This window comes from Vigna unguiculata, chromosome 8 (assembly GCF_004118075.2).
Source record: "Vigna unguiculata cultivar IT97K-499-35 chromosome 8, ASM411807v1, whole genome shotgun sequence".
Taxonomy (NCBI): Eukaryota; Viridiplantae; Streptophyta; class Magnoliopsida; order Fabales; family Fabaceae; genus Vigna; species Vigna unguiculata.
The window spans coordinates 33834865-33904603 of NC_040286.1; the positions used below are offsets into that span (position 1 = coordinate 33834865).

Here is a 69739-nt window from a genome sequence, read left to right on the forward strand (position 1 = left end):
ATTACACGTCATATATGTAATATCACAACTTCATTTTAATTACAAAAAAAATCTAAATTTATGGTTCTAAACACTTTTTTTGTATTTTAATTAAGAGAATAATATATGAAACAGAAAAAGAAGACAGTGCTTTGTTGATTTGACGGATACTTTTCGAGACTAATCAAAGTCATAGATAGTTAGAAACAGATAAAGAAAATAAAAAATAAAATAAAAAACAAAGAATGTTGATTGAGTTGTTTTTTAAATAAGGAGTTTTGTTTTTTTTTTGTCACTGATAAAAGGAGGTAATAGAAAAGGATAAAAATGGCGTGCTTGTGTCTCCACTCTTCTTCCGATACACAACATTCATGATTTCCGAATGAAGATTGAATCTCACTCCGACATCATTGAAGCAGTCCAGCCGCTCCTGTCGCCGGAGTGCGGGCACTCGGCGGAGCATCGGAGTGCGCCGAATGGGTCAATCAGCGGAGCGGTGTTCAACATATCGACAACCATGATCGGCGCCGGAATCATGTCGGTTCCGGCGACGATGAAGGTGCTGGGCATAGTTCCGGGGTTCGTGGTGATCCTGTTGGTGGCACTTGTAACAGATGTGACCGTGGAGTTTATGCTGAGGTACACGAGTTCCGGAAAATCCACTACTTACGCGGGCATGATGGGTGAATCGTTTGGGTCCGTTGGATCCCTCGCCGTTAAGATTTGCGTTCTCATAACCAATTTCGGAATCCTTATTATATATCTCATTATTCTAGGTAACTTCCTCTTCCTTATTTTTGGAGTTCTTAGCTATGCATGATTTTTTTTTTTCATTTTATTTTTACTTGAATATAAGAATGAAAATGCACAAGTATTGGAATCAAATTATTGCTAAACCAGTAGAAAAAAAAATTAAAGAAGAGGGAACTTGTGATTATTTTTAGCCTTTTCTTTTTACCTGGACTTCTCGTGTTCCTGAGAAATGAAGATTTCAGTGGTTCTGTGGCCACTTGCGGATGAAGCAGACTAATAATTGATTTCAATTATGGGAGTAGGATATACAATAAATAATTATTAAAATGTCCATTATTATGGTTACCATTTAAGGTTTTTTTTCCAACAATAATAGGTATACTATTTTGAAACGATTTTATTAAAATAATCTCATTTTTAATAAATATTTTACTTTAACTGAAACAGAGAATAGTTCATTATGTATCAAGTAAAAATAAAAATTAATGTATTATTGAAAATATCACTTAGTTTGATTGTTTTTTCCTAATAAAGCTAAAACTATTGTTAGTGTGGACGGATGAAATAATTTTTAGTAAGATTAATGTGCCTTTATATCATTTTTGAATCTGAGTGTTAACCTTAACAATACTCTATTTAATACAATATTTTCTCATATACATTTACTATTGATTAAACTTTATTTAAATCTATACAATTATTAGAAAATTATTAAACGAGATGTTAGATTTATTTAAAAAATATTTCTAATATATCTCTGCGTTATATGTATTTAAGTGTGCGATACATATAAAATTGAGTGTGTTCATTGGGTTGATTTATGAAGGAGACGTGCTGTGTGGAAATGAGTCGAACGGAACTACACACTTGGGTGTTCTACAAGAATGGTTTGGCATGAATTGGTGGACCTCTCGTGCTTTTACTCTTCTTATCGTTGTTCTCTTCATAATGCTTCCACTCGTAATGTTACGTCGTGTTGGTAAGTACTGTTTGTTACTACCCAAATGCAGAAGCAATTAATTGCCACCCTTTAACAATTGCCTAATCAAGTTGTTTTCGATGTTTTCTGTGAACAGATTCACTAAGGTATACTTCTGCAATATCAATCCTACTGGCATTGGTCTTTCTTGCAATATGCTCATCAATGGCGATCAGTGCATTGTTGTCCGGCAAAACTCAATCACTAAGAATGGTCCCTGATTTCTCTCAAGTCACAGTCCTTGATCTTTTCACCACTATCCCTGTTTTTGTCACTGGTTTCGGATTCCATGTCAATGGTTAGTTTCATACTGATGATTACTTATAACTTTTTGTTTTCATTTTGAAGAAAAAAATTGAATGAACACATGATTTGGTGCAGTTCATCCAATTAGAGCAGAGATTGGAAAAGTTAGACACATGGGTAAGGCTGTGAAGATTTCTCTGGTAATATGCATAGTTGTTTACTTTGCCATTGGCTTCTTTGCGTACCTATTATTTGGGGACTCAATCATGCCCGATGTGTTGGTAAACTTTGATGAAAACTCTGATACCCATGTTGGTCGATTGCTGAATGATATTGTTAGAATAAGCTATGCACTCCATCTTGCCCTTGTCTTCCCCATCATGAACTATTCCTTGAGGATCAACATTGATGAACTTATTTTCTCAAACAAAAATTTACCTCCCTTGGCTTCAGACACCCCAAGATTTGTGTCACTCACTCTGTCTTTGCTTGCCCTCACATACTTGGTGGCTGTGGCCATCCCAAACATTTGGTATTTCTTTCAGTTCTTGGGATCCACAACCGTCGTTTGCACCTCGTTCGTCTTTCCTGCTGCAATTGTTCTAAGGTATGCTATTATCAATTTTTGGGTGACGAATTCACTGATTTTTTTCGGTTAAATATATTTTTGATTTTTTAACTTTCAATGAAAATTAGAATCGGTATCTCTTCGAAATTTTAATCTATTTTAGTCTTCCAACGATAGAAATACGTGGAATTAGTTATTTTAACCAAATTTTGTTAAGTTTATTTGATGTTTCAAACACAATTTATGACAGTGTTTAAGTTGACACCGAAGTGAAAATATATCAAACATCGTACAAAACTCAAATACAATTCTGAAATAAGTTTGAAACGACAAACAAATTTATTAAAATTTTGTTAAAATAATTAAATTAATGCATCTCAAAAGTTAGAGAAGTAAATTGGATCAAAATTTCAAAGAAGAACTAATTCTAATTTTGAGTGAAAGTTAGGGGTCAAAAACATATTTCTCCCTTTAAAAAATGAAAATTGAACATAGTTATGGGAAAAATCACTGAATTCATCCCCTAGTTTTTACTACTTTTTATGTATTTATAACTTTGTTTAATTTATATATAGATTGATGTTTTCTGTTTTTACCAAGAGATGGAAAGAAAAACAGAGTCTAATGTTCTTCATTCTTGTCCTCATTTGAGTGCAGGGACATGCATGGCATATCAGAGACAAAAGATCGAGTGATTGCAATTTCGGTCATTGTTTTTGCTGTTGGGACAAGCGGAATTGCTATATGGACCAACTTGAATCCAGGGAATGGTTAATGGTTAAAATTTGCCGTGTTTATGTATTAAGGGGTTGATTCGTTTGATGAATCCATATTATTGAATCAATTAAAATTCAAAATCTTTAGTTTAGTTAGGTTATCTAAATTAAATTAGAGAAGTTGATGGATACGGAGTTTCTAATTTAAAAATCCATTAAATCCAGGTTGAACCAATGATGTTAAATATTGTTTTATTATTTGTTTAAAAGCTATTATTTATTTTTTATTGAATATCCTTTACATAACGTAACATTGAGTTATTTGTTATTTGTTTAAAATACAATATCCTTTTGATGGTGTTTTGATTTGCCATAACATTGAGATATCTGTGGGCCTTCTACTTCCACATGTTTTTATGTTGTGGGTCTTAAACAGGTGCAAGAAGGTTCAAAAAGACAGAAAACTGATTCAAAAATTTAATAATAAATCTTTTCTTTTTATATTTTATCTGATTTTTCCTCTCAACTAGATCACAGATTCAGTCAATCGAAATTGAACCAAATAGTCATTTAGAGTTAATTAAAAATGTAACTTTGAGTTAATTAACCATTAAAATTTTTGTCTTTGGAGAAACTCATTTAGAGTTTGATTTCATTTATCAAAATTACAACAAACTTATATTATAATTTTTACTAAAAAATTCACGTGACTAATGTTATAAATATGAGAATTCATGATATATAGCAATAATAGATATTTTTTCATAAATCTTTAACGACACGACATTTAACAATTTTATACGGAAAAACTCAAAATTCAATTCAAATCAAACGACTAAAGTTAATTTAATTTACATTTCTATATTAAACTAAAACTAAATTAAATCAAACCAACATTTTTTTATGTATACGAGATTTTTTAATAAAAAAACCGCAGCTAGTTAATGTTGGAGTCTAGGTAAATGTGGTTATAACTAGTAACCAAAAAAAATCCATTTATAAATAAAATTAAATAATTTTATGTTGGAATATTTGTGTGTGTGTGTAAGTAGAAATATATCTATAATAATTTTTAATATTTTAGTATTATTAACAATGTATTTGCTATAAATTTTTATTAGAATATATTATTTGTGGTTAAAACAATTCCAAGAACACACATCATAGCTCTATTTGACGTGTCTAGATGGCCATCAAAAAAAATTATTGAGATATTTGAACATTTGTAATTTATGGTCTGCTATGTTTCAAACAAATTTACATAGGACAACCTTATACTTAGATCTTTTTAATATTTTATTTGTCATTTCTTTCTTTTTGTGCATTGTTTCTTCTTTTGAAGGTTTTATTTCCTCTTTTCTTATATGTACATTTACATTTATTTTCATAATTAGTAAAAAAAATTGTTTAGTCATAAAAGACTAAATTGTTCAATATTTTTAATCACTCATATGGTCTAAGTTGTCTTCTTATATGTGAGAAGCCTCAGAAGTTCCTTTTCACAAAACCATTTTCTTCTCAATAAACTTAGTTCTCTTCAAAAAATTTTCTTTCTCTTTCAAAATTTTGAATCAGCTTTTACCTTTTTGAGGAATCAACACTACTTGGCGAATAATCTTATCAAAACCATCAGTCAAACCCTCTAAATGGTGAGTTCGAAAATTCTACCCATTCTATAAGAGCAATTTATTTTCCCTTGTATGTAAGTTCTTATTCAGTTTCATGTCGTCTCTTTCATTGTTAATGAATCCCTCTGTTTGTGATCCTGAAATTTTGCCTTGTTCATTGATCGAACCTTTAATCTTGTAAATCCAATGATTATTTTTTTTAGGTAAGAAAAACTATTTTCATTCTTTTAACATCTAATGTTTTGTTTTTGGAAATATAATTGATGGTATGATTGTTGTGATTGAAGGTTGCAGCATAATTGAAAATTTCTTAAGAGAAGTATAAGTTTAATGCATAATATCAGTAGTGGTGATATTTTCTTTGGATTAGAGAAAGTTAAGAATTTGTGAGAGGAAGAGATTTTTGGGTCTTTACTGTGAAGTTCCCAAATGGGATGAAACTACCAGTTTGAATGTGTTGAGTCATGGTTAATGCTATTACATTATGAATCTGGTATGAAAGTAGAGATGGAAGAGTTAGATGAGTAGAAACTTTATTAATTGAATGTGATTTTTTTATTGCATGACTAAGTGATTTATTTGGCTTAAGTTGTTTGAGTGTCTATGATACACTAAGGGGATTATACTTATGATTTTATTATCATATGAAAGATGAAGCATTAAGAGAGTAGAAGCATAGAAAAATATAAATATGAAGATATGAGAAATTTAATTACTAAGGAATATGAAGTTTATTGAGGTATCTATTGTTTAGAAATTTATGAATTTATTTTAGCATTGTTTGATTTGGGTTACATAGTTAGAATATGTGATTTTTAAATTTTGTTTGATTGATGAGTTAATTAGGAACATGATACACATTTTACCTTTTCTGGTAATCGATTACAGATGTGAGCTTTGCGAGAAATTTTTGGTATTTTAAATTCATACCTCAATTTGAGATGATAATTGGATTGAGTCATTGATGTATGGTTGTGATATAGTAGTTTGAATTAGTTATTTTTATGAGAAAATACTAATCTAGGATAAGTCAAAATGTATCGAAAGAGATTTGTTATATGAGATTATCCTAACTCTCCTAGTATCTAACTCTATCTAACTCGAAGATAATTAGGTGGTGAAAACCGATGAAGGCTTCACTTGATAAACAATATTATATGAAAGATGATTATACAAGTTAGTGAGATTAACAAGATCATGATTAGATGAGATACATGAGTTCCATTTAATACAAGTTGTGGAAAGGAATGAGATGTTGGTAGTTATGACAGGTGCAGAATTTCACGCGTCCATTCAATACATTAATTGGATCGGTACATTTCCGATTATTATTATTACAAGAGTATTATAATTATTGAATACTTAATGTATATTTTTAGAAGAAATTTGAGTTATTGCAATCTCAACCATTAAATTTATTTTAATTTTTAGGTCTTAAAATAATTTAGTATATTAAATAAATATACAAAATTTATCATTACAATACACTGAATGAAACATTCATTCATTTTACTCTTGTTACCCAATATTAAATATAATAATTATATATAAAAGTTAAGATAAATTATTAATTTGCGAACAAACAGACAGCTCTTTCAAGACAAATATTTTAAGACGTTACAAGTAATTGACCAATAAGAAAAGGGTCCACACTGCCATTCTGCGCATTCCCGTCCAAGTTCATTCCTTTGATGCTGTCCACATTCACCACGTTTCTCACCCATCCGGCGATAAACGACGTCGAATCCTCACACTTCTGCATTTACAACCTTACCCTTCTATCTTCTATCCTTTAACCTCCATGCCAATTCATCAATGGCATTATCGTAATCTCGCAACCTTAATAATTGGAAAGTAACTATAAATCCAACTATCATGTACATTAGTCACTACACTTATCATCGCTGATGTCGCCGGTGGCCGGAGCTCGTGTCCCTCTCCTCCCTGACTCTAAGGGTGGTGTTCCTCCGGCAACGGTTTCCGGTGCTGTTTTCAATGTCGCTAACAGCATAATCGGCGCTGGCATAATGTCTCTTCCGGCAACCTTGAAGGTTCTGGGAGTGATTCCGGCCTTGGTGCTGATTCTAGTGATTGCGTTTCTGGCAGAAATTTCTGTAGAGTTCCTGATGAGGTTCACGCGTGCTGGCGAAACGACAACGTATGCTGGTGTTATGAGAGAGTCATTTGGACCGGTGGGAGCTATAGCAGCTCAGATCGCTGTTGTACTTACTAATATGGGGTGTTTAATTATGTACCTTATTATTGCTGGTAAGCAAATATTTAACTTTCTTTTAAATTTGTTAATAATAGACAAAGTAAAGTTCATATAATTTTCTCCTAGTCTATGCATGAACAAGATTTACTTTACAGATTAACTTGTATATTATTTTTTAACTTTTCTACAAAAAGTGCTTCTGAAAAGTTACTTTTGTAGATATTTTATAAATTTTATTTCTTGCATGAACAAATTTTATTGTGCAAAGAAAGTCACTAAGAAGTCGTTAAGAAAATCCTGTAGAAAAACTTTGTTCAAAGATCAATTATGATAACTTGGGTTACTTGGATTAGTTATGAACTTGTAGTAATTATTTGAAGTGTTATTTGATGGAATGAACAGCGGATGTGTTTTCTGGTAATAATCGCCAAGGGGAAGTACACTTAGGTGTTTTGCAACAATGGTTTGGAGTTCAATGGTGGAATTCAAGGGAATTTGCTTTGTTAGTTATCTTGCTCTTGATTTTGCTTCCATTGGTCTTGTACCGTCGTGTAGGTAAGTTCTCATCACATATCTCTTTGATTCACGGTTCAAAATTGTATTATGATATTTTGATTAGAACAAAATTTAGATGCTATTTTATTATTAGATTTGAAGTTTCATCACTTTAATTTTGATTAGAAAATAAAGTAGAAGTTTTGTTTCTTTTGTTATTGATATAGGATAAGATGTGCATGGGTGTGCAGAGTCAGGCCTAACATTTTATTTTGTAAAAATGCAATTGTGTGTTGGTTGCAGAGTCGTTGAAGTTCAGTTCTGCGATATCGACTTTTCTTGCTGTGGCCTTTGTTGCAACTTGTACTGTGTTGGCCATTATTGCTATTATAGAAGGAAGAACACAGTCTCCTAAATTGATTCCTCGGTTGGACCAACAAACCACTTTCTTTGACCTGTTTACTGCAGTTCCAGTGATAGTCACAGCTTACACATTTCATTTTAATGGTACTTATCAAGTTATCATCAATGGTGGTTTTGTTAACCTTCCTTCTTAAGTAGATTTGATTGCTGATGATTAATTTTAATTGCATTGCAGTGCATCCAATTGGGTTTGAGCTTGCCAATGCATCAGATATGGCAACAGCAGTTCGATTAGCATTACTGCTCTGTGCAGCTATTTACTTTTCCATAGGACTGTTTGGGTATCTCTTGTTTGGGGATTCCACACAATCTGATATTCTAGTAAATTTTGACCAGAATACTGGATCTGCTGTTGGTTCCTTGCTCAATGTTTTAGTTCGATTAAGCTATGGATTTCATGTTATACTCACTTTTCCACTTCTGAACTTCTCCTTGAGAACCAACATAGACGAATTCTTCTTCCCCAAGAAGCCTCTATTAGCCACAGATTCTAAGAGATTTGTGAGTCTCACTATAGTGTTACTAGTCTTGAGCTACCTTGCTGCTGTAGCAGTTCCAGATATTTGGTACATCTTTCAGTTTGTAGGATCAACCTCTACTGTGTGTCTTTCCTTTGTCTTTCCTGGTGCTATTGTTCTAAGGTAATCTACCCTACTCCTTTCTCTTGTAATCTTATTCATTTATCTTCCATTTAAGACTTGCAGTTTCCGAATAAATAAGCAAAACCCCATTCTAATTTGTTTTTCTTTCAAAAAATAACAGGGATTCATACGGTATAGCAACTAAAAGGGACAAAATCATTGCACTGGTTATGGTCATACTAGCTGCAATAACAAGTGTGATTGCAATCTCCACCAACATATACAAACTTTTTCAGTAGAAGCTCATCATTGGTGTTTTCTTCTTTTTCTCTATCTATTCCAATTTATGAAAGTTTTGATCAGTGCAAAGATCCAGAGGGGGAGACAATAGTAGAAACATTTGACAGTCGAAGCACGGGTGTTTATAGTTTTTAGGATGGTGTTGGATCTCAGTATTATTTGTTTGTTGTAAAATTGATCTATCTAGCTATGTAAGATAAGAAGCATATGCATAAGAAATTACATCATTTAAGCTGTGGAACTGAGTTTTTCTTAATTACGTCTGCAGAAGTTTTTACTTTTTACTTCCTAAAACTGAACAATTTAGTCATTTCTAAGATCTTTATCCTCCAAATCCAAAAACCAGTCTCATTGCTTTAAATGAACATAATTTAATGTTGAAAGGTGACAAATTTGGGCCATAATCCCAGTTGCATATACACTTCCTGTTAAAATGTTGGTAGTTGGTGATGTTCATTATTGTGAACAGATCTTAGTCAACGTCACATCCATGGATTTAAAAAACTATTCACTCTCTGTTTTGTTTTTTGTTCATCAATTCTTTAACAATTCGTTTTCTGTCATATTGGTGGTGAAGGCACATCTGGTGGAATAGTCAGAAGACAAATTTATTAAAATAAGCAAGTTCATTGTATATGTGATTGGATCTCTCTCCCCATTGATCTATATGTTATGTTACTTATTTTTTAATATACACATATTTTAAAGATGTGACAAACATTTTAAAAAATGGATACAATGGAATTAATAATTTTGTTCTGCAATTATATGTAATCATTTACAGTGAGTATTACAAGCAAAGCAACAATGAAAGCATAGTCCACCCCTGCATTTATTTTGACTCTAAAGCTTTCTGTCCAATTACTGAAGTTGTTCCTCGGATATACATCAATTACCTGCAAACATGTTGAAGTTTATCTTTTTGGTTGTAGTAAATTTTCCATTTTTAGAGAAAAAAATCAGGAACTTTGCGCTTAATAATCTAAGTTCAGTCATTTATTTATAATTATTTCATAATTTACTGACTGGGAAAAAATATTTTTTTCTTCTAATGAAAAAGTTAAATGAGAGAGTTTTATGAAAATAGATGCATAAATTAATTTAATTTATAAAAGAAGTTCGAGTCACTTCATTTCTTTAATTTAGTTCTATGAATACTTTTGGAAAGTTTAATTAATTTGAACAATTTTTTTTAATTAAAAGAGTTAAAACAAAAGGGTACTCCTATTACTAACCAACATAAACTATATATGGTCATGATATAATTCAACTCAATACAGAGGTATCTTATTTTTTAGATTCAATATAGACTATACATTTAACTATCTAAAAAAAATTCAAATATCTTTAGTAATATTAAATAAATTTAGTTGAACGATTTTCGATAAAGAATTTTAGAAGATTATTCTGTAAAGAATTTGAAATATTTTATAGTAAAATGTCTTCGCTCATTCAAGGTTGAAATCAATGTTTTCTTTTGGTGGATCTTGTTTATAGTTAGTTTTAGTCGTTATACACAAAGTTAACTTCTTCTTTTTCTTTTTATATATATATAAGACAATATTATTTATTAGCTAACACTAGTAACAAGTTTTTGTAATATCAACCATGTTTTTGGTTGATATCAAAATACAATTTGGTTTAATTAGTCAGATGACATCCACTTTTATTTAGATGTCTCAGTTTGGTATTTGTTTTTAAAAGGTTGTCAATTGAGTCCCAATTTTTGAAAAGATGTATCAATTAGATCATTTTTAGCAAAAAATTATTAAGACGGTTAACGATGTTGATATTTAAAATGACTTACAGAATTAAGTATTGATATTTATATTAAGATTTAGTGGTAAAAGTCATGAATTAAGTTAACGAATTTAGTAATTTTTGTTTGAAAAGGACCTGATTAAGACACTTTTTCAAAAGTTGAGACTAAATTAACACATTTTAAAAAATAGATACCAAACTAACACATCTGAACAAAAGTGGATATCATCCGACCGATTAAACTTACAAATTTTTTTTTTTTCATTAACATTTTGAAAGCACGTACTTACCTCTGCAATGACGGTGTCTCCTTTGTAAACTTTGCAGGAATTTTCGATGTGGCTCCCAACAAGTTGAAAACTGCTGATAGCTTCGTTGATATTGGTGGCCATGAACACATCAAGCCGTGGCTTCATGTCAAGAGGGTGCGATCGTTGAACCCCAAATATCAGATCCTTCTCCTCCGAGCTTCTTCCTTTGTGAACCATCCACCGATGCCTCAGCGATTTCAGATTAATCTGCAATATCTCATCAGTATCAGACACTACGTTCTTCTACAATATTCATGCATGAAAAAGAGAAAGGTTTACCTTCTCACGCATTGTAAGTATGGGGGAACCAGCAGCATCACGCATGATTCTCTTCTTCCGAACGTCTAGGCTTGAGCCATCAACTTGGAACAAGAGATTACCGTTAACGTCTAATGCTTTGTATCTTTGCTTTAAGAACACTCCGCAGTATTTCTTTCTCACAGTTATTTCTGTTGGGGAAGTTACGCAGAAGCTATCGTCCACAACACTCATCTTCGACAACCCTTCTGCGACTTCCAATGCCGATTCAGAACCACTGGCCTCCATAAGAGCTTATAGAAACAAGCTTTTGCTTAGGTTTTGTTGGTTTATAGGGCAGAAACCAAACGCTCTTTATAAGTGGTTCTCTTCTCTCATGTTTGGTGTTCTTGAATTATCAGAATTAAACTCGGTAGAAAAGTGAGGTAAGGAATCACTTTTTATTAGTTACTTAATTAATTTTGTTAGCACGAGCTTGTTGTCTATTATTACCAATCAGAAATTCAAAGTGACTTTTCGTATATTTCATAGTCAGCTATGAGACTGAAGATAGATCACGACTCTGATAGCCTCATTTTTTGACGGTTCTCTCTTCTGTAATCTCTCACTCGTTCTAATTTGACAGATGATTTTTTCGTAAACTTAGAAATAATTCAGAGATAAATTAATATGTATACCAGTTCTTACATTTAACTTTTTTCAAACAGTTAAGTTTTGAATTTGTGATTATAGCTTTAGCTTATGTAGAAAAACTTATTTCATTATTATTTTTTTCTTGTTTTCTAAATGAATATTTTGAAATCTTGATTCAAAAAGGTTGGCTGAAAACTTTTGTAGAATTTCTGTCTCAAAGTTCAGACTGAAGAAATACTAAAACAGTTGACCCCCTGAACCTTTTAGAGACAATGTATGAAAACATTTAGAAGAACCAAGTCAACATAGCCGAAAACATGTAATTCAGATTTTACAAGTAATCGAATCAATGTCATAAACAGGGATTTGTTCTGAGTCTTCAACATGTATTTAACTAAGAATATACAATCACCTTTAATGTAAGTTATTTGCAATGATAAAAATATACTTTAAACCTAAATAATTATACAAAATGATGATCTTTTAATCTTTTCAAGATAGTGTCAAAGATGGATGCTCTCAGGGTAGACTAAATCAACTTTAAAGCAACACAAAATAAATAAAAATAAAAATAAAGCAGCATAAGAGAATCCTCTGTAGCCTTCTTAAATAGTCTTTGACCTTATTTCATGTGAATCAGCAGAAGTACTAATGTCACGTTCTTTGTTTACTCTGAAACTTCTATATATTGGTTTCATTGCCATTCATTTCTCCACCTTATATGTACAATGGAGGAGAGTTTAAACATTTTACACTACACTGAATAAATTCTTCAGTGACATAATGTTGTAAATAGTGACTTCGAATTAGCATAACACTCAAAACATTGCTTAAAATCGAGGCTAACCATGATACAAAACATTGCATTCATAATGTCCCACAAAACATACAAGGTTATGGAAGGAAAATTGTAAGTTGACTCTGTTTAAAAAAATACATCATCACAATGAAGAAAGTACGAACCTTGAAGTATGAAAATATGGTAGTAATTGTGTTTCTGAAGAAGGCAGTATGCAGTATTTGATCCACATTTCTCCAAAAAGAAATTATAAAGCCATAAGCCAAATCTGTATGATAAAGTAACATTTCTCCATATCGTATCTTAGTTTTTTGTGAACATCTATACCTAAGTATTTATTTGGGCTAACAGCTGTTATCAAATAACATTAAACTTCAACAAAGATAAAACGAAATATAAAATGCAAAATTTCTGAAGTGTACCTTTTACCACTTCTTGTTGTCCCCATCTGCATGATAGTATCAGAAAATGCTGCATTTAACAGCCCTTTTCCCAAACACAAATGTAAACCAATATTTTGGATCAAAAAACATAACGTCGGTAATGGTTTGGATTCAATCACGGCCAAATCATCCCGACAAAGATCGTTAGGGACAAGAGAAGTTAATAAAGAAAAATTTAGGTAATGGTTTGGATTATTAGGGAAGCAGAGGTTGCATGTCCAACAAGTGGTTCCTTACCATTCTTGATAATATCAAGAACATCCTGGAAACCAAACAATGTATTCATCTAAACATTCCATTTGTCTCAATTCTTGCTATCAAGAACAACAAATTTCTAGGAATGTGCTCGTTGAGAGCCGTCATGATGATGGCAAACTACACCATGAGAAAAAAAACTCTCTTCTTTTGTCTAAGTACCAAGATCTTCTTGTTCTGGATATCAATTTGTTAGGGAGACAGAGATTACGGGTTCTGGATAACCCTTACTACTAAGAAAAAAGCTATAGTTAACCATGACAACGTTTTCTACTTTAGCATAGCAACCCAAGTTCACGAGTTTAATTCTTAATTGACAATTATTTAGGAGAACCGTGTCGCAGGTTGCACATTATCTTATAGTATAGTATAAATCAGATGGACCGAATCACAATAAAAAATTACGATTTCTAGTAGAACAATTGTTAAAACAATTGTTGAAAGAGATAGTCACAAGGAATTGTGACAGTTGAACTAGACAGTCTTAAGTAGAAAGGTTATGAGCTACACCTTTTGGTCTAATATAGTAATGGATCCAGCATAGGATGAAAAGAGAAAAAGGGAAAAAGTAACTAACCTCAGTGGTCCAAACGAAATATGATTGCAGCTGAGGATACTATTCAAACATGTGCAACTCCTACTCCTACTGCATCATCCTTTCTGCAACAATGTACAACTCACTGACCTTATGACCACCCTGATTTGCCTCTTTCGTATTGGAGACGAGGCTAGAGTTTCTAGAGCCCTTGTTCGCATCGGAACACTTTTTCGCTGTGCTTTTCAATGCTTAACTTCACCTAGCCATGTCAAATTACATAATAGGTTCAATCACAGCACCATTGTAGGCAAGGGTATCAACAAGAAGAAAGAAGGTAAAGTTGTTGAAAAATTTAAGGTTATAGAGCATTTTTCTATACCAGAAAACCAAGCAGGAATACCAGAAATGACGTTCCTTTTGCTTTCTTCACCATTCTCCCACCTGCAATCACCATGGTTCAGTGTGCAACTGTCTCTCCAATTCAAACACAACGGTTTTCAGTAACAGCGGTAGTACTGTACGAGGTTACGTTGTGCAGCAGGAATACCATATTGTCGTGCTCCACTTACATGGGCCTCGGAACAAGCCCAGCATAAAATTATTATTGGGCCTTCCACAGAACATGTCGAGTTAATTAATTAAAACTAAAAGAACTAACTTTAATTTTACATTCATATTATCCTCAAAAGACCAAATCAATCATATACTAAAATCATATAGGTTAAAGTGTATTTTTTAAATATCCTTGCGTGACCCACCAGATATTATTGATACTACAATATACTGTATAGCATATAGTATAGCATATAGTGTATAGTGTATACTGTAGTATAGCATATAGTGTATAGTGTATACTGTATACTGTATAGTATGTAGCATACAGTATAGCACATAGTATAGGTAGTGAATCTGGTGAGGGTCACAGTGAGAGCTGACACTCTCCCTAGAGTGGTGGTTTTCAAATTTGGAGTGACGTCGTTTTCAATATATTTTTACCATGAAATGAAGCTTGTTCCTCCTGAGTGCATGAATCTGCTGGCAAATCACAGGTAGATAAATGTGAAACGGCATAGTTTTGAAACTAAGAAATTCACAGAAAGAGTTTGAAATTGTTCCGATTAGAACATTATTATTCGTCTGAGGGATTGTCTAATTTGAAGTGTCAATTCCATTAAGATTTTATTTTTAAAAGACGTCTCAAATGATAAAGAAAATCGTCTTAAATCTCGATCTCTGATCAATTTGAAACTATTGGACGAGGCAGAAGAAAAATAAAAGTAAAAATAATGAAGGTGGTGGTGAGATATGTCTCCCTTAGAAAAGACCTGATGATAACATAAGCATGCACAAGTAGTGTTTCTGGATCTCTGCCATTTTTGAGCCTTTTCATTGTTTCTTCTGATGGCTTTTGCAGCCTTCTCAACAACAACCTGTGAACACTCTATGCCTCGCTTCATCATTCATGTCTTTTCCTCTGTTTTATTCTTAACTCTCTTTTTTTTATTACACCATTTTTCTTTGCGATTCAGATCACATTCTTTCTACGTCCCCACATCTCAGACCTAACATATCTCTTGTTAAAACAAAATAATAGTAAAATATGTTTTTAGTTTACAATTGAAAAAAAAAATTGAAATTCGTGTTCATTCTAAACTTTTATATGTTTTAGTTTTCAAATTTTAAAAATAATAGATATGATTTTTTTAATTCAATAATGTTAATTTTTCTTTTCTATGTATTAAACTATATTTTAAATTGATATTTAAAGTGAAACTTGTCAAATGGTACAAACAATTTAAACACTATCTTAATATATAAAAAAAATCACACAATTAATATAGAAGATCTATACAAACAACGTCTGATCTTCTCAAAATTATTATTTACATACATATGTTATATTGTGAATTGAAGTTTTAAAATTTATACTTATACCAAATCTACATTCAAAAAAATCAACATGAATTCAATTTGACCGTATAGATCTTAATTTTAATTTTGAGTTTGATTAACTTCATGTTAATTTAATTTGAATAAAATAAATGTTAAAATTGAGATTATTAAATGGTGGTATGAATTAACACAACTAAACTTATTTCACTTAATAGTAGAATTAAATCATGAAAATTTAAAAAAATCACTTCTTTGCAAACACGTTTAATTTTCATTTCTAATATTATTTTAATTGGCAAAACCAAGTCTATTAGAAAATCATTTATGAATATGCATGCATAATTTTATAAGCAAAAAATGGTATAAAAACTTCCAAAGCATATGTTATAATCCATATGTGTGAGTGGTGAGTGGGGTTCAGTGGACAGAGTAGTTTTCCTATATAATTGAAATGAATAATGTTTTCCAACTCATTCCAATTCAAGTCCGTGAACTTATTCCAACCTATTTTCATGCCTTTATTGTTTTTTATGTCAAATTTATAATTAATACTTAACTTCAACTCATTTATCTAATTTAACCTCAATCGATCTATGATTAAACAAAGGATTTTAAAGGACAATCTTTTAAAAGGTGTTTTTTTCCCTATGTTATTGGAGAAGCGACCAATTTAATTATACATCCAAAAGTCAATGCTAAACAAGGAAAAAGGTTTTGCCACTAATGATTCACAAACAAAATTCTCATAAAAGATTATAACATATTTTTTATTCTCAAACTTTGAAAAAAAAGAAAAAAGAATTATACATGTTTTCTTAATCTAATGAGTGGGAAAAGATAAAATGGTATAATGTGGATAATGAAAAAGATTTGATCTAATTGCAGAAAACACAGTCACAACAGCAACATATAGGATATGTAGGGTTTGTCTTGCTACCTATATAAACCATATGCTTACAAACTCTACAATGATCCTTTTTATTCTTCTTCCAAATCAAAACCCTATTTTTCACATTATTTGGAATGGGGAGAAAATTAAAATACAAACACAATAATAGAGATGTGAAAACAGATCTCCCAACAATTCAATAGTTTTCGAACACATTATTATAAGACTAGTCAACTAAATTAAATTAGATAATGTTTTCTTCTGTCCCTTTGTTTATCAGTTTATATGAATTTAAGTTAAGTCGACTACTAGGTTTTTGATTCAATGAATAAATGAATTATAATTTTGAGTGTTTTAATTTTTTTTACTTTATTTTAGCCTCTCTAAAAAATTAAAATTATAACCTTTTAAGAAATAAATAACTTTTATTTCAAAAATGTATGTTTATATATATATATATATATATATATATATATATATATATATATATATATATATATATATATATATGATAAAAAAAATAATGCTTTATATTTAACTTTACTATGGGAATAAATTTCATTCAGTAAAGACAACTTTTTTTTATCATGTTACTTGAACGACAAAAAAATTCACATGTGGATATCGACGATCAACACCGTATGAATAATTCTAATGGATCATAGATAATAAGTATGAATATTTAAATATCCACTTATTGATAAAATGAATACCGAATCATAGTATTTCTTTTAAATTAAAGTAATCAAGATAAAAGTATGAATGTATGAATGAAAGAAATATTAATCGTTTCACTTTATATATTTTTATTTATTTTTATTTAGACTTATAAAATTGAAATTATTTTATGAAAGATTAAGTTTTGAAAATTTGTATTTTGAAATAACTTATTTAAATTTTCTTTTTAAAAAAATCAAGTTTATTTATATTAATATTTTATTGAATAATTCTATTTGAATTATGGTTAAAAATTAAAATTGTTTATCCAAGTTTATATTTTTAAGTAATTTTATTTAAAATTTTAGAAAAACATATAAAAATATTTGCGAATATTAATTAATGTATGTAGATATAAAAATATAATATAGGTATTTTTCAGAATGTCCAACAAGTAACAAAACAAATAACACGATTTTTTTTTAATAAACAAAACAACGGGCAGATACTACCTTATATACTTGATTTATTTTCTTCTCTAGTTTTTAATACTATTTGTAACTAACCATTGATAATTTTCGAAATTTAAATAATGAATTTCTATAGATTACAAAGACAAACATAAAATATTTAACTTTTCTTTTAATGTAGGTTTGTTCATCTTTTATGGTACATATTATTTACAAAGAGTAAAAAGGTATGGAAAGTACTTCAGACTGAACTCAAGGTCCAATCCATCTAATGGATAACCTATGCTAAATAAAAACAAACGTTAAATTCAGGACGATACTATTTAGTAGATAGATTCTTAAAATATACACTTTTGTCTGCAATAAGACTAATTATTATATACCGGAACATAATAATCACGGTCATATTTTGATTACAAAAATTTAATCTTCAGCTTCTAATGTTTAAAACTAAAAATATAATTTAAAAATATTAAAAAGTGAATTTTAAATCTTGATATCAAATTAAATGAATTTTAAATCTAACTCAATCTTACACCATATATACTTATATATTTGTAAAATGAGATTTTTCACTTTGTATCATCTTATCGATATGAAATTTCTAACCTCAATTGTAACTAATATATTCTATTGAATTATAGACTAAAAATATAGAAAGATTATAACATGCTCAAATGATAGATCACTGAATTTATAAAAAAGTTGACACCAAAACCAAAATCATTGTGATTACCCAAAACTGTAAACACTGTATATACATTTTACCCTAATGTTTGTAGATATATATATGCGTATATATACAATGAAATGTTTGGTCTTTTTGTTTATATTATCTTGATAGATTCTTGCATTGTGGCCAATGCTACATGATTCTCTTGCCTGTTCATGAACAACAAAAGCACTTGTCACTCAACTTTATACTTTTAATAAATTTTGTTTCCATTGTCACACATTGGCATGTGAATGTACTTTTCCAAAGTGCAACTCACGTGAGTTTTGCTATCTCGCAAGTAACAAGATTCAGACCACACTAATGTACGATATTACAAAACCATCACAATATATAGTTTTTCATATATATATATATATATATATATATATATATAACAAAATTAAACTCATAAACATTTACAAATAATGCGCTTTTTAGATATAAAAAAGCAGTAATAAAGATAAATAACAGTTTTTATTTTTTATTTTTTATCTTTCTGTATATATATGCAGCAGTTAGATAAAATGGAGGTTCTGTGAAATGTGTGAATCTGCTAAGGGTTTCACTTTCATATATAGAGACAAACATTAGAGATTGATTTAAAAATAATTTGGAATGTCACGAGAAACTTTTCTGAAACGAGCAAAAGAATTCTCTGCATAATTGGACCCTAAAAAATGTTTCTGTTTCTGGTTTCATTCTGCTCTCATTTGGTCACGTGATATTATTATACTAATGGACACAAAAACGCGTACAGGTCAGCAATACATATATATAATATTATTAATATTAATATTCACTCATCATCATATCATTTACTAAATTAAAATCATTTCTGAAAATAATGGCCTCTGAGATTAAGCAGCATGATATAGTAATAATCATCCACCATATTATATATATACCTACACATGCATCACTCCAATCATACAAAAAAAGTGTACCGTACATATCATATTCATGGATCATGAAACATGCGTAAGTAAAAACATTCAAATCCAAAACAGAATCTTCTCACTCTCCAACTTTATTGCAACTAACAACTCTTCAACCCTCCAAGGACATTCCAGCTATGAAGGACTTAGGTTTCACTGTTAACAACACTAATTTATCAACTAAGACCTATCATCACCTATAATCAACACACTTTTTTTTTTTCCTTTCATTCTTGAAAATACTCACTAAGATTCCATGACTCATTCATCATTCTAAGGTATCATTTTGTTTTAAGTGACATCAATTGTTCCGTGTCAAAAGTCAAATGGAATGTATCACAATCGAATCGTGACGTTTAGACTGTTATACTTTTAAATAAAAGAAGTTATACTTCGACTATTAACTATAGTTTTTGACCTGATAATAAACGCTCCTAACACATCTTTGATTCATGATATTTTTGGTTGAAATGATCCAATGCAGAACTTTGTGTATGAATATTGCTCTATTTTGATTTATATATTCTGCTTATTTAAACTATATGATGATAAAGATTCACTTTTTTCGTATGTCTGAATTGATATTCTGTTCAGTCTGCAACATAAAGAAAGAAAAAGTTTTGATTAAAAATGTTTTTATTCCAAACCGTCTTTCAATATTAGAACTTTAATGAAGAATCTGAAAACCTGCATAAAATAAAAGATATTTTTGAAACGATAATATTAAAATCAGCTAGATGAGAAATATTTTTTTTCTATATAAGATAAAAAGATTGGTGGGATAAAGTTAATTATATATCCGAGGCCACTGTTTATGAAGACAAAAGAGTTGGCTGTATAATTTTGTATTTTGTGGCACATATTTACAATACATTTAAATCAAATAGATGATAATGACCTAGCTAGTGTTGATCCCAGGCCCAACCAAGTCTTGTTCTTTTATTGTCAAATTTTCAATGATGTGCCAGTCAGTACATATTTACCTTTGTTTTTAACTTCAACTTTAATGCTTGGAATTGACTACCATAACCTTTTCTTGCCATATGTTTTTATGAGGCTCATATATTTTGCTCTATCAACTCCTTCGGTTAATCTATAAACATAATGCATTTTATTTTTTCATTATGCATACTAAATATTATTCATCATAAAGACTTTCATTGACTATAACTTTTGTTCTAAACAACTAGAATTCATTATACACAATATATATAATGTAAAAAATACAATATCATTAATGTATTAGTAATTATAAGAGATTTATACTTTTCGCTTTCATCAATTAGTTATTTTAATGAAACCATTAAATATAATAAATTATTTACTAAAATAATTATATTAAAAATAAATAAGTGATGAATTAAAATCATTACCTCTACTCATTATAAATTCCTTAAAATCATAAATTTTCCATTTTGAGATGAAATAATTGATTATCTGGGTCTCTTCCCTTCTGGGAAATTTAGACACTCGATGGGTAGGGAAAGTAATTAGACATCACAAATTCACACAGAGATTTTTTCTTTATTTGACTCTGGAAAAAAAAAAAAAAAACCTTTATGCTAATGACAATTACAGTACAAATGGAACTAAGTAGATTTTCATGACATCAAAAAGAACGAACTACCTTCATTTAAAATGTTAAAGTTAAGGTTTATCATAAACATATATTGTTAGCAGATGAAAATGTTATTAGATTAAGAGGTGAATCTGCATTAAAGAAAGAGTAATGTGATTAAAAAAAAGGATTAATAAAAGAGGAAGTGGAAGGAGTATGGTCCATAGAAGGGTGGAAGATGTGGTGGAGGAAGAGTATAGCTGAGCACTAATGGAATCTAAAAGAGTGTAGGAGAGTTCAGAGGAAGAAATGCTTTTATGGAAGGCAAGAGACAAGGTAGGAGCAGGATATGTGTATGGAGGATATTGTTTTGTTGTGATGATTAATGGGCACGCATGTGAATACAGGTGGGTACGTGATTTGTCCTTCTGGAATCGTGACAATACTGCAATGCACAACCTCCAAATAACACACACATATATATATATATATATATATTCTATATACAAAATAGATTAATTATATCAGATTCTAATTACAATTATGCAGTTAAATGTGTTTACATGATTCGTATATATGTCTACTGTTGCAGATATGTTTTGTTTTTATTATCAGAACAAAACCTTTGATCTTGGAATTGGGAAAACTGTAAACAGTTATCAACTTCTGGTGTAAAGAAAAATTACGACACTATTTTTCGTTTTTTTTTCTTGGATGTCTCTTGCCTTTCTTATGTGAGACTAATCCCATAAGAATCGATTCTGAATTTTCTTCTTCTAGCAATGTCTTTCTGTCTGCTTGAATTATTGTCAAATAACAGCTTGACTTAGCACAATCAGAGCAAAGTAGCATGTGACTGACAAAAAAATTATATAATTTTCATAAATACATTTCATATTGTTAATTAGATTATTACTAGATCTGAGGGTCATCAATTTATGTAAAAGTTAACTACAACATCTTTTGCAAACTTAAACTAGTGTGTTAATTATTTTTATTATTAGAAAAACAAAATAAAATATATACTTGCAAGGGGGAAACCTAAAATTATTCACATTCTAGTTGTTCTGATAATATGACAAAGGGCAAAGGGACCAATTTCACAACAAATGCACCTATTTTGGAAATAATTTAAGACAATTAATAAACACAAATATCCAATAAAGATTCTCAATCACATATATTAATGTCAACCGCTAAAAGTAATTTCATTATGTGTAATCAGTTCTTTAAATCAAATTGACCAGAGATCCTGCAAATTTTCTTCAATCTCTTGGTTATTAAATCCACTACTATAACTTAAACCATGCATGAAAACTATTCAATTCCAATCAACTTGTTATTCAAAGTATTCTTCATTCTCTTCAACTTGTGAAATAAAGCTTGAACTGGTATATATATAACGGCTATTTTACTTAATTAACTGGACTGTCATAATTACTTCTGCACAGACTTTGTAAGTTGGCTAGTTAAACGGTTGACGTGATATGTTAACAAAATAAAGAACTTAGACGAAGTAAAAAAAAAAAAAAAGAAGAAGAATAAATATAATAATATTATAATGTGGTGAGCGTTTCTGTGTTGGACAAGCTAATAATTGCAACTAGGAAAAAGTGGATGCAGTAATTTCAGTATCCGTGATATGGATATCAGAGTTTGAGTTACATTGAGAAATCCATATATCATCATGTGAACATCCATCCATGTCAAGTTTTATGTACAGATTTGGATACATATGGAAACGAGACAAGAGATAATTATGCATGAAAACTGATGCCATGACATGATTAATAATGAACACGCTAATTATCTGTTTATTGGAACTGCATGGTACCTGCAGAACAGTATATATATGTATATATACATGTTATAGTCGTAAGATGTAGGAAAGAAAAGCGTTTTAATTTGAGTTTGAAGCGGGAATGAGAAAATGAAAATGAAAATGAAATGAACTTAGGTGTTTGTGTGATATATGATAAGAAGAGTATGATGGCACGTGTGGAGAGAGAGGGGAGAAAGAAGACAAAAGTTTGATTGGAGGTGTGAGAAAGGATGGAGAGTGGAGGAGAGGCTAAAAAGCCCCCGTGAGGAGTGTTTGGAGCCATTCCAAAATCACAACTAAACATCCTTTTGTTGCTTCTCCTTCACTTCTTTCGATGGCCTATTTTCACTATCACGAGTTCATGATTCCCCTTCTCCCATTTTCTTCCAAACACATTTTCCATTTTCCCTCTGTACCCTTCTTCTCTCTTCATACCCTTTAAAATCATTTCACTAATCTTAATCTTTGATGAGGCAATTAATACACATTTGAAACTTCTTTCAGAACATGACAGAATTGAAAACTATTCTTTTTGACGTTTTATTACAAAACATAACTGATTGAATGATCAAGAACAACTGTTTTAGATGTGTATTAATTGTATTAATGAAAGCTTGTAATCTTCTGCCTGCCACATCGTTAATACTTTCAAAATTGAAGAACGGAAAGAGTCCAAAATATGAGAGAAGGGGTAGTTTTGTAAGTTCAAGAAAAGATAAAATGTATAGTATTTGTTTATGAATAAACTGAGTCAGTCATGTGGGGAGAAAACACATGAGATCATATGGATTTGAGAGCTCATCCCTTCTTTTAAATCACCACAGAACTCTGCAGAGGTGATACCAAAAGAAAAGAAGCAGAGTGAAAAAACCAGAAGGATCAAAAGAAAAGAGAGCGCCAAAAAATGGTTTCCAAAGAGCAAAAGAGAGCAGCACTGCATGAGCAGCTGCAACATCTTCGATCTCTTACTAACTCTCATGCTGTAATTCCCTGCATTATCTTCTCTCTTTTCTTCCTTTTCTTTCGATTTCTCTGTCAATATTCTCAAAAAAACCACCAATTCCCTAAAAGAATGTTCAGTTACACAGTAGTATTGTTTTAAACTTATGAACTTCCCTCTGCTCTTCTTCTTCCCAAATTTATTTCATTTTTGTTAAAGGAAAACATGTCTTCTTTGTGTTATTTCTCTTATTAATCAAATCTTACAAAGCTACAATTAATTTCCTTTGACCAAATCCATATTCATTCTTTCTGTATCTTCCATTATCTTTCTGTGTTGTTCTTATTTTTTCATATCTGGGTGGAAAAAATAATTGAGATGATTATTAATTACCATCTATAATATTGAGAACAGTGATTGATAGCTTTCTTAATTTAATACTATTTATCTTGTAAACTAGTTCATATTTATGGTTGTTTCTGTCAATTATATACAGCATATAATAATGGTGATATATGCATTACAGCTAAACGAAAGTTCGATCATCATCGATGCATCAAAGTATATTGAAAAGCTAAAGCAAAAGGTAGAAAGACTGAATCAAGAGATAGCTTCTGCAGAAACTTCAACTGCACACGACCCATTGCCTATGGTATTTTCCTAAGTTAACAGCATCCTTTATATTCGACAATTTTAATATAATGTTTTATAAACTCCTTGTTTCTTTGCCTAAAAAAAAACATTGATTGGAGTGACATTTAGTGAATTGATTTGTGCAGGTTACAGTAGAAACCTTGGAAAAGGGATTTCTTATAAATGTTTACTCAGCAAAAGGGTGTTCAGGTCTGCTTGTTTCCATATTGGAGGTCTTTGAAGAGATGAGACTCACTGTGCTGGAAGCTAGGGTTTCGTGTACAGACACTTTTCGATTTCAAGCTGTTGGAGAAGTAAGACATACACATACATAGCAAAGAACTACTGTTAAAATTCCTCATTTGCTTTTAACATGCATATCATTTATCTCTCTATTCCTTCTGTTATCAATACTTTTGGATGTCACATGCCTTGTCCTTTTATAAGAAGTTCCTCATTGGGGCAATTCAGTAAAAGGACGTGGTGTTATATCTTAACCTAAGTTAATTCTCTATCACCTTCGTTACAATTTTCTTCTATATCTTTTCATGAATGATGGTAAAATATTAAAGTAACTTTTGCAGAATGAAGAAGAAAGAGACGCCATTGATGCACATACTGTCAAAGAAGCTGTAGGACAAGCCATAAAGAACTGGCACAAAGGTGGCGATGAAGAGTAAATCAGTAATTTGCATTTTTCACTTTTTTTTGTTTTTCGTTTTCTTTCATGGTGGCTATAGATGGCAATTTGTCCCTTATGGAATTGTTTTAGCTTCCAAATTTTAATGAGAATATATGTGAGCATGTCTAAGATATATATGAAGATGATGAAAAAGAGTAGTTGATGATTGATGAAGTTTGTGGATATGGAATCAGCATGAGTAAGGTTAATTTTCATAAAATTATATGAATTTTTTTCGTTTGAGTGGTAGAATGGAATGAGTATAAATTGCCTTGAGATACGTAAAACTTGATAGCAGAACCCTAAAGGACTAAAGGTTAGTACATAGAGTTAAGAAAGATGTGACCTACTGAGACAGGAAATAGTGAAACTTGACACGTGTTACGATGGAATAGACGTATGATATATGAATGTTTTCAAACTAAGATTTTAGGATGTAATTAATCATGAATTGAAGTCAGATAACTTTACAGTTGCTTAGGTGTTGGATCTTTTTTCAGCTAAGAACATTCTTTGCATGTAAGCAATTGAACATGGAACATGTTAATTTGGAACTAAGTTGTATATTGGACCTTTATTCCTTTCAAAATAGACACATATATTCTACTACACTGTGCTTGTGGGACATAAGATATATACATATAATATAATATATATATATATATATATATATATATATAGAGAGAGAGAGAGAGAGAGAGAGAGAGAGAGTATTTTTATAAAAGTATGTTGTATGTTTTTATGTATCAAAATAAATATAAAAAATAGACATTGATTATGATTCTGACAAAGAAAAATTATGAGAGAGAAAGCAGTGACACTGGCTAAAACTAGTTATTTGTTCTATATTAGTATGTATTTTCAACTAATATTCAGATAGATCTTTCTAAGAGATGAAAGATATTTTTCATCTACCAACAAACTCTTTCTTAAAAAGGATATTTTTAATGTATTGAAGTAATGAAAGACAATATAAAATAAGATTTTGCAATGATTAAATAAAAGCATATATGGCTTCCTTGTATAGGCTAAAAGGGAAAATCAAATATAAAAACCTATCAATGTGGGACTAAATTTTCAGGAAATTTATTCTATTATAATACTAAATGTGTAATTAATAGGTAGCACATAAATAAAATTAATTTTTGCTGTTGCATTGTTACTTGAACCTTTGGGAGGGAGCCTATTATTGTTAAGGATAGGTGAGTTCGAAAGAAACTCTAAAGAAATATGCTACATTTTTCAATAATAATAATATTATACATATATATATATATATATATATATATATATATATGTATGTATTAATTTACATAACATATAATAATTAATAAATAATAAGGTTTTTAAAAAAAATAAAAATTAATAACTGAATTATATTTTCAATAAATAACTTTTAAAACTTTTGCATTTTCTCCATACATTATAATTACCCTTTTTTTATGCATAGAATACTATATATTTCTTTATATATGCATACAAGGATCAAACATTGTAATAAAAATCAGTGAATTTTTTAATATGATATACCCTTGTTAAGTAAAAGGTGGTTATTTTAAAATTATGATTTTTCACCTTTGAAAATACTTTCACTACAAGAAAATGTCTTATTAGTCACCAATTTTAGTGACTAAAAGTTATTAGTCATTATAGTGACCAATTTAGATACCTTTTTACAAAATTAAAATTTATTTTGGTTACTAAAATAGTCACTAATATAAATAAAAAATTACAATTGATCACTAAATTTGTCACTAATTAATTAGAGACCAATTTAGTAACTAAGTTATTTTGGTAGCCAAAACTTAGGTAACTAAATTTTAGTGACCAGTTTTCTTTGGTAGCCAAAACTATGTAGCTAATTTTAAAAACCAATTTAGTGACCATTATAATTTTTTATTCATAATAGTAACTATTTTAGCAACCAATAATTTTTTTACTTTGTAAACTTGTATCTAAATTAGTAATTATAATAACTAACAACTTTTAGTCACTAAAATTAATTACTAATAAAGCATTTTCTTGTAGTGTTTGTTGTCATGAATACTACACTTCTATTTTGTTTAATTCCACTCATACCTTCTTAATTTGTATCATCATTGAATATTTAATAAATGGGCGTGAGATTGTAGTAACCTAACAAATATTCTCAAGTTTGAATTTTGAATATGTAAAGCGTCTAATAATCTCACTTAATTGGATTAAAATTTTATTTAATCATAAATATTTATTGATTATATTCAGTTATAATTATATATATATATATATATATATATATATATATATATATATATATATATATATATATGGGGAGTACAAGATACTATATATTTAGGTATAAATATTTATAAATATAATTTCTTAATTTCTTAAAATTAACTTGAATAAAATATTTTGAAATGATTGTAATTGTATTTTGGATTAAATATGTTTTTCTTCCCTTAACTTTTAATGAAAATTAGAATTGGTCATTCTTTGAATCTTTGATCCAATTTAGTCTCTAAGCTTTAAAAATGCATGACCTTTTAACCAAATTTAGCAAAATCAAATTTTTTGTTTAAGTTGATCATTATAACTTTTTAGTTGTTTACATCTCGTTTGACATGTATCTGTTTTAATATTATAATGGAACATGTTTGAAATATTACATAAACTTAACAAAATTTAATTTAAAATTAAATTCATGCATTCCTAAACTTGAGGCACTAAATTGGGTCAAAATTTTAAACCAATTCTAATTTTCATCAAAATTTAAGGAAAAAAAACATATTTAATTATTGTATTTTAATTGTTTTATATTATTATTTTATAGTTTTGTTTCGGATACGATGAATAGGTATTTATTTAAAAATATTTATATCGTGTGAGATAATTATATAGATATAATTCTTAAAGTTGAAAATCATTTTAAAAAATATAGTTAAATACATCACACGTGTAACATATCTTGTTAATTTTCTCTCTATATTATAATATATGACTTTTCTAGGAGAAGATAAATTGGAAACTTTAAGAGTTGATTAAAAAATTTACTAACACAATTAGATGAATAGTTAACATGAAAGTTTGAAACTTTACTGACTATATGCAACAATATTTATTGTATTGTTGCACTTTAATAAATTAAAGAAAAGGTATTAGTGATGTCTGAAATTTATGTTATTTACATTATTTAATCGTTATTTAGCTCAGTAACTTAAAAAAAGATTAAATAAATTTGTTATTAAAATCCATACTGTTATTTAATTACTATATTTTCGACTAACTGTGTTAAATTATTAGTTACTAGAATGAGGGATGACAAATCATTTCGATTTTGATGATAAATATTAGTATTAATCAGAATGACAAATATATATCTGTGTCATTCATGTTTTTATTTTAAATTATTATAAATACTTATAGTTTATTAAGTATTTAGGAAAAAAAATATTACTTTTTATAGTGAGTTTTATTTTATTTAAATAACTATTGTTTTTCTATAAATTTTTGTCTTTCTTCTCATTTATTTGACTTATTCAACACCTTATTATTCTAAGATACTTTTCTTTTCGTCACGATCTTAATTACATATTTATCACATTTATACAATTTTTTTCAAATAATATTTTATATTTTAAGATGCATAAATATTGATTTCTTGAATCACATCATTTTTAAGAAAATCATTTCTAATTATCATAAATTTTCAAATATATGTAATTGTTTATTCTTTTCTTTAATTATTTTATTAAATTTATATAATTATTATTTGATACTATGTTTTAATATTTATATCATCATAATATATTTTTATAAATTTTTCATCTTGATATTCAATTTGTAATAATATCATGTAGTTTTGTGATTTTTTTTTATAAAAAATTAATTAATTAATATTTGAACATTATAGAAGTATGATGTCATGTGATGAGAATTATAGAAAATTCCACACTAAAAAATTATGAGAAGACATTGAGTGTTGATAACCAGTACTCTAAAACATTGTTTAAGATATAATTAATTAATATTGAATTTTATAAAAATTCATAATTAACTATAATATTAAATGAATTTTAACTATAATAATTATTAATGTAATTTTATTTTATTTAGAGAATTAAATTGTCCATAAATACTATACGGTTGTAATTAATAATTTATTTGTTACAAAGAAAAATAAAAGTAAAGGACTAAATATGTTTTTAGTCTTCGAAATTTCGGTGAATTTTGAAATTAATTTTTCTTAAAAATTTTATACCAATTTAGTTATTTATCTTTAGAAATTGGTGAATTTAGTTCTTTTTACTAAATTTTGTTAAGTTTATTTGACATTTTAAACACGTTTTATGATAATGTTTAATTTAACATTTAAGCGAAAATGTGTCAAACGGTATAAACAATTGAAATTATCATGAAATACGGTTGAAACGTCAGATAAACTTAACAAAATTTGGTTTAAGTGACTAAATTCACGTATTTTTAAAGATGAAGGACTAAATTGATCAAATATTTTGAAGATGGATTAATTCAAAATTTTATTGAAACTTTAAAAACAAAAAACATATTTAACCAATAAATAAATAATATAATAATTATATTTTAACATTGTTAAAAATTAAAATATAATTAAACGTAAAATACAAATTTAAATTAACAGAAAATAAATTATTTTTTGTTTTTATAATAAAGAAGATAAAAAATAATTAAATATTTTCTATATCAAAAATTTACTTTAGAAAAGAATATTCAAAATTTTCAATATGGTTACTGTTTATTTTGTTATATTTGGCAGTGAAGTTAATTCTTTAGATAATAGTATGAATAATCAATTCATAAATCCGAAAACATTTCAACAAGAATCAGAGTTAACGAAAAAAAAGTATACACAAAAAAAATAGGTCCAACTTAATCTATCGATCCATCTTAAAAGAAACAAACTTGAACAAAAATTTTACGTCAGCCTCGGTCCGTCCAACCTGTCAGACTAGCCGCGGGTCAAACTTGACGAATCCACGATCCGTTTTGAAAGGTTACAAAAAAATCTACGTTTACCTAACTTATTAAGTTTCATATTCTATACTGCGATTAATTTAAAAAAAAAAAAGAACAAGAGACATTAACGTTTTTATTATATTTTAAGTTAACTACGTATTGGACATCGTATATACTGGTATTTATAAATGACGTGTATGTGGGCCCAAACAGAGTGATTATAGGTGCAGTTGATTCATATTGAAAACAACCCGATAGACCCAAAATCAAGTGAAGTCTTTCTCATTTCCCTTTATATGGGCTTTATACAATTCAATCACCAAACTCTTGATCTCAAAAGGGATAACTTTCTGTTTTCCTCTTCTTCCTGGAGTCTGATAATTTTATATTATATAATAATTAGAAAAACCACAATAAGTTGATAATTTTATAAAATTCAATTTTAGAAAGGACTTTGGAGCTCCCATTCAGCTATCTGGGCCACAGTGGGAGAAGGATCGTGGGCCTGTTGTTTGGGCCCAGATTCATGAATCGCGTAGTAACGATAAACCGCAGCACCAGACAATACTGCCAGTGTTAAAGCTTGCGCATGCAATCTACAAATCCAAACACCAACAAAAAAATATGAAAAAAAAAATCAATAAAACATTATTATGTAGGTGATGAATGTGCATGTATGTTTATGTATGTTGGACATGTCATGTACCTGGCATGGATGAGTCTTAGACTAGGTTTCATTGGAGAGCTTGTACGTGAATTAGCCACAAGTGATGCCCCAATTCCAGAAGCCCACAGTCCTCCTACAACCAAACACCAATTAGTTATAATTTTCTTGTAATTAAATTCATGGAAAAAATTACCTACCATACCATAAGAAATATATTTAGAGTTTGATCATGAAAATATATTTTTATTAAAAGTAAAACGTTAAATAATTTTGTTTTGTTAAAATGAAAAATAGAATGTGTAATGTATAAGAAAATGAGAATAAATATCTTACCAAGTGTGGCTAGCTTGTGGTTTGAAACCCATGATTGAATTGCCTCCATCTTTGACTCTTGAAGTTGCTCTCTTTTTGGTTTGGAGTTTAGAAGGTAGGTATTTTTATAGATGAGGAGGAGAGGGTAAGATTGTAATTTAGGCAGTGTGCCCCTTGATTTGTTTACAGGGGGTTCCTGTGTATTTTGTCGGAACACTGGAAAGGTTAAACCGGAGGTGCCTTAATAAAGGTTTTCGTTACGTAAATATTTTTAAATAAATACTGTGGTTATGATTTTTTATAGACACTTATTCAAATATATTTTGTGAAATGATAAATATATATAATTAGACGTAATCTAGCTATTGCCACGTATGATGAATATTAGTAAGCCCAACCCAAGCCCAAAATCAAGCCCAGGACCGTATTGGATAGGAGCAGGTTTGGCGTTGGCCTTCAACTTCAAAACAAAAAAAAAAAAAAAATCGAATTCCAGGTGACTGGGAAGAAGAAGAAGAAGCTTCTCCTGTAATCCTCATCCTTCTCGCGTTTTCAGTAAAATTTGTGTACTCTCTTCTTCACACGTGTTTAACTTGTTTTTCACCGGCAATGGAGAGCCAACTCAGCAACTAAGAATGGAAGCTAACAGAAGACGAAGAGTGGTCCATCGCAGAAAGCCTCTCTCCGATATCACCAACACTTCTCCCCCCGTTCCGCCCGAACCTCGCAAAACTAACCCTTCTTCTTCTTCTACTCCCTCTTCTGCACTCGATAATCGTGCCTCTGAAAGCAGCACAGTTGCCGCCGCCGCCGCCACCAATCTCGATGACGCCCCAAACCCTACCCCTCCTTCACCGCCCGTTCCCTCCACACCATCTATCAGAGCCCCCTCTCTACCGGCCGATTCAATCACTCCTCCTTCACTCCGTACGCACGCTTCCCTATTTTCTTGATTTTACGATTTCAGTTTCTCTTGCAACCGAAGAGAGATTCTACTTTCGCAATACTGCTGTTACTTGACAAATTCAATTTCAATAGAGTTTGTTTAATCTCTGTAATTAAGTCTTGCTGTTTGGTTTTAAGCTCTCGTGCATACTGTGTTTAATCGCTGCGTGATTTCTTTTCTTTTCTTCTTTTTTTCCCTTCAGAGACTGTTGATGTTGAAGCTTCTGATGATGTTGAGGCTTCTGAGCCTGTTCAGTCTATTTCAGTAGTGTACAGCCGAAGACGTTCTTCGAATAAAAGAAAGAAGGATAAAGGGAAGGCAGTGGCTGTTCCTGTTAGTACCACGCCCAATTTGAAGATCTCCGATAGTCGGTAAGTGATTTCCCTTCACTTCTTCGTAGTGCTAGATTGTGTTCTTGTGGAAGTTATACCGAGTTTTAAGAAACAATGTTCGAAGGAGAATAAGAGATGGTTGTTCGAAGTTTGGGACACGGGGAAAATAATGGGATTGGGGAATAAAATGCTAACCATTGTGATGATTGTATTGATTGGAAATGCTAGTAACCCACTCTTTTAAGCTAATTCTTTATTAGTACTGTAGGCTGAAATCTATCGGAAATTATAAAATTGGGGGTTTCACTTTTTAGTTAATGTGTCTCGTATGATTATTGTATTTCGTTTAGTTTGCAGTAAATTTTAGCCAATAGTAGAGAGTTTGTTAGAGCAGTGTGTTGGTATTTGCTAGCACTCTTTTTGTATTTTAAAATTTTAAGTTCTTGAGAGGAATTCTCTGAAGTATTTTTTGAGTGTGATGTCTGGATTGGGTATATTGATCTTATGAGTTTTGTTTGAATGCATGAATAGTCTTGGATTTGTGAAACTTTCCTGAACAGATTACTGATTCGTAGTTATCTTTTTTTATTTGACCTGTTCAGTCTGTCCTGTTTTGGCATTATTTTTCTTTATGCCCATGACGTTGTATGTTTCCTTCGTTTCTTTGTTGGATTCAATTTTATAGTTGGATACATTCATTATATCTCTTGTCGTGATAACTGAGTTTGATTTTTGTTTTTTATTGTTTCGTTCCTGGAAGTTCTCGCATATAATTGTTATGTATGGTTTTTGTGATGAAAAAACAGCGAGAAAAATGATGAGTTTGAAGGTTTGAACCTATCCAAGGCCAAAGCATTGACTTTTCCTCGTGCAAAGGTATATTAATTTACTATTGTGGTCCTAAGTTTCTTTGATTTTATTAGGAAACTCAAAGGACATTGAATTTGTTATTCAACAAGAACTTGATCTTTTATGAAACCGTCCTTGTTAAAAATACTGCACTGAGTATTTCCGATGACTGTTTATTTACTGTTCAAGATAAGTATCCCTGCCTTTTTAGTGGATGTATCAATTTCTGTGGCATGATTGATCTTAAGTCTGTGAAACTATGTAGACAATTTTAGAAGGAGGAGCTCTATGAAATGTCCTCACATCTTAAAATATAATGGGTACTTTCACTATTTGTTAGCCATGAATTTGTGTGAAGGGTAAATCTTGATGCATTGGTATGATTACCACCTGGTGATCACGTCATGGATTATATACCCATAGATTCAACCTATCCATCCGTTGGGATATAGGGGGAACCTTGTTCACTGACCATATTTGTATAGTATTAGAATAATATTGGGAGCCTTGTTCGATCTCAGATAGTTCTTGTGATTCCAAACTATTGATATCTCCTTTGTCATTACGCATTAATCACTGTCCTAATAAAATCTTTGAAATAGTTGTTGGGTGGAAGTCGTATATATAATTTTTCTGGTAATTTATAGCTTCATATCATACACCTGGGTAAGTTCTATTTGTTTCCCTTTCACTTGACATTTTCTCTTGGTGGGGAATGGAGGTGAAATCTTGCTTAGTGGCCCTAGATTCTGCATACTTAATATTAAGTTACGTGTTCAATCATGTCAAAATAAATATTTTGCTGAATTTTCAGAAACAGCGTACTTCGTCATCTGAGAAAGATGCAGTCAAGGATCACCAGCTTCAAGATTATATAGAAAAACAGAATGCTTACTTCAAGGAGATTGATGAATTTGAACTGGAGGTTGAATCTGGTGATGACTTAGATTAGGTGGTAGGAGATGTAATGTAACTATAAATAGCAGCTTGGAGTTTCTTTGTTTTGCTATGGTGTATAGTTGAGATATCGTGGTTTTCTCATGAAGTAACTAACTCGCTGGCATGTCCATGGCCAATATATAGGTGTAAGTTCCTAATAATATTTTGTATTAGTCCTGTGGGAGCCATCAAAGTTAATTCTGTGCTTAACACACTATGTCTTAGAACATTTTTCTGATTTCTCATGTAAATGTATTATAATATTGTGATTTTTCTAACTTTGTTTCACGCCATTGATTCTTTAACAACCTTACCGGGCAAATGCAAAAAGAGGCAAATTTTCTGGATAGATCTCAAATACGACTAGATGCCGATATTCCTAATGCTGCGTATTGTCGTTCATGCAGATGTCATAAGTCTGCTGGTTATGTTGATTGCTTACGTTAGCAGTGACGATGAGATAATTCTTAGAGAAATGTGAATGTATGATATTCATACATCATACAAATACATGCATATATATTTATATGCACACACATGTATAAAACTAGATAGTTTATTGATGATAAGCCAGGTTGCTTTGACGGTGAAAGGATCAAGTACAATTTTGGAATAGAGAAATTGAATTTATATTTTACATAAGCATCACTTGCTAACGTTTAATTGACTTTCCCGCAATTGATTCTGATCTGGCCCTGGCTTCCTGTGAGAGGCTTGATGTTGCTCATTTTGACCATGCCCTTGGCAAAGTCTTCAAAGAATGCTGCAGTATTGGCAGCGTATTTTCTAACCAGATTGTCAGTAGAACTGCCATTGAACAGCTCCTGATCGGAATGAAGAAGGGCTTTTTTACTTATCAAATTCTGAAAGTATAGATTGTCGAAGCGGATTGGAGTTTGGTGGTCAAGGGCTTCCAGTGTATTGTCACTTCCATTTCTTGGGCATTTGCTCTGCAGGAACTTCCGGTAAGAGGGGTCAACGTTGGAGTCATTGTAGATGTGTGCTCGGAAATTTTTGCACTGAGCCAGGCCAATGGTATGTGCTCCTGTTATTCAAAGTTCTGTTATTTAGTGAACATGCCAATTAAAAAACTTCATCCAGGATCCTCACATTCTCTAGTACGACACTGTTCTTACGCAATTTATTGCAAGAAATAGAAAGTATTTCACAGGAGACTTTTCTTTTTTTCAAAATGAAAAGTATACTATATTCAGAAAAAAAATTAAGTTGACCAGATGTACCAAAATCGTTTTCAGGCACAAGTTAGGAACATAAGAGTAGTCATTCTTCTGGTAATAAATAGGGGGACCAAAACTCAAACTGATTAATGATAATTTACGGTATTAAATAGGCAGGGCAACACTCTAAATTAACTCTGGAAATTGCATTCCAATTCTGGCAATAACCAGGAAAGGTTGCAATGTTACTCATTAAGAGTACTAAAATTCGTTTTGACGTGTAGAGACAAAATAAGGATGGAGCATTTAATAATGAATGAATGAGACGAGTAAACAATGAGTTTGTACAAGATTGCATGAACACAATAAACTTTTAATCATTTTATTTAATTATTACATCACCTGAAAGAGCCACCAAGTCTGTAACAGAGAGGCCTTGATTAGCAAAATTGTTTGTGAGATTAGCTAGATTGAGAAAAGGCCCAGGAATGCTATTATTAGCATCCCTTCTGCTTGCTGTTGTAGAATCTCTTCTTCCCAACCCCACTTCCCAAGAAGGTCCACCTAACTGCAAAAAACTTCTATCTGTTCAAGTTCCATAATAATGGATAACTCTTTCTCCAATAAAAATAGAATCTCAGAAACATAAATAAATCTATTACATAGACAACAGAATCTCGTGCTGCCAGAGCAAGAATATCAGCACAGGACACCACTTTGGGACACTCTTTCTCCACACTGCGCTTAATATCATTTATCACATTGAACCCTCTTGCTGATTGGTTATTAGCTGCTGCGGTTTTCTCTCCTTCGATGTTGCTACTATCATCCAACAGTATTGATGCATCACAACCCTGAACAACACCACAATGTTAAGACCTTCTAAGATAAACACCATGCTATTTCTACATACTGAATATAGCAGAAAAAAAATTACCTACATTGTAAAGATACTTAACACAATCCTGAATAATGAGTGCACACAACTATATTTTGTTGTATACTTACGTTCACAAAGCAGTCATGGAAATGCAATCGGAGTAAGGAAGCTCCCATGCGTGCTTCTCTTTGAATGGCTTGAACCACTCCTTTCTTCACTATGGTTAACAAGTTGGGGCAAGTGCAGGAGTAAAAGTCTGTACATAGGTCTGCACCAGAAGCTGTAGCAGTTGTTGCGCCGACAAGAAGAAGCAAGAGTAAGTAGAAAGAGGCCATTGGAGGTTTCATACAGGAGATTTACTAAATAATTGGTGCTTTCTCTTATACAGGCCGTTGTTCAATCAATAAATTGTTTAAGTGAAAAGCTCTGTCTCTATTGTCAGGTAGTGTCTGATATGTTTGTGCGTACGATTGCATGCTGCGACAAAGATGTGGAGAAACATTATTTTGAAGAAACTTGTCTATATGTCATAATTGAACATAATCAGCAAATTTTTTAAGAAATTGTGAACTTTTAAAGTTTAATTTAACCTTGCAACAACTGAATTACAAGATAATGTTTGCATTTATTCATAATTTGTCTTATCATTTATAGTTGATGTGTGTTCTCAGATAGAGAGGCATACATCTCATTAGGGGATTACATATTAATTTAGTCTCACAAATCATACAAAAGATCAATAAATAACAAATTTGGTTAGGATAGACTTAACTTTAAATATTATCTTAATAAATGAATTTTAAATTTAATTTAATTATAAAACTGATTTATAAGATGAGGTTTACATCTATTTATATATTTTAAATTTGTCTTATCATTTAATCAATGTGATATTTTTAATATATCTTTTACGACAAATATGTACATCTTAAACATGAAACTATACTTTAATAAATGATGTGTAATAATAGTTGATACGATAGGTCAAACAAATAACAAATCTTGCATATTTAAACTTCTAATATAAGTCTAATTTAATATTGCAAAATCAATTTATAAAGTAAGATTTAGGATTACATCTATTTATATATTACTTATATGTACCGAAAATTTAGTTTATCACTAGTAAATGATAATATATATTTATCTACCATTTTAAATATTAAATATGATGATTTATACAAATGTCAAAGCCAATAAAATGATAGTGTATAAGGCAAATTTATGAAATAAAAATTTGAAACAGGTAACATATAACCTTTTAAATAGGTGTTTAGATAGTTATCATAACTATTAAAATTGAAGCTTAAAAATAAGTTATATTATTGATCAAGTTAAACTAGACTCTTGAAAAATGACTCCAATCATTCAACTTTTATCAATAGTAGTTGCTATAACTTTCAAGCTATAACATATATTAAGGGTATCTTAAACCTATCTAAATGGTTGTATATGTCAAACAAGTTTTCAAGTAAGCTAAGTTTAACTTTTAAAAATGTAAGATGAAACTTAACACACACACATATATATAAATTTTATGAATATAATAAGCTATTTTTAATGTATGAATTTGCATATATAGACAAATTTAAGGTACTTTTAGTATTTATATATTTAAAGTGACTTTTTTATTACATAAAATTTATCTAATTGAAACAAAACCTTACACTGATACGTGCCATCATTGCATGAAAGAAAAGTAATCTGATAAGTCAAAATTGCAAGAAACTTTTATATTTTCTTCTACATACTATTATTTTTCTCTTTTTTACCATTTTAAAGATACACGATTTCTTTTTATGGAGGAGTCCAAATGAAGGGCATATTATGTAAAATAGTCCCCGTTTAATTCAAAATAAAAGCATTAAGATATATAAGACAAGTAGAGTATACTAACAATACACTAAAATACCATTATTCAATCACAAATTTGACATATAAAATAGGAATATTGAATTTTGTAGTAATTCTTTTAGAAAATATACTTAAAGTGATTTTTAATTAGCTTATGCTGCAAACATATTTACGGTATATCTTAATAGATAGTTAATATAAAAATTACAAATAAATTAATATAAATTTACTTCAAGCATCTTTACTATGCTAAATAAATTTCTTATTTTTTTTTCTGGTTTTCTTTTTTATTTGCTTCTTTTACATTTTTTATTTGTTTTTATCTCTGATGATGACAGTGCAATTATTGCATGGTTGCAGTGACAAATTTAACAGTTTCGATAGTCTAAAAGGCTGTATCATAATTGTTTCACCTTTTCTGTGAATGGATTAGACTGCTCGTGAAGGGTTCAATCAATGTTATTATTTTTACAAAATAAAATATACACTTTTTCCTTTTAATAGACACCGAAATCACGTAAATTTATTTAATAAAAATATGAGAAAAAAAAAGATCATAAGAAAATTGTTTGCGTGAGTAAAAGTATTGTTTTTCTTAACGCAGTACTTTTTAAAATTGACATTGAGCAAGCACTGAATTCCAATTATAAAATTATTTAAGAAATATAATATAGTACAATTGAATTCACATTAAGTCTAAGATCACCTTGAAAAATAATTTGGCGGAGTAAACAATGGTGTGCAAATTTATTTATTTTATTTTATTACGATATTTTTAAGAATGATTAGTAGATTTGTTACTTCTTAAGACAAGTAATATACTAGTTTTTTTTTCATGAATAAGATTTGCTTTTGTAATTTGAGTTTATGAATCAATTTTCGGTTCAACTTAATTTTAACATAAATTATACTAAAGCTTTATTTATATTCATGATTGAGTTTTTTAGTCAATAAGTTTGCCATGAATAAATATAAGAAAATGATATTTTGATTACTAAATTTTGATAATTTTTTCTTACAATGTTAAATGGCATCTTCTGAATGTTTTTTGTTATTTTATTTTTTCATTCTTAATATTTTAAAATCACTTAAAAAATGATACATGTTTAAGAGAAAATTATCAAAATTTAGTAATCAAATTATTATTTTTCAGTGTAATTTACCAATAGCTTTTATTATTGTGGTGATTGATGAAAAAACAAATTACACTATGTATGTTACTTTTACCATTATATTATATGCTTGCTATAGTGAGTTTTTGTATTAGAGTTTATATCATGTTCGTAATTTCTGATTAAGAGGAATTACAATATAATATTCCTTCTAAAGGAAACACGGAGGGTGATAAATCGAATTAAATTGATATACCTTTCATCAGTTATTATATTTTCTATAACTTTAAATTAAATATAAAAATTATTTATCAAACCATTAAATGATAGCAACACATACTACCTTAATTATTTATTATGCAAAAAAATTGAGAAAAAAAAAACTATTATTTTGTTCATTTGAAAATGATATATATTACATCATGTATTCGAATAATGTATAAAATAGTTCTAGATTAGTATAATTCAACAGTAGATTTATTTAATTAAAGGTTACTAAGCCATATACATAACAATTTACTTAAACTATATTGGTATAATACTTATGAATAAATAATTGTAATTACCAAAGTCAAAAAGTAGGGTTCATCAAGAAAAGTAAAAAAAAAAATAAAAAAAAGACTTGGTGCTGATTACTGAAATCAAACTCAAATATTCTATTAATGATTTGAATAATTTCAGTAGATTGATTGATATTCAGTAAATCTCCAGCTGTAAGTGAAATTAATTAATTGTTATTATTGACAATGAGGTCATTTTAAGCTGGTAATCATAATCTATATTATATATATACCACTTGAATCAGAAAGATAAAGCATAAAGAAAGCAGTGCAAGAGATTAAAGAATTTAATTCCAAATTAGCCAGTTCATATATATATTTATATATAAAAAGGGAAAAATTAATCAAATAGTTCAATTTTCGACTATCTTTTCTCCCCATGATCTTATCCAATGGATCATTGTCTGAACTTTGACAATTGAAACAAAAACAATGTGAACACAATCAAAAAGTCCAGATCCTATCATCTTCACCAGACAGGTAGGTAAAAATAAGCATCCTTTTCAAATAAATATTAATTAACAAATTAAATTTGGGAGTGATGAATATTTAAAAATTACATAAAAATTAGTTCACTATGAATTTTTGTGGTTGGTATTTAATTGCAATTACCACTCAAGGTTAACAACGAACTTAAATATAATTAATTCATATTTAAAACAAGTTTGTAGCCTCGTAGCTAGCAGGTGCAGTTATGTGAATGTTTTGAACATTGAACTTTATTAATAGTAAATGGTATTAGTTAAGCTTTAGCAATGGAATTATATTATAACAAGGTTTGATTCTCTTACTCAATAAAAGGGTTAAGCTGTGGAAGATTCGTTACACTCCATCAAACTTCAAATAATCCAAAATAAGTACCTTTTCTTTCACTTTCTATAATATATACACAAGTAATATTAACCTAACACGATGATCAAAATGAACATAATTCTAAACCTAAAGTTTCTAAATTTCCAAAGGACGAAAGGTTATTTAATTTGGAAGAGGCACAGTATGAGAGAACGTTGACCATGTTCATGGAAGTCTACTATTTGCGATGGTGATATAAAAAAGGTACAAAACAACAAAAGTCATAACTTAATAATTCAAATTTACTCATTCCAATCATATTCCTTCTTAGTTTTGTTGGATTCTGCATTTCTTTCATCTGAACTACTTTTATAAAGACTCCCTCAAAATAATATTTTTTTTTTCTTTAGGGGCAACTAAAAGTTAACGTAAAAGCATTTGATTTGTTTATGTATTCTTCTCGTATAATGTCTCTCTCTTTAGACCATGAGCAATAGCATTGTTTCAACGAAATATAGACTTAAGTTAGAAGCTACAAGCCTTTGCCGGTTGAATTAATCTAGTATAGGGCAGGTATTTTTTTTTTTTCAATTAAATTGATAGTTAACTACACTCCATTTACTGGTTTAAGGAATTATAGATAATATAAGGAGTGTCACGTTTTAATATTTACATAAAATATTGTATATATAATTTTTCTTTTTTGTGAAATTTGTACATTGAAAACGAGATATAATATTCATAGGTTTCAAATTTTTATTTTCTATATTTGTGTTGATATATTGTAGGGTTGAGACATCCTAATATAAACGGAACATGTATGTGAATCCATCTTTTTTACAAAAAAAAAATGATATATAAATAAAATAAGTTTCTTTAATTTTGATTAAATTTTGGGTTAAATTACTCTTTTAGTAATATTTCTAGAAATTTAAAAATATTTCATAAAAATGTTAATTTTATTAAAAATATCACTATAAGATTTATATGAAAAGTAAATTGAGTCTCAATTTAAGAAGGTATAACATTGTTTCATTTTTACAAAAAGTTGGACTAAATTGAAATTAAAAACAAATATAAAAACTAAATTGAATAATTTTGACACGTGGCACAATTGTAAAATAACATGTATAAAAAATAAAAATTTAAAAAGATTAATATAAATTCAAAAAAATTCAAAAAAAATTCAAAAAATTAGAAATTGACACATAACATTACCTTTAACACCGTTTGGTTAAACTAAAGCTAAAAACCAAATTGAGTCATTTAAAAAAAAAACAATGACAAAATTGAGACGGACAAAAACTTGAGGATTAAAATAACATTACTTAACAAATACAAGGATAAAAAAAGTAATTTAACCTAAATTTTATGTATTTGTCCCTCAAAAACAATTTGTTGAAGATTGGCCACCACCTAATATTTCATTTTATATATATATATATATATATATATATATATATGTAAAATTATATAATAGGAACAAATATATTCTCCACTCACATAAATAAATCTTTATTATCAGACACAATTTTTTTTTCTTATACTACAAATTATGTCATAAAAACTTCATTCCACTCTCGTTACCTAAACATCTAAACTTAGTAATTTTTTTTTTTAGAAATTATTATGTTCTCAACGCACCTTAATCATATACTCTCCTTTATATACATTTTTCACTTATTACATTTAATAGACATTCACATTTAAATTAATTAAAATAAAGATAAACAAATAAACAAAACATAATTAAGAAGACCAAGAGAAAAAAATAATAGCTGAGCAGAAATTGATTTTTGTTTCTAAATATTGTTTTGATTTTTCTTAAAATATGAAAGTTAATTTGATAAAATATCGTGAAGTCAAAGAAAATGTTGTTAATAATAAAAATGCTTCCAAACTTTATATAGGTGCACTAGGCGCATGTGCTAATAAGATTCTTTTTCGTGCTTTCATATCATTAAAATACTTCTCCCATATCATGTAAGTCAAATTCTCACTTTTTTTTAAGAAAAATAATTTTGTAGAAAACATAAACAATACATGAAAATAAATGTTCTTTGGAGAAAACTAAGACATTTTTTCTTTGGAGAAAACTAAGACATTTTCCCTATCCAAACTTTCTTTCAGAATAAAAGAAATCAAGAACAATCACTTCACTTTAAAATTAATTTTAACAAAATGAATTTTAAAAAGACACGATCAACGGCACAATAAAAGTAAAACAATTGCTTACTTGTAAAGAGTTTATACACCATTGCCAAACAAAGTCTATACCTAATCGAAGTTTGATACAATCCATCAATTTTGTAAGATACTTTTGTGATATAATAATCATTGTTACCACCACAAATTAAATTGATCTCCTTACATTTATTTCCTTTCACAATTACTTCACCAATAATGTATCTATGATGTGATTCACACAAGAATATTTTTAGTCTCTCCTAGGATAAGTTAGGGACCACAAATTTGTGGAAAAAATGCTGAAAAAACAACGTGATGAAGACGCTTAATGTTCATTGCATGACCACAAAAATATTCACATAATTATGATATTTTTCTAGCAAAATTTTATTTTGTTGCCGTCCAATTTACACAAACATTTCATAATTGATGGATTAACATTGATATATTCAGAATAAATTATAACTATAATACTTAACTGTTTGACGAAATTTCAATACCCACAGAGGAAGTTCATAGATATTAATTACTATAAAAATGAAAAAAAAAAAAAACTTGTTTCTAATTAATTATGCAGTTTTAAGAGCATGAAAACTCCAATTTTCAAAAAGGAGATCATGGTCACATTTATTGTTCCAGTTTTCCTTAACAGAGAATGATTAAAGATTAATCCCTGTAGTATCAATACATAAATCGAATTCAATATTCTTTCTTTGACCTTTGATAAAGTATGAACTGATGTACATTTACATGATTAAACCGATAAGAGTATATACTACAAATTTCGTAGCCTTCACATAATTCAAAACAAGTTTTTCTTATATTATAATGAAACGGTGCATTCTGGAATCTTTTCAATTCTGTGGAGTTGTATGAATTGCATGATAATCTATGAAATCGTGGGTTATATGATATGATATAATAGGGGACCCTAAAAAAAAGCTTGCTAACTACTTTGCCAACACTTTGACAAATCAATGCAAGCCGGCACCAGAAGTCATTGGATCAAAAGAAAAACGAAGCAGGTTCACATCGTTGTTATGAATTGATTAATCAAAATACAAGCCAAGTAAACACTCCATGCATTGACAACTTAGCTATAGTTCTGCGCGTTAGGTTAGGTAACGCCAAAGAGACAAAGCACCTTGAGATTTAACCTCGCATTTCCAGTGCCTATAAAAAGATGTGACATATGCACTTGGAAAACACACTCACTCACACACCAAACTATTACTTACTTACTTACTCTTCTAGGGTTTCAGAAATGGCTTCGTCTTCTTCTTCTACCTTTATCATCGGTTTGATCACCCTTTTGATCCTTGTGTTTGGAAGTGCCAATGCAACACTTTACACAAATTTCTACTCTAGTTCTTGCCCAAAACTCCTTGACACTGTGAAATGCGAAGTGGAATCAGCCATATCAAAGGAGACCCGCATGGGTGCTTCTCTCCTACGTTTGTTCTTCCACGATTGCTTTGTCAATGTAATTTCTTAACATCTGTTACTTAAATACTCTTCTTTTTTCTTTATCAGCAAAAAGTTGCATTTTTTAGCATGCAATTCTATTCACTGCTAGTTTGTTGTTCAACTACAAATCACTGTATAGGATAAATTTACTTTTGATTATTACTATACTTTGAAAATCATACCGACAATAATTGTAACTGGTTGACTATGCAAAAAATTTTGAAACTAGCAACGTATATAAATGAACACTGTATATGTTTGCTGAGTATTGAATGAATAATAAATGGTGCAGGGGTGTGATGGGTCGATTCTACTGGATGATACATCAAGCTTCACCGGAGAGAAGAACGCAGGTCCTAACAAGAACTCTGCTCGTGGATTTGAAGTGATCGACAAAATCAAATCAGCTGTGGAAAAAGTGTGCCCCGGTGTTGTTTCCTGTGCCGATATCCTTGCCATTGCTGCCAGAGATTCTGTTCAAATCGTAAGCAATTACTCTAATGCCTGTCATATCATAATTTAATCATATTGGCAATAACGTTTTCAAAAGTAAGTGAAAAAAGATCATCTATATAAAAATGTTTAAAATATCCCTTATTTTATGTAACATATATAAGGTCAAGTGTCCTTGAAAAAGACCTATTCACTAACCTTGACAAACGTGTCTTAATGTTTCATTCATTTGATTTGGAGAAAAGAAACTACTGTCATTTTCATTTTTTGCCTTTTCTTTTTCTTCCACTCTCAACCTAATCTAAACAAAGAAAACTGTCTCAAGAAAATTCATGTTTTCTTTCTCTCCCTCCCATTTCAATCATGTTTAACGTATAGTTTGAGCGATGATTCAATTTTCTGAATGGGCCCATAAAAACTAAATCGGTATTAGATCTACTTAAGATACTCTCATTTTTGTATACTGAAGAATTAAGATAAGGATTATTTTGATGACTATGAAATCTTCTTAAGCTTTCAGCTTGCATCATACTAACACACATCACAAACACATGCCAGTACAAGTGAATTGAATATTCTGTTGAATTTGATCTCAGCTTGGTGGCCCAACTTGGAACGTGAAACTTGGAAGAAGAGACTCCAGAACAGCAAGCCAATCTGCTGCCAACAATGGCATCCCACGACCCACTTCAAACCTCAACCAACTCATCTCCAGATTCAACTCTCTTGGACTTTCCTCCAAGGACTTGGTCGCACTATCTGGTACTAAAATTTCACATACACTTTCTTTCTCACACACTCATTCAAACATCTTAAACATCATTAAACATTAATAAAATGGTGTTTTAGAAACTGTTTGTAACATTTCTCAAACATACGTGTAACCTCAGTACTTTATAACTTGTTACCTCTGCATCAATCACGTACTGAATTCATTCATGTTCTAGGGGGTCATACAATTGGACTAGCAAGGTGCACAACCTTTAGAGCTCGCATCTACAACGAAACCAACATAGATAGCTCCTTTGCCCACATGAGACAATCTACATGCCCTCGAAACTCAGGATCAGGGGACAACAGCTTAGCACCCCTTGATTTTGCCACTCCTACTTTCTTTGACAATCACTACTTCAAGAACCTCATTCAGAAGAAGGGTCTTCTCCATTCCGATCAACAACTCTTTAATGGTGGTTCCACTGACTCCACTGTGCAAACCTACAGCACCAACCCAGCCTCCTTTTTCACTGATTTCTCCGCTGCTATGATCAAGATGGGAGACATCAGTCCCCTCACCGGCTCCACCGGAGAAATAAGGAAGAACTGCAGAAGGGTGAACTGATTGAATTTCTGAAGAGATCTACAACACTACACATAAATATATGGATATACTCATGAACCGTGACTTTTGGATTTTATGATTTGAAAACAATGCAGGTGTAATAAGTTGTTAAGTATGTGCTGCTGTCATTTTTATGTTGTGTGCTACCAAGTCTACCTGCATTGCCTTATTTCGTTAATTTTGCTTCCGAGTGCTGATGTTGAAGTTGAAGGCTTTTGATGTACAAGTTCCTTCGTGACTTTTTCTATTAAACTATTGTTCCATTCGGATTTTGGGTTTTCTTTTGATAAAACACTGTTGTCTTAATTTTTGTTATGCCATGACTTTTTCCCATTTGAGCTAATGATCCATGTTATGATTATTGGGTGACTTGAACTCTAAGTTAACTTTCACAACACAGATATAAGATTTGTTCCGATAATTTAGTACGAGAAACACGCGTTTTAACGTGCGTAAGTCTATAAGGTAGTCATGGTGGTTTCAACACAGATACAACTATAGGGTTGACTGAGCCACCATAAATATTTTATTTTATTTTTAAATGAAATTAATTGTAATAGTCTTAATGAATTTTATTTCAAATTAATCTGTATCTAGCATGGGTGAAAGTACACTAGTACGTTCGTTTAAAAGGGAGTCCTGGTATCTTTCATATTAACTTTTTATTCAATAATTTAATTTGCATTTTAATTAAATATCTTAATTTAATATATTTATTATTAAAAATAGTTGTCAAACGGTCGTTTTTGCAAAAGTTGGATATGAAAATAATAAACGAAAATATAGTGTGAAAGAAAAATGAGCAGAAATGTTTTTTGTTCTGTTCCGTAACGAAGAAAATAAATAAAGGACGTGCAGGAAAATTTATAGCGGTCTTTACTTTAGTTTTCAAGTAAGCATTGATTATTTTGTTCCTACTTTATTCTCAAATTAATTAATCTCTTTTCAATATACAAATTTATTAAGGAAATATAAAATTATTTTAATAAAATCGTTTGAAAATGTAATATATTTTTATTTTTATTAAGATTACTCTTAATCTGTACGACAAAACCTTAACCTACACAAAAGAATATTATTGATTAGTTTAACCGTTTAATCAATTAATTTTGCTAAACAAATTAGTTATCGGAACTTATCGTCTTTCTCCCTATTCCTTCTTGGTGAAAAGGAAGAATGAAGTGGTCGCAAAGAATAAGTTTTGTTTCAGACAGTTATCTAGTGGAAAATAAATGAAAATGTGTTGAAAGGAGTTTATATTGTAGGTGCTTAAGTCCTGGTATATGGTTAAAATATATTTTAAGTGAATTGATTTTAAGATGTCTAATATCATCTTATTTAGAACGATTTTAATTTCTACAATTAAAAAAAAAAAAAATCTTCATTTCCATGCATAAGATAATTTTTATATATTTGTCTGTCCTTTCTTACTAGACTATTTTCTAATTATTTCGTGCACTAATTATTTTTCTCTAAAACATTCTTAATTAGTTGATTGATAAAAATTTTCTCACTTTTGTAAGGATCAGAGAAGATGGGTAATTACGAACTATATAATCATTATTCTCTCTTCAAACATTAATTAATTAAATGAGAAAGAACTAAATAAAGATATATTAATAATTTAAAAATAATAAGGATAGTATTAAAAAAATGAAATGAATTTTTAAATGTCCTTAAATAAATCAATCATATTTTAAGGTACGTGAATTAGCTAAAAGGTTTCGTAAATATATAGAGTAATTTTAATTCTCATTTTTTTTTATACTTAATGAGCTTTGGCTCTCTTTATGCAACTTTGAATATTAGGATGAGAAATGAAATCATCTACTACAAAAATTATTAGGAATAAAGTTATCAATTTTAAAACATACAAATTAGAATTAGTGTTGACTGAAAATAAAATAAAAATTTAAAATTAATTTTTCGTACATGTATTTATGAACGAATGGAGTATTTTTAGATTGCTCATATCTGGGCTTGGGCTTAGGGCATTATGTTTAGATCCAGTTCTTATTTGACCATAAGGGTCTTTTTTCCTACACCACCAAGCATTTCTTCTGCACCTCCAAAAAATCTTTAAATTCCCAAAATACCCTTTGACCATTTAAAGAAACGCACGGACATCACACCCCCAAAAATACTTCCGGATGTCGACTTCCGGAAGTCAAAATATATGACTTCCGGAAATCAAAAATCATCACCGGAAGTCGACTTCCGAAAGTAAAAATCATCACCGGAAGTCGACTTCCGGAAGTCGACTTCCGGAAGTCAAAAATCATCACCGAAAATCGACTTCCGAAAATCAAAAATCATCACCGGAAGTCGACTTCCGGAAGTCAAAAAAAATTACGGAAGTCAACTTCCGTATATAAAAAAATATATATTTTATTTTATTTAATTTTTTAAAATACGTATACAAAATTATAAAATATTTAAATTTAAAAAAAATTACTTTAAAAAATAAAAAAATAATAAATAATAAAATTACTAAATAAAAAATTAAAAAACAAAATTGAAAAATAATTTAAATTCAAATAATAAAACTTTAAATAATTTAAAAATGAAAACAAATATATATATATATATATATATATATATATATATATATATATATATATATATATATATATATATATATATATATAAAACGGAAGTCAGACTTCCGTATATATATACAAACGGAAATCGACTTCCGGTACTAAAAATTATAAAACATATATATTTTATAAAGTTTTATTATTATAATTTAAATCATTTTTGAATTTTATTTTTACTTTTACTTATTTTATTGATATTATTATAAATATTTTATTTATATATTTCATGTATATTATTTTATATTTTATTTAAATTTTTTAATTTTGTTTAAAATTTAAATATTTAATTTTAATCAAATTTTTAAAATTTTTTCAGTTATAATTTTTTATATTTTTAAATTTAAATTTATTTTTATATAATTTATTAAAAATTTAATAAAAAAAAAATTAAAAAAATATAAAAATAAAAAAATATAAATATATATATATATATATATATATATATATATATATATATATATATATATATATATATATATATATAAACGGAAGTCAAAATCCGTTTATATATATATATATATGGGAAGTCGACTTCCGTGTGTGTGTATATATATATATTTAATGTTTATATTTATATTTTTATATTTATATTTATTTAATATTATTTAAAGTTAAAAAATACAAATTTTAAAATGAATTAAAAATGTTAAAAAAAAAAAATTTTTTACCTCACGGAAGTCGAAGAATTTTTCTTTGACTTCCCGGAAGTCAAATATTTTTTAACTTCCGGAAGTCGACTTCCGAAAATATATTTTGACTTCCGGAAGTTGACTTTCGGTGATACATTTTGACTTCCGGAGGTCATTTTTGATTTTCGGTGATATATTTTGACTTCCGAAAGTCGACATAATTTTGGGGGTGTGGTGTTTGCGGATTTTCTTAAATGGTCAAAGGGTTTTTTGGGAATTTAAAAAAAGTTTGGAAGTGTAGAAGAAATTTTGGAGGTGTAGGAAGAAAGACCCTGACCATAAACAGCAACGTCTTTTTTTTTATTTGGGTTCAAATCTTATTTGACCAAAAACAACATCACAACTAAATTCTAAATATTTTATACAAATTAAATACAAATTCATTTAAAGCAAAAAATAATTTTTCTTGCCAAGTTTGTTGTTGTGCTTTATTATTAGTTCTTACTAATCTGACAAAGGTTAGTTGAAAAAAATAATATTTTCTAAAAATTAATAATTTTTTTCCCAAAATTATTCCTATAAACAGATGGAAATATAAATGTTCTATATAAAAAAAAATGTAAAGCAATAAAAAAATATTTGTAAGAATATGGCCAAAAAATACATTTAACCAACTTTGAAAATCTTGAATCAGCAGAAATATAATTTCCGAACATAAAAAAAAAAAATTATTTCATCAAACACTTCCTTCAGAAGAACAAAGTTCTCTGCAACTTTCAAAATTGATTTCGAAAAGACATGAATTTCATTAACGAGTTTAGGCATTTAAGCACACATCTATATTGTTGACAATTTACTATAATTAACTAATAAGAAGAACATTTAATATACAATCTCAACTAAAATAATGAGATAGGAAATTATTATGTCCACACATTTGAAACTCACACCATGATCACCAACGAAACATCTACATTTTCCTAATACACAGCAGAAAACGATGTTGTTCTAACGATGTTACCTTCAGAGACTAGGCTGCTCCGTGGCTGACAACAGCGTTCCTTATGTTCCCGAAAGAATAGCAGCCTCTGAATCTGTTGGAAGCTTTATGTTTGAGAAAAGTGCGAACAGTAGTGGTCGAGCGTGGGAACGAAAGGGTTCCTTGATCTGATGGGTATACCAATGACCATGAAGACGATGAGGAAGAAGAAGAAGAAGAGGATGAGCGAGATGAAGCTGGTGACCCCTGATGCTTTCTGGAAGCTGCTGTCATAAACCTTGGGAAAATGCATGAAAATATGTTGATCTTGGAGTTTCTTCTCTTGTTGCTGGTTTTGGAATTGGAGTAATAGGAAGGAGGAGGTGTGAGAGGAGGTAGAGAAGTCTGAGAAGAAGGGTGTTTTGGTGTACCAGGTTGTGCCTCCCATGTGAAAGGAACTGCAATCGATGTTTCTCCATAATAGAACACCCTTGAAGAAGAATTAGCCTTGGAGGTTTCCTTCGACAATAGCCTTGAGAAGAACCTATCATCCTCCTTTATTCTGAAGGACTTCTCAATTGAGACACCATCATTCACCATTTTGGATTCAACTCTAAGATTTTCTTGGTGCTGTATAACTACTACTACTACTACTTATATTTGCCTTCTAGACCCTTACCCTTTACCACTGCTTTATGGCTCCCAGTAGTACTTTATCATAATACTCCTAATACTTAATAAATATATCATTAAAGAGTGCATGTTCTTGTGAATTACTCAGGAATAGGGTTTCTTGATTGGGAATTAATTTAAGTATGGAGTTAATCAAGGAGGGCCCGGGGTGTGATGAATTTAATGGTAGGTATTTTTTGGAGCGCACCAATTTGGTTGTGCCGAAATTTAATGTCTGATATGGATTGTTGATGATTAAACTGCGTAATTGAATGGGTTATTAGAGGTAGCTGCAGAATTATTTATGGAAGAATCTGGACCATTGACTGAAGAGTGACGAAGCAGTTTAGTGTGTGTGGTAGTTCCTTTATAAATCATTGGTGAGGTGAAACCGTTGAGAGGAAAGGGAATTTGGTCACGCCTGAACACTGTAATAAATGAAAACATGCACATATCCATGAAAATCAGAAAAGAGGAACTGGTAAATTGAGTTTTACATAAAAAAAGAGTTAAACTCAAAAAACACATAAGTGAAAGATACTAAAAGCATGTTTTTGGTTATAGAATGCAATGCTATATATGATTGAAGTAAAGAAATGAATAAAAAGAATTGATGTAATTAAAGGTGCTTGTTTGTACTGTGTTAGGAGGTTGAGATGGGTGAAATTTGCAGCGTGGGCTTCTCCAAGCAAAGTTTTTGTTTTGTACCGAAGCTTGGATATTGGATGGTGAAGAATTGAGAGTCATTAAATAGCAGGAAGAAATTCATGAATATGTTGACCTACTCGGGCATCTTGGATAGAGACACATCGCACAGTACTTAACAGTGTGAAGGGTATTACTATTATTTATTAGCCATGAAATGTCACATATGTGATGAGCTGTGTTATCAGAGAAGTCACTTCATCTTCATACCGTTAACTCCTTTCCTACACGTTTTGCTATCAACAAATTCCATTATTATTATTTCATCAACTCCTACCACCTTCTTTTAAACGGAATCTACTACGATTACACGTAAGAGATTGTTCTTGAAAATGTAATTCCGAGTCTAAATACCATATTAGACGAAGATGAAAAAGGCAAGAAGACTCCTAAATTCGATATCTTAAGATTTTGGATTCGATCCGGTATTAAAATTTTATAAGTTAGACTCAGATTTAATCGGTGTTAATGTCTTTCAGTCACGATGAATTCATAGATTATAGATCGAGATTAATTTCAACCCTGAAAGACCCTTCCAAGGTGGTAAGAATCCCTTTCCACGAGAGAGTTATCAAAACTTTCCCATTACTGCAAAGAGAAACTACCATTATCACTTTAGGTGAATTAATTAACAGCAGCATGCAGGACCATGCACTGGTCCTGTGCTGGAAAAAGATTTTGATGCAGGAATTTCCTATTCTATGGGTCAGATACATTGAATGGCGAAATAATATTAACATATTACACGACAACATGCATTAATTATGCATGTATTAGGATTTAATGCGTTCATCACTAAATCTGAAAGCTTAATTTACTGTCATGTTGCGATCCGGAATATTTACTCTTAATCATGTTTTTTCTTTCTACATACTGCACTTTAAATATCAGAACAGAACTCACTTTTGTTACTGCCATTTTTCTGCTGTGGGGCAGAAGAAAAAAAAACAAATTAATTGTGATGCGAAAAAGTTGCTTTGATTTCAACATTTATCAGGAAGAATGGTCTGAATTAGACATGGCAACACAGAACATGCAGGATTAGGCAGGTCCCTGTAGAAGGCTATAGCACATTAAAGCCATAGCCCCACACTTTCTTAATCTTTTTAACTTTCTGCATAATACATATAATAAAACTATATTGGACTTCACGCTTTCATCACTCACCAAATAATTCAATATATTTTATCATAATACTCTTTTAAGTGAACTGTTAATGTCACAAATCTATAACTGATAGCAACTTGTTTTGCTTGCAATAGTTAAAAATTAATTTACTCTTAATGTGGTGTATTTAAAAATGTTGTTATCATTCGTTAAGGATATAGAAACAACTTGAGATGGTGAAGATGTGATAGTGACAAAAACACTAATAATAACCCTAATTCTAATAAAGAACAAGCTAAAAGATTTAATAAACTTTATTAATTGAAAGATAACATTGAACGTAATAGCATGATTAAGTGGAGTAACTTAAAATCTACCAAAGTTATCCGACAAGATATATATTTTTTAAAAAAGTATATGAATATATATTATGAAAGATAAATTAGTCACTGTAGACTTCATAAATGAACCTGATGAATTAGGTTAGATAAATAATTGTAAAATTTATATTAGATCCATAAAACTATATCAATTGTCTTCTCCATTATTAATTATCAATAATAGAAATGAATGATTGTGGGACGAGGCAAGAATAAGAAATAACTAGTGGTTACGTGTTGCTATTGGATATAAAAATTTGTTTCCTTACCTATTGTATAACGAGTTTTAAAAACTACTCTTATATGACAAAAATATCCAAAAGTCCATGATATACCTCCTAAATTTTCACTACGATAAAAAATTTAAACAAAACTATATTACAAATAATATTTTCTTAAATATATATATATATATATATATATATATATATATATATATAACACATACATATACAAAAATTATAACATTGGGCTAGTTGTAACCCACCATGGATTGATTATTTATGCGTTAATCTAACCCAATTTATTTATTATAGATTGATATATTATAGATTGATAGATTAAATAACACAATGATAACATATTTCGTATCTTATTTTAGTTTTTTTTTTTTTTTATGTTTGCTTTAGATTTGACATTAATATAGGACATGTAAATTTATGTTGTATTAAATTACCCATCACAAATTTATGTTAGATTATTCGATGTGAGAATGATAATTTACGTTGGACTATAGTCTAATATAATAAAGTTTACGATCATTGAAAAAAACTATAGTGAAGTATTTCTGAGTTTGTTTTTAGTTGTGTGTGTGGTATCAAGTAAATAATTTTAATAAAGTTGAAGAAGAGTTAGTAAGTAGAGAAGTCAAACTTAGAACAAAGGTTTAGTTACATGGGGAGAAGATTGTACAGGTATTGAAGTCGAAGAAAAACTGAAATATCTAATTTTCAAACCATTATGGGCTTCAATATCCTTGAACATGTTCGTAGGGATAACTCAAGGGTTTGGGAGATATAAAGTAAATTTAAGAATGAAATATTTTTTTAAAGTCTTCTTAGAAACTTAAAGCAATTAGTACTAAAAAAAAATTAAGACATTTTTTTAGACCCAAAGCAATTAGTACTAAAAAAAATTGAGACATTTTTTTTCTTGCATGTTTAAAACAAGAATTTTACTTGCTTGAACCTTGAGCAAGCCCTGCTTGTACAACTAAATATTCTTCCTGAATCGACCTCTATCCTAAATTTTACTTTTGTACTAACTAACTCTTCTTTAACATTATCAAAAAAAATTCATTTGATTGTAATGCATAACTAAAACTAAGTCCAGAAATATCCATTTCATTGTAATTTTTTTTGTTGGTGGTGGAAATTAATCAAGGTGAGAATCGTTATTTGGTTTTTGATTTTAAATGTCATAAAAGTCTAAAAGATGCAAACTTTTTTAACCACTACAACATATTCTTACAATGAAAAACACAATCAAAAAAATTAAAATGCAAAGTTCATCAAATAAACATCAATGATGAAACAAATCGGACAAAAAGTTACACTATGAGAAGTCTACCACGAAAGATGAAGACTTGGTCAGAAATTAATCTCAAAACTAGCACCATTTCGTCAATGGAGAACAAGCCCTAACTCGAAAGAACGTTTTCAGAGTGCTTTTGAGCAATAATAAATGGGGAGGAGAACCTAAATCAGAAATTAAAATTAAAATTATGTCATACCCCTTATTGATTAATATAAAATAGATAATATTTACGTCAGATCCTACAATGTTCAACGTAAATTACTTATTTTATGTCAACCAATAGGAAGTTCAATATAAATCACTTCCACTTATTTATAAAAGTGTCACCAAACATTTATAATTATGTGAGTTATTTTGCTATTTGACATAAATTAGATTATGTAAATGACTATTCTGTATTAGTTCGTATTGAGTAACTTAATTTTCTTTAAAGAATACAGTTATTAGTTTCATTTTCTGTCTTCAATTTACTTTATTCTAATATCAAATTTGTAATCAAAATTTTAATTGCTACATAAATATGACAAAAAAATTTGTCAAATTAGTACACATATAAAAATTTATGATGCACCGATACTTCAATTTGGGTCAAGTATCTGTGTCTGACACGTATTCGTATTAATACTTTAGGATACGCTACTGATACTTTCAAGACAGTATCTAATTTATAAAACAATAGTATTTTTATGTTGACAATAAATTGTAATTTTTTATTTTGACATTGTTTAATACATATGATTTTAATTTGTATTCACAAAATAACAATCATATATCTATCATGTTTTTAAGAATTTTTTTGCACTTCTTAATATACATATATCACGTATCATATTCCTATTATTTTCAAAATAAACGTATCAGCATATCAAATATATGTCGTATCTAATACACATATCGTATCCATATATCCTAGATCATAACACTAGTTATTATATATAAAATAACATATGTAAATGATGTCTTTAAACATCTTATAAATAATACTTTTAAATATAAAAATCAGTGTAGTGATAGATTTTGATTTAAAAAAAAAAAGAAACAAGGAAAAAAAAAGAGAATTGTAAAAAATAGCAAAAATTCATGGATGATGTATATCTCCCTTCAATATTTTTAAAATATATTTAAGTTATTGTTAAGCTATGCCAGATTGTTTTTTTCTTTTAATATGATTTTAGTGACATGAAATTAAAATTTATTTTTATCCGAAATTTTGATATATTTTGATACTCAAACTTTAAAAACAAATTAATATAGTTTTTTTAATCCAACTATGTTTAAAAAAGTTATTTGTCAAATATATTTTATAGCTTGCATTAAAGCAAAAATGTGTTTAACAATATAAACAATTTAAATGCTAGTATAAAACACATTTGACACGTCAACAAAATTTAAATAAATTGAATTAAATGGATTATTCAAATTTTCAATTTTTGTGTCAAATAAAAATATATTTAACAATTTTTAACGCGTATTAGTGAATGATCTTAATTCACCACAATTTAACTTAGAATAAGATTTTTATTGTGCCTACTTCGATTTCAATTCCCATAAAAAATGAGTTTCTTCTCTGCTAAAAAAGCTCTTTAATAATATCTACAAATATCTATTTAAATGTGCTTTTTCTAGCATTACCAAGTCTGACCTAGAAAATTCTTTTATTGTGATTTAGAATTGAACATAGTCATCATGATTCCTTTGCACGAAATTTTTCAGAATCAAAAAAGGAATGTTTTACTTTCAGATAAATAATAAGTTGAGTTCATAAATGTGTACCGAAATTTGAATTAAATCCTTTAAAGTAAAAAAAAAAACAATATTGTCTCAATTTAATTCTTTATGTCTATATTCTACATCTTTTTTCGTAATTATAAATGTGCTACCTATAGACAATTGAGTTTAGACTAAAATATTATTTTTTATATTTTAAAACTGTACATTATATTATTTAGTTTTGACTTAATTAAATTTTAATAATTCTTCTTTTGTTAATTCGACATCTGATTGTTATTTTGTTTCATTATCTTATTTATTTATTTTTTATGTGATAAAAAATATTAAGTTTAATGATTAATATAAAAGTAAATTATTATTAATGTAAAATAACAAGTAAGTTTTATATTTTAATTAAAATCGTGTTTAGCGTTGTAAATGATGACTTAGAAGCTCGTGGAGAATTTGATAATCTTCTTACCTAACATATTTTAAATTAAAACAATAAAAGTGATTTATTATTTTATACACTAATCACAATATTATTTTATATTAACTATTAAACTTTTTATTTCTTAAAAAGTGAAGATAAATAAACATAATGGACAAAATAATAATTATGTCACTTAATTAATAAAAAAAAAAACTTAGTTAAAAAATATACAAAAATATAAATACTTAATATGTTAAAAATATTTAATAAAAAATCAATTAAAAATATTCAAATTTACAACATACTTTATACTTGATTAAGTATATTATTATTAACTTAATCATTTAACTTAAGTTTTCAATATTAATTTTATATCTAAAATTACTTTTAAATTTTTAAGTAATTATTAGTAAATATATAATTATTTTTTCCTATGCATATCGCTTTTGTTTTGAACTTTTTACTTTATTTTTCCACACTTTCATCTCAATATTCTTTTTATTGAATTTTCCGTAAAATCTATGAATTATATTTGGTTATTAAAATTTAAAAGAGTTATACAATATGATAGAGTTGTAACAAATACACATGAATGATTAAAGTTAAGGTAGTACTAATACCATTTTATGAAATTTTAAATCAATTTTTATATTTAAATAAGCACATTAACTTATATGTTAATTTTTATAGTCAACATTTTAACTATATATATATATATATATATATATATATATATATATATATATATATATTATGTTTTCTGAGTACTCAAATTATAAATGATGAATTTGACATAACGGTAGTTAATATTTTTAATTATTTTTATCCTACTATGTATTTTGTTCAATTTCATCCTAGTATTAATAAATTATTGAGGTCTGTTTCCTAGTATTAATAAATGATTTAATTCTGTCCTTATCCAATTTGTTCCTTATGTCCAAATTAAACTTTAAAGTGATTATTTCAATTAAAATTGGCAGAGGCAATAACTTTTGTACCGAGTAATCTTGACTAACATTGCAAAGTCAATTTAGAGTGAGGATATAAAATTACAATAATTTTGAAAAATTAAGGATCGCATTAATCTTTATTAATAGAAAGATAAAATAAATAAAGAATAAGACAAAAAGACATCAAATCTAAATATTCAAAAAGTATAAATGAATATAAAACATTTAAAAATGCAGAAAAATGTGAAATTGTGATGTTTTTGTTAATGATAATTTAATGTAAAAAATTAAATGAAAATTTAAAACTATTTTTAGAAATAAAAACAACAATAAATAATTAAATTGAAAATTATAGATATTATGATATCATCAAATCTTAAAAACAGTAAAAGAATCACACACATTTTCAGTTCGTAGATATATTATAATTTTTCTGCTTTTAGACATCAAATTAATTAACCGCGTTTTACACTTTTTTTCCCTGACCGCTAATCTCGCTCCAAATCAAGGCAAAGCTCACCGACACAACACTCTCACCCTCACCTAGATTGATGACGTGGCTTCTCTTCACTGGCCACACTTCACCACAATTAATCACAGCCCTTGATATTTACCTCTACCAACCAATAACGCCAAAGCCCACACCGTAAATCCACGTCACCATCCCCACACTATCTCCCACCGCGAAAAGCACAATAGAAGCGCTTTCCGCTGCCGCTCTCTTTTTCCTTTTCCGCTTTCCCCGTTTCTCTCCTAGCAGTGTGTGTGGACCCGACATCCCTTTTCGACCCGGTTCGTTACCTCGGCCCCGCGACACTATCATCACGCACTCTTCCTCCTTCATCCTCGGTATTGCAATAAATCACACAAATGGGTAACCAAAAAAGCTCAAAGCTCGAACCTTTATGTGGCTTTAGTTATCGATACTTCTCTGAAACCCGCGTTTGCTTTGAGCTTTGTGCCAATGACCGACACCCGGAAACTTGCCGCAGCCGGTTTCCCGGCGACGGCGACGTCGAGGGTGAAACCCGAGCCTGGTGTTGTACCCGGGTCAGGTCAGAACCCGGGGATTATAAGGTTTGGTTTGAGAGCTGAAATTGATACATCGCCGCCGTTTGCGTCTGTCAAGGAAGCGGTGACCCGTTTTGAAGGAACCGGACCTTGGACACCCTTTTACAAATTTGGAGAGCCTCGTGTAAATTTTTTGTTTCTGTTTTGGTTTTTAATTTTGAGTAATGAATGTGTTTCGCTATTAGTTTTCATTTTTTGTTGGTGCATGTTGAAAATGTTGCCGGTGCTGGCCTACGTTCTGTTTTATGGTGTTATTCTTTGTTTACCATTTACTATAATTATTGGTAGGAGTTCTGTTCTAGTATAGGACAGCTCTTGATTTAGAATTATTCCTGTGGTGATTTACTCTCTGATGGTGATGTTTGTTGTTAACAGAACAGTGCTGAAGAATTTGACATAAAGAGAGTGGAGGAAGAAGCAGCAAAGTTAGAAAAGGATTTGATAGTGAAAGAACTCGAAACACTTGATGTGCTTGAAGAACTGGGAGCTACCAAAGCTATTTTGGAGGAGTTGAAGCTGCAGCTACAATCAGAAGCATTGAATTGTTTAGCAAGTCGAGGTGAAAATTCATGTGAACAGGCTGGAGCTGCTACTAGAAATTGTGTGAATGGTATCAGCAATGAAGAGCAGACATCGCAAAGTTCGAGTCCTTCTGCACCATTACCTGATCTGTTCTTAGTGGAGTTACGACAAGCTAAAGTAAGTCTTGGTAAAACTATTAATGATCTTGGAGTGATACAATCCTCTGTTGAAGATTTAAATAAGAAAATGAAGAAGGAAAGGCTTTTTGTTGAGAGGGCACGAGAGAAGCTAGCATCGAAGTTTGCAGCTGCCTCTACTCAAGAAGTTACCAAAACAGAAGCAGGGTTTAATCCTCCTGAAGCTACTGTAGGAACAGGTTGCACATGTCACCATCCCCTTAACGGTGGGAGGAGTTTCGGATTTGATACTGGACAGTGCAATGGAAAGAGTGAAACAAGAAGCTCTGAAGTTTTAAGGTCCTTGCCTGAGTTTGGTGAGAATGGATTTAGTATTAAGACTGCTGAGATGAGGTGGTTTGCAGCTAAAAAGATGGAAGAAGCTGCAATGGCGGCAGAAGCTGTTGCTCTTGCTGAAATTGAGGCTCTATGTTGCCATGAGATATCTTCGGAATTTTCTCTTCCAGAACATCAGAAAGTGGCTTTTGCCTTAGGGGAGTGTTCTCCTTTAAATCCCGCAGTTCAATTTCCTCAAGAGTCAACCTTGAAGAAGGAAACAGAATCCAAGTTCCAAATTGACAAAATAGGCATTTCTAAACTGGGTATTTTGAAAAAGTTTGAGGAAGCAACAGAGGAAGTTCTACGCAGCAAACAAGTCTTGAATGAGGCATTGAATAGTGTTGAAAGTGCAAACATAAAGCAGCTTGCTGCTGAAGAGGCTCTTCGGAGATGGATTCCTGAGAATGATCTAAAAGGGCAGACATTGATTAAGAACAGCATGTTCAATCAAGCTGGAATTTGTCAAGATTCTCCTCTACCAGATGTAATTCGATCAATTACAAATAACAATGATCCGAAGCATGCCTTAAGGTCTTCAGTTTCAATGAGAGATGTACTTAGCAAAAAGCAAGTTCTTGAAGATTGTACTACAACAAAGGATATGCAAGAGCATTCTGAAAAGACAGTAGCACTGAGTCAAATGCTTCGAGCATTGAAGGAGGATCAAACTCTGCCGACAATACCCGAGAAAGATGTGAAGAGTAATCAAAAGCAAAAGCAGTTCATAGCATCTAGGAAAAAGTTCAGTTTCATCCAAATATCACTCCCCTTGGGAAAGCGAAGTAAGAAGAAGACATGAATCCTGATGCCTATGCATGGATCAATATCCACAACTCGCATCAGTGTTTTGCCATTCTTTCTTTATTCATGTTATGTCTGCTTTTTGTAAGTCATAGAATTTGTACCTCTTTTGTATAACTTTGTAAAGTCCTCGCTTAGTGGGATCAGGCTATATTTGTTGTTGTTTGATTTTGTAAACTATGTTTTTCTTGTGTGATTGCCTTACTTTATACAACTATAGCTCAGTTTTAACAGCGCTAGTGGATTTTACTTATGTTTATTGTTAAGATTGAATCGTTGATGATGATGACATACTGAGATGTCGATTGGTCAATACGCAGTTAATTAGTAGTGGAAGATAAGCATCAAATATGGAATGCCGTTCTTCAAATGTTAGGTAAATAACACAAATGGTGGCATCTATAACAATCAATAACAACGATGATTCAGATGCATCATTTGGCTACTACATTTTCCAGATTTTGCTTCATTTTAATTGTGGAAAACACGTGTTCTGTGATTTATTAGATTTTGGATGTATGTAAATCATAAAGCATATTTGCCACAGAGAAAAGTTTCATTTATATATTCAATAACACCAATTTCAAAAGACTTCATGTATACCGTTGTACATTACAAAATTAATGGAAGATACCTCGTGTATTTTGTATATTTTACTTAAACTAGGTTATACTAACAAGGTGAATGTATAATCATTAAAATCTTCCAAGACTTCTTTTTCTACCGTCGAAAGTGTTTCTTTGGCTAAATTAAAATTATGTACAAAAGTAGTGTTCATCACTTCCACCACCTCTATTTTTTTTCTTTTATTAGGGGTAGAATTCTATAGGAGTTAATTTGTTATGAATTAGTTTTTGATAGTTGTTACTAGTGTAAATAAGAGTACTGTCACTATTTTATCTTTCTTTTATCATTCTGATCTGTAAGTGCGATGAGAAACTTTACTGTTCTTTTTATAGTTTCTTGAACTTTCATATGTGAATTCATCTAAATTTCATGAGAAAGAATTTCATACTCTCTAACAGTGATAATGACGTTATCACACTACTTTGTCGTTTATATCATACAAATTTTAGTATGATTCATGAATTTGTTTAGGGAAAACGGCATCGACTATATATGATTGTGCAAAATAAAGAGTTGAGATTCAGTGTAAAGTCAAGGACACAAAAACTGTCGCCAAACTATTGTCTTAATGATATATTATATAGGTGGAAACTATAATTGAATATTCAAAGTTTCTATAGGTACATGCTTGCCGTTGATAAGATTTTGGTACATAAAGATGTCAAATCAAGAACTTTATCAGAATCAGTCATATCAAATGCCTATATCTGAAGATAGTTTCACTTCAACTCAGATAGATATATCTTTGCCAAAGAGATTGCTGATTCCCTTGCCAGGATCGCTTTGTTTCACAATGGATTCTCCAACCAATATCTGAAAAAATAGTGAAACAATGAGTTTGATACCATAAGGGTATTACTGTACCTAGGGTGAGTAGTAAAACATCTGTTGATGTTAGTTCAAATGAAGTGCAGAAAATTTTGCTAAATATAATCAACAAGAAACAAACATAATCAACAAGAAACAAACGTTTAATGAGTCCATATTCTCTTCTAAATTTTTAACAACTCCACAAAGAATTTAAATTCATGTTTAAGAATATGAGAACGCATGCTTTAATGAAATTCAATATCAATTACAATTTGCTAGGTATTTTATTGATTAGAGATGAAATTGCCAATACTTACAGCTCTGACCCCAGCTCCTTGAACAAAGGCAATGTCCTCAGGGGTGAATAGACCAGATTCTCCAACCATCTGAACAAATCATATGATCATCATCATGATTTTAATATACCAAAAACAATTTTTCTTTTAAATATTCCCTCAGTTCCTATATAATATTCCTTTAAGATTCTTTCACTCAAGGAAAACATTTAATTTTTATATTCCAGACAATTATAAATAAGTCATTATTATACCCTTTTCAGTTTCCTCTCCAAACAATTTTTAATGCATAATAACGTTGGAAATCATATAATTGAAAAAAATTAAACCAGTTCTTCTTCAAAACGAAACTATTATAATTTATATAGCAACACAGGGAGTAACTCTAAACAAAGGAAAGGAAAGGCCACGTACAATTATATCTCTCTCACGGATTATTTTGCCTCGCTCTCCTTCAAGAAGCTTCTTTGTGATGCTAATATCCAACTCAAATGTTTCTGCAATCCACAAAAAGAGATTGGAACAGAAAGATAAAATCAAAGTACAAAATTACTGTATTTTCAAACATGTATTTTTTCTTGAGAAAGAAAAAAAAAACTTAGTTGCACTTTAGTTTTCTTTACTTTGGATTTTCGTCCCTTAAATATATTTTTTTTCTGTCTAGTTAAGTCCGTCAATTTATGTTTCTACTTAAAATCCTTAATTTCTCATTTTCTACTTGAAACCTTCGCAATATAAATTAATTAGATTGTTTTAACCTTCTCCTACTCAAAACTAATCGAACAAAATACTAAATTTCACCAAAATAAAAAATAAAATTATAATCTCAAATATTTCTCTCTTCAAATCCTAATTTCACACCCTACAAAATCCTTTAAAACCGCTAAATTTTTTTTAATTATAATTTGTAAAGTGATTGTATATCCTGAATCTATCATGAACCCTCAAATATTTAGAAGGAAAAGAAAGATAATTTGAAGATTTCAGATATAAGAAAATAGAAGAAGGGGCCAAATTTGCTTGTTTAAAAAAATAGAGGAACTTAATTGGCTTAAAAAATTTAGGTCACGAAAAGTGTTGCTAGGAGAAGTAATAGCAGAAAGTATGCAGATAAAAGTAATTGCAGTGCTTCAAAGTTTTATGAGTTCTAAGAGATTGTAGTAAGAAGGTGCAGATAGGACTTAAGTGATAATGTATCCATGTAGAAGACAAAGAACATTAATGAAGAAAACTGGAAAAATTATACAGAAAATGAAAGCAAAAGCAGAAATAAGAGGCACATCCAAATGGAGAGGTACTGGAAAACAAGCTGATCAAACACCAAAACGATTTTACTGATCCACTAATTACAAGATAAATTGCACGATATAATTACAATTAAACTCCACTTAGAATACAAGCACGAGAAAAGCCAGATAACATTTCATCAAAAAGAAAAAAAAAATGAAAGGACTAGGAGAGTAGAGTGACAAGACATACCAAGATTACGGTTGTTAATGCCAATAAGCTCAATACCCTCTATTGCAAGAACACGATCAAACTCCCTCTCATCGTGGACCTGACAAAACAGCATAAAATGTGAACAAATCCTTTTGTCCATCAGGTATTGCAATCATTGAATCAGTCATGACTATCCAAAGTTTTGATTGAACCTATGTTGGACAGTTTCTGGTTCCAACACAGGCCTAATCAATCTATAGATTCTAAACTTGTAAATCTATCAAATTTTACTTCTTGCTTACAAGTACAGAATCATTATGCTAAAGGGGTTCTGTGTTTATATTATATGTAATCAGCTCCCTGTTTTTGTAATTATAACAACTACGCTATTCAAAATTATAAATGACCTGCTTTAGAACCCAGTTTACACAAAAATGGGTACATTCATGTTAAACATAAGATATCAGAATGCTTAAAAAAATTTAATGCTGCAGTTGAACATTCCAGATTTAGGAAACAAATAAAAAGTGCCAACTTTACCTCAACAAGTGCAGTCAGTCCAAGTATCTTGCATATCTTAATCATGTATTTGATGTCAAGATCAGGCAAAACAGCAGCAATTAAAAGGACAGCATCTGCACCTTTAGTTCGAGCATAGTACAGTTGCCATGCATCTACAATGAATTCTTTGCACAACAAAGGGCACTGCATGTTTTGTCCAGAGTCATCAACGTGGTCTATAAAAGGCATTAGATGGTAGAATATATTCAATATCAGATACTTTACAAATCACAAAACAAACCTTTACTCCAGCCTTTCTTATTAACTCAAGATTTTCAAAGCTTCCCTGGACCAATATTGAGTTAAGAGTGAGTTATAATAGTGCTGCAGCATCACCCAGTACTTAAGCAACTAAAAATTATCAAGCAGTACACACATTACAACAAATTCCACTTTGGTGGGTTTACCTTAAAATACTTTTCATCAGTCAAAACACTTAGGCATGCTGCTCCACCCTTCTCATAAGATTTAGCAATTTCAACCTGTCATAGAAACACCTCAAATAATTGAATATACCATAAAGAGAGAAAAAGACAAACTAACAACATTGTTGGATAAGTTGTTTGAAGGGTCATGATACATTCAGAGATACAAAAAATAACAAGACCAAGATATTCAACTTAGTGAGAAAAATATAACATCTTCCTGATACATTAAAATCACAACAGGTCCTTGTTTTGTGAAGACAAAATTTAACAACTATAATGGGATTGACTTCATAATAGTAAAAGCAAAATCCGAGAGACAGATTTTAGAAGAAACTTATTTTGATGAGGACGAATCTCAAAGGGGTAGATAGAAAAATAATTAGGGGAGCAAAAAGTTTAAGATGCAAAGGAGAAGAAATTGATACGTAGCATAAACCAAGACCTGTCTCTGGAAACATGACTCGATCAAACGTGTATTCTGTAACAAGAAGATTCAGGGAAGCCAAATAAAAAAAAAAAAATTGAACGGACTAGCTTTAACCAACAAGACGAAATGGGGTGTCAGCAAGTTCAGGCCAGCTAAAACATTTCACACAATAAACCAGGAACAGCTTCATAAAGGTTACAGTTGTAGAGAGAAAACAATTCTACCTGTAAAAATCATAAAGGAAAGCAAGGAAACCTTACAGGATCAAAGTTTTCTCTCAAGATACCCCTACTTGGTGATGCCTTCTTCACTTCAGCAATCAACCCCGGCAGTCCAGTTCGATCATTCGCTGCCCTTAGAGCACCAATAAAATCCCTAGCAGGAGGTGCATTTTCGAGAGCTTTCTTCAGCACACTGAGGGGCTTTCTTTCTTTAAGCTGAAAATCACATAGTCACCAGTAATACATTCAATCCATTTGCTAAAAAATAACACATATTAAGAACAACAGAGCACAAAGCAATTCAATCATAATACTTGTGAGACTTCTTTGTCCTTGTTCCACACAATCTCTTCCAAAATGTTCCGGGGTGTATTGCCCTCATTCTGCAACCTGAATTGAAAGGGTCCTACATAATGCAAAGGAGGTCCAGATGGTGGCCTTCTCCTTATTCTTATGCCCTGGCTAGATGCAACCTCATTTTGCAACATTCCTACCTCCCACTCCTTAATCTTGAGAGCGTCTGTCACGGATTCACCAGATGAGGATACTGCAGCGGAACCATCAGTAGACTCCACCTAATCAAAACACCACAGATCAGTAAGAATTACTCATAACATAAAAGTCAGCATTGCTACACCCCAGTTGAACCCAAATTCTACTTCCCTGACCCACATACGTACCATTTAATAAAAAAATAAATCCAAAACTCACATGACAAATCAACAAGAGTTCCTCAGAACATAAAATCATGTATTTATTAATACACTCCAAATGAACAAAACTATACTTCCCTAAACCACACAGCTCATTAGACAGAGACCCAGACTAATCCATTAGGAGACACCCTAAAATGTTGCGAAAAGATAAAAAATTTGCCAAAAAAGAAAAACTAACCTGGGCCCGAACTGAAAATGTTGAAAAGGAGTTTCTTTTATAAAAAATGAGTTGGGTCGGAAGATCCCAGGTTTTGGGTCTTGAAGAGAGGAATGGGGTGGCCTGAAAGGGAGCCTTGAGAGAAGCCAAACCTTCCATTGAAGCAGGTAACGCTGGGAAGAATGAGTGAGTGATAAAAGGAAGACGAGAATCAAAATGAAAGAGTTGTTTAATGGAACACACCGTCTATCAATGTTATATTGATTTGACGGAGAAGACTGTTTTCGCGTTCAACACGTGCGCGCAAATTCAGTTCCGATGGCACACCCTGTTCATGCTTTTTCTGATCCAAACAGAGCACACACCAATTGGGATTGGATTACCAAGTTGAGACCTAAAAATGGCATAAAATTAAACTGAAGGGCATCGATATTACCCAATTAATTGTAATGCCAATGCAAGAATTATAACCTATTACTAAATTTAATATCCTTGTCTGATAAACAAAAGTAGTATCATATTGATTTATCATCAATAAAAATTTAAATTAAATAGCTGCATAAAAAAAATAAATTTTCAAAGCAATTAGAAAAAAAAAAGGCAACAAGTAAAATAAAATTTACTAGTAGTTGTTTTAAGACTTTTACATTAAAAAATTCTTCAATATTCATACTTCTTTAAAGGTGATTCATAAAGGAAATAAAATGATTCATTTATTGTAGATTTTTCTTATTGTGTATTCTTCTGTATAGGTGAGGAAAAGGGTTTCACCTTATAAAGTGAGGAGCATAATTTTTAATTTTAAAAATAGGTGAGGGACTGCTCTAGACTTTTGAGTTTAATTATTCATTAATGCAATGATTACATTAAATTAAATATGTATTGATTTCATTTTAATATAATTAACGATTAATGATTTCAATTTTACAGAATTAAAATTATTTAAAAATAGTGTTATGAACTTAATTTTATTGAAAATACATGTTCAGATTAATCATTACATCCAAATGAATTCATTTTGATTCTCAAGATTTAACACTAAATTCGTTGAGATAATATGATTAAGATCATTTATTTGTTCGTTCTAGAACTTAAAGATTAGGGAACGAGATTTATGTTTTAAAATTTCAATCACTTTATAATTTGTTTTCGTTAAGTCCGTTAAAATAACATTCTTAGAATCAAATCAATTATCAATCTGAAATATTATATCTGAAACTCTGTTATGTTTTATTCTTAAACACGTCTCAAAAAATAAGAGAAAAAATTATTTATATTATTTTTTGTTTTAATTCCTAATATACAAGCCTAGTGTTTAGCATGTGCAAATTCATATGTTTTAGTTTTAGCATAACGATGAAAACGGGAATGTTAGATAGTCATACAGTCTTCTTCATTTTTTCTTTTGTCAGAATTAGTGCGTAAGTTTGAATGGATTATTAATGCACATTATTTTGCCAAATGTTATATAGTCTCTGGTCGTGAGAATAAAAATAAAGTAAAACATGATATTATTGTTAATGTCAGGAAAACTTCATTATTGAAATTTAGTGTCTACTTTAATGTCTCATGAGTGCCTAATTTGGTGTTATTATTGAAAAGTTTTGTTTCAGACTGACTTTTCCAAAATGAATTCTAAATTTATTTGGAAAAATCACTTTTGTAATGAAAAATCTCATTGGAGAATATTTTAGAATGATATTTTCGTGCAAGACTATTAAATTTGGTTACGAAATGGTATTGTTGTAGGAGTATTAAATTTGTTTCCAAAACAATCTTTCAGAAGAGTGTTAATTCTTTGCGAAAAAGATACAATCTTTGTGAAAATACAATGAGGTCCGAAAAACATTTAAAAGCGATTTAGTTATGTAACAATGTTAACGGGTGCAAAACAAGACAGTGGAAGAAAAAATTACAAAATGCTATTATGAAAAGATACTCATATTGGTCAACCTCATAAGAAAGAAAACAGTTATCATCGTCTAAAAACAAAACTACAGTTTCACCATTCCCTTTTCCTCCTTATCCTAAATCAAAAACAAAGTGTCAAGGTATATAACAAAAGATAAGCACAAACTTTCATAGCTTCCTCCCAGTCATAAGGAAAAACCAAAACTGAAATATAACAAGATTAATTATCTATTCTTGGGGAATTCTTTCAGCCTCCATTTTCTTGATAACTTGAAGTCCTGAGGCAATTGCAGTTCCCCTCAACCTGTGGAGAAAACCAAATGTTTGCTTAAATCATTCATTTTGCACACATTGTTCAAGACAATTTCATCAATAACACAGCCATCACCTCGAAACAGACAAAACAAATAAAAATTAATACAAAAACCAAATTATCTAAAAATGCCTTTTCAAGGAAAGTAGAAATCCCATAATAATGTCCTTGACAAAAGTTTATTTGAAAAATACTCTCAAATTGCTACCGAGGGGATAGATATGCATAATCTTATACATGTACCCATGAAGTAATCCCCACTAAGATGCTTGAATATGAAATCGTAGCACCTTATTGTCATGAATATTCATTTAAAACTAACGGCAGTGGTATTTATCTATGGAAAGCCATATTACAACGCAAAAAATTATTTCATCTATTTACTGGCGCTTCAAACAAATTCTACAATTTATCAAAAACAATACCATTCAAAGTATGCGAGAGCAACATAGAACATAACAGAGTCAAAGATGCTAAAGTCACCTGCCAGTTAACAAATGGCAAGCATTATGATAAGGTAAAAACTAGTAGTTATTCACCCTAAAAACCAATAGAGAGATCATAAAGTTCATTAATATGTGCTTGACTTGTTATTCGACCCAGTTCAACCTCAAAACTCCATGAACCATTAGTTCACATTGAACTTCCATCAAGAAGCACAGATAAAAGACAACAGGCATACTCTTATACATAGGCTAAATACTGCGTCAATTTTTTGATTTCTAAAAGGAAGATACGTGAGAAGGGAATCCCCGTCCTTTATTACCATGCCATCTAATCTAAACAATTATATTATCAGGGAAAAAACAGAAGACAAACAGAGGTTGATCACAATTTGTACAATGTGAATATAAACAAAACCCGGTAAGGTCGGTTTAGTGGATAGAGTGGTGGTGGGTTAGTTAGGTGGACAGTTTGAGTAATATGAACAAGGTTCAAGACTATAACTTTGTCGCCGTCATCGTAAACCCATTCATATCATCATATGCATAAAAAGAACCTCAATCGAACAAGAACTCAACCATTCCCATTCAAGACCAAATTCTTTATTTAACTTCAATTATAACTTAAAAATAAACATAATTTACTTCCTCACTTACACTTATAAATCAATCAATAGAACGAAAACTGTCTGAGCTATTATAAAATTTCCAAACACTTGAATTTGCACAAAAATTTTCCACTGTTCACTCATCGTTAGATATCCAATCGAATCGAAGCCATATTCGCTTCAAAACATCATATCAAATCGTTAATCGCAATCACCATAAGATAATGGTAACAGCTGAAACAATATTTCTTCCCA

General features: G+C 29.9%; 12 protein-coding genes across 14 annotated transcripts in view; 6 read left to right on the forward strand and 6 right to left on the reverse strand.

The window, feature by feature from the left end:
* The first annotated feature begins 267 nt into the window (after positions 1-267).
* LOC114193174 (amino acid transporter AVT6C-like) lies at positions 268-3533 on the forward strand. Its single transcript, XM_028082888.1, has 5 exons — positions 268-755; positions 1559-1711; positions 1809-2009; positions 2093-2564; positions 3183-3533. Exons 1-5 carry the CDS (start codon positions 362-364, stop codon positions 3298-3300), a joined length of 1338 nt encoding a protein of 445 aa, XP_027938689.1. The 5' UTR covers positions 268-361; the 3' UTR covers positions 3301-3533.
* A 3209-nt stretch (positions 3534-6742) lies between these two features.
* LOC114195434 (amino acid transporter AVT6C-like) lies at positions 6743-9139 on the forward strand. Its single transcript, XM_028085909.1, has 5 exons — positions 6743-7137; positions 7487-7639; positions 7883-8086; positions 8178-8643; positions 8765-9139. The coding sequence occupies exons 1-5, from the start codon at positions 6777-6779 to the stop codon at positions 8880-8882; spliced, it is 1302 nt and encodes a 433-aa protein (XP_027941710.1). The 5' UTR covers positions 6743-6776; the 3' UTR covers positions 8883-9139.
* A 111-nt stretch (positions 9140-9250) lies between these two features.
* LOC114195435 (protein LURP-one-related 10-like) lies at positions 9251-14375 on the reverse strand. Its single transcript, XM_028085910.1, has 4 exons — positions 14261-14375; positions 11235-14140; positions 10935-11162; positions 9251-9779 (listed from the first exon to the last, which is right to left on the reverse strand). The coding sequence occupies exons 2-4, from the start codon at positions 11499-11501 to the stop codon at positions 9648-9650; spliced, it is 627 nt and encodes a 208-aa protein (XP_027941711.1). The 5' UTR covers positions 11502-14140; positions 14261-14375; the 3' UTR covers positions 9251-9647.
* A 9189-nt stretch (positions 14376-23564) lies between these two features.
* Positions 23565-25260, forward strand: LOC114195373. The gene is made up of 4 exons (XM_028085812.1): positions 23565-23802; positions 24287-24412; positions 24540-24707; positions 24978-25260. The coding sequence occupies exons 1-4, from the start codon at positions 23725-23727 to the stop codon at positions 25071-25073; spliced, it is 468 nt and encodes a 155-aa protein (XP_027941613.1). The 5' UTR covers positions 23565-23724; the 3' UTR covers positions 25074-25260.
* Positions 25261-30306: 5046 nt separating this feature from the next.
* On the reverse strand, positions 30307-31158 carry LOC114195539. Its single transcript, XM_028086045.1, has 3 exons — positions 31050-31158; positions 30756-30849; positions 30307-30645 (listed from the first exon to the last, which is right to left on the reverse strand). Exons 1-3 carry the CDS (start codon positions 31096-31098, stop codon positions 30492-30494), a joined length of 297 nt encoding a protein of 98 aa, XP_027941846.1. The 5' UTR covers positions 31099-31158; the 3' UTR covers positions 30307-30491.
* A 335-nt stretch (positions 31159-31493) lies between these two features.
* LOC114194674 (fibronectin-binding protein A-like) lies at positions 31494-34372 on the forward strand. The gene is made up of 4 exons (XM_028085037.1): positions 31494-31955; positions 32177-32345; positions 33113-33182; positions 33970-34372. Exons 1-4 carry the CDS (start codon positions 31664-31666, stop codon positions 34105-34107), a joined length of 669 nt encoding a protein of 222 aa, XP_027940838.1. The 5' UTR covers positions 31494-31663; the 3' UTR covers positions 34108-34372.
* A 260-nt stretch (positions 34373-34632) lies between these two features.
* LOC114194673 (peroxidase P7-like) lies at positions 34633-36551 on the reverse strand. Its single transcript, XM_028085034.1, has 4 exons — positions 36281-36551; positions 35935-36126; positions 35675-35840; positions 34633-35139 (listed from the first exon to the last, which is right to left on the reverse strand). Exons 1-4 carry the CDS (start codon positions 36497-36499, stop codon positions 34754-34756), a joined length of 963 nt encoding a protein of 320 aa, XP_027940835.1. The 5' UTR covers positions 36500-36551; the 3' UTR covers positions 34633-34753.
* Positions 36552-43837: 7286 nt separating this feature from the next.
* LOC114193478 (peroxidase P7-like) lies at positions 43838-46208 on the forward strand. Its single transcript, XM_028083302.1, has 4 exons — positions 43838-44140; positions 44417-44608; positions 45174-45339; positions 45525-46208. The coding sequence occupies exons 1-4, from the start codon at positions 43850-43852 to the stop codon at positions 45914-45916; spliced, it is 1041 nt and encodes a 346-aa protein (XP_027939103.1). The 5' UTR covers positions 43838-43849; the 3' UTR covers positions 45917-46208.
* Positions 46209-50026: 3818 nt separating this feature from the next.
* Positions 50027-50841, reverse strand: LOC114195360. Its single transcript, XM_028085794.1, has one exon. The coding sequence runs from the start codon at positions 50722-50724 to the stop codon at positions 50176-50178; it is 549 nt and encodes a 182-aa protein (XP_027941595.1). The 5' UTR covers positions 50725-50841; the 3' UTR covers positions 50027-50175.
* A 7434-nt stretch (positions 50842-58275) lies between these two features.
* Positions 58276-60761, forward strand: LOC114194770 (WEB family protein At2g40480-like). Its single transcript, XM_028085171.1, has 2 exons — positions 58276-58812; positions 59064-60761. Exons 1-2 carry the CDS (start codon positions 58582-58584, stop codon positions 60522-60524), a joined length of 1692 nt encoding a protein of 563 aa, XP_027940972.1. The 5' UTR covers positions 58276-58581; the 3' UTR covers positions 60525-60761.
* Positions 60762-61700: 939 nt separating this feature from the next.
* Positions 61701-66697, reverse strand: LOC114195450 (indole-3-glycerol phosphate synthase, chloroplastic-like). Of its 3 annotated transcripts, none has more exons than XM_028085929.1 (11): positions 66453-66697; positions 66231-66382; positions 65651-65911; positions 65376-65552; positions 64668-64742; positions 64502-64546; positions 64240-64404; positions 63739-63817; positions 62674-62756; positions 62281-62349; positions 61701-61966 (listed from the first exon to the last, which is right to left on the reverse strand). In XM_028085929.1, the coding sequence occupies exons 2-11, from the start codon at positions 66366-66368 to the stop codon at positions 61883-61885; spliced, it is 1176 nt and encodes a 391-aa protein (XP_027941730.1). In that variant the 5' UTR covers positions 66369-66382; positions 66453-66697; the 3' UTR covers positions 61701-61882. The 3 variants fall into 3 exon arrangements, with proteins under 3 accessions (XP_027941730.1, XP_027941731.1, XP_027941729.1); XM_028085930.1 differs by having other exon boundaries at positions 66231-66361; positions 66453-66666; XM_028085928.1 differs by having other exon boundaries at positions 66231-66619.
* Positions 66698-68111: 1414 nt separating this feature from the next.
* Positions 68112-69739, reverse strand: part of LOC114193277 (protein transport protein Sec61 subunit gamma) — a 2227-nt gene continuing 599 nt past the window's right edge. The window contains exon 3 of the mRNA XM_028083005.1: positions 68112-68424. The gene's annotated coding sequence lies outside the window, so the exon portion shown is untranslated. The remainder of the gene's footprint in view (positions 68425-69739) is intronic.

Bases quoted from the DNA above. Each gene is read 5' to 3' on its own strand.
- LOC114194674 (XM_028085037.1), top strand. From the start codon at position 31,664: ATGGAAGCTAACAGAAGACGAAGAGTGGTCCATCGCAGAAAGCCTCTC. The intron at 32,346-33,112 runs GTAAGTGATTTC...ATGAAAAAACAG, and splicing joins TTGAAGATCTCCGATAGTCG to CGAGAAAAATGATGAGTTTG. The intron at 33,183-33,969 runs GTATATTAATTT...CTGAATTTTCAG, and splicing joins TGACTTTTCCTCGTGCAAAG to AAACAGCGTACTTCGTCATC.
- LOC114194770 (XM_028085171.1), top strand. From the start codon at position 58,582: ATGACCGACACCCGGAAACTTGCCGCAGCCGGTTTCCCGGCGACGGCG. The intron at 58,813-59,063 runs GTAAATTTTTTG...TGTTGTTAACAG, and splicing joins ACAAATTTGGAGAGCCTCGT to AACAGTGCTGAAGAATTTGA.
- LOC114195373 (XM_028085812.1), top strand. From the start codon at position 23,725: ATGGTTTCCAAAGAGCAAAAGAGAGCAGCACTGCATGAGCAGCTGCAA. The intron at 23,803-24,286 runs GTAATTCCCTGC...TATGCATTACAG, and splicing joins CTCTTACTAACTCTCATGCT to CTAAACGAAAGTTCGATCAT. The intron at 24,413-24,539 runs GTATTTTCCTAA...TGATTTGTGCAG, and splicing joins CACACGACCCATTGCCTATG to GTTACAGTAGAAACCTTGGA.
- LOC114195434 (XM_028085909.1), top strand. From the start codon at position 6,777: ATGTCGCCGGTGGCCGGAGCTCGTGTCCCTCTCCTCCCTGACTCTAAG. The intron at 7,138-7,486 runs GTAAGCAAATAT...TGGAATGAACAG, and splicing joins TATGTACCTTATTATTGCTG to CGGATGTGTTTTCTGGTAAT. The intron at 7,640-7,882 runs GTAAGTTCTCAT...TGTTGGTTGCAG, and splicing joins GGTCTTGTACCGTCGTGTAG to AGTCGTTGAAGTTCAGTTCT.
- LOC114195360 (XM_028085794.1), bottom strand. From the start codon at position 50,724: ATGGTGAATGATGGTGTCTCAATTGAGAAGTCCTTCAGAATAAAGGAG.
- LOC114193174 (XM_028082888.1), top strand. From the start codon at position 362: ATGAAGATTGAATCTCACTCCGACATCATTGAAGCAGTCCAGCCGCTC. The intron at 1,712-1,808 runs GTAAGTACTGTT...TTCTGTGAACAG, and splicing joins CGTAATGTTACGTCGTGTTG to ATTCACTAAGGTATACTTCT. The intron at 2,010-2,092 runs GTTAGTTTCATA...GATTTGGTGCAG, and splicing joins TTTCGGATTCCATGTCAATG to TTCATCCAATTAGAGCAGAG.
- LOC114195435 (XM_028085910.1), bottom strand. From the start codon at position 11,501: ATGGAGGCCAGTGGTTCTGAATCGGCATTGGAAGTCGCAGAAGGGTTG. The intron at 11,163-11,234 runs GTAAACCTTTCT...GAGATATTGCAG, and splicing joins TACTTACAATGCGTGAGAAG to ATTAATCTGAAATCGCTGAG. The intron at 9,780-10,934 runs GTAAGTACGTGC...ACATGTTTGCAG, and splicing joins GAGACACCGTCATTGCAGAG to GTAATTGATGTATATCCGAG.
- LOC114195450 (XM_028085929.1), bottom strand. From the start codon at position 66,368: ATGGAAGGTTTGGCTTCTCTCAAGGCTCCCTTTCAGGCCACCCCATTC. The intron at 65,912-66,230 runs GTTAGTTTTTCT...TGTTTTGATTAG, and splicing joins CATTTTCAGTTCGGGCCCAG to GTGGAGTCTACTGATGGTTC. The intron at 64,547-64,667 runs GTAAACCCACCA...ATATTGGTCCAG, and splicing joins CTGATGAAAAGTATTTTAAG to GGAAGCTTTGAAAATCTTGA.
- LOC114195539 (XM_028086045.1), bottom strand. From the start codon at position 31,098: ATGGAGGCAATTCAATCATGGGTTTCAAACCACAAGCTAGCCACACTT. The intron at 30,850-31,049 runs GTAAGATATTTA...GTTTGGTTGTAG, and splicing joins CCACAAGCTAGCCACACTTG to GAGGACTGTGGGCTTCTGGA. The intron at 30,646-30,755 runs GTACATGACATG...TTGGATTTGTAG, and splicing joins CTAAGACTCATCCATGCCAG to ATTGCATGCGCAAGCTTTAA.
- LOC114194673 (XM_028085034.1), bottom strand. From the start codon at position 36,499: ATGAAACCTCCAATGGCCTCTTTCTACTTACTCTTGCTTCTTCTTGTC. The intron at 35,841-35,934 runs GTAATAGATTTA...AGTTTTTTGCAG, and splicing joins CACGAGATTCTGTTGTCTAT to TTAGGTGGACCTTCTTGGGA. The intron at 35,140-35,674 runs GTGATGTAATAA...TTTGAATAACAG, and splicing joins AGACTTGGTGGCTCTTTCAG to GAGCACATACCATTGGCCTG.
- LOC114193478 (XM_028083302.1), top strand. From the start codon at position 43,850: ATGCACTTGGAAAACACACTCACTCACACACCAAACTATTACTTACTT. The intron at 44,609-45,173 runs GTAAGCAATTAC...ATTTGATCTCAG, and splicing joins CCAGAGATTCTGTTCAAATC to CTTGGTGGCCCAACTTGGAA. The intron at 45,340-45,524 runs GTACTAAAATTT...TTCATGTTCTAG, and splicing joins GGACTTGGTCGCACTATCTG to GGGGTCATACAATTGGACTA.